We start from the raw sequence: 64,986 nt of genomic DNA, 5'->3' as shown, positions 1-64,986 counted from the left end.
ATCAAATATGCTAGAAGACATGGGTGAATCATTCTACACTTTTTGGATGTGGAAAGCATTTCTAAAAAAGACATAAAACCCAGAAGCCATAAAAGAAAAAGATTGATACATTTGAGTATTAAAAAATTAGAATCCTGGTAATTTCTTTATTGCATAAAAAAACCACAACAAAAAGAAAAGGTAAAAATAAACTGGAAAAATATAGTAACAATATGATGTACAAAGTGCTAATATTCTTAACATCCAAAGAGTCTTACAAGCCAATATGCAAAAAATGAACAATTCAAGAGGGAAATGGACAAAGCACATTAACAGAGGGTTCACAGAAGAAGTGAAATTGTTTTTAAAAATTTGAAAATATGTTGTCTTACTCAAAATCAAAAACTGCAAATTAAATAATGAGATAAATTTTTTGCCTATTAAATTGTGAAAATTAAAGAGATTGCTAAACTTCAGTGCTGGGAAGGGTATGGGAAAATAGGTTTTCTCATATACTGTTGGTAGGAGTATAAATTAGTACAAACTTTTAAGAGGGCAATTTGGAAATATATAGCAAAAATCTAAACGTGTATACCCAGCAATTCCACTCAAGGATTTTATACAGAAACAGTCACAGAAGGGCTCAAAAATATATGTACAAAAAATATCTATGCAGCACTGCTTGTAATAGAGAAAAATATAAATATTCTAAATTAAATATAGTATATCCATACTATGGAATATTAAAAAAGCCACTATGAGAAATATAATAGAACTTTATATACTTATAAATAAAAATGTCTATGCTATTTTGTCAAAAGCTTCTAGGAAGAGGAAACTCTGGAGAGGTCTCCACCTCTCTCTTACTCCCTTCCCCTATTATTCCCACAAGGAAAAAATACCAGATTGAACAGTGTGTTAGCTATTGCTACATTGATACTCAGTAACAAACCATGCCAAAATTCAGTGGCTTTAAACATTATTTATTCTCACAAATTGTCCATTGTGTGAGAGTTGAACCATCTAGGTTGGGTTCTGCTGGGTGGCTCTACCAGTATCAGCTGGGATGACTCAGCTATCTGCAACTGAATGGAAGTCAACTGATTTCGGGCTGGCTTCAGCTGGGAATACCACCATTGCATGAGTTTCCTACTGTTTTCCTGAGACTAACAGGCTACCCAGGCTTATTCTTCATAGTAGAGGCAAAAGAGGGTAAGAAGAAACACCAAGACTTCCTGAGGTTTAAGCTTAGAACTGGCACACCTGTCACTTCCATCTTATCCTATGGGCCAAACATTTCATGTAGCCAAACCCAGAATCAAGGAGTGAAGAAATATATTCCCTCTTGTGTGGGAACTCCAAATCATAAGGTAAAGCATGCGGATAGGGAAAAGGGTGAAGAGTTGGGCTACTAATACAACCTACTTCAGTCAGATATGAGGAGGACAGACAAGAGGCCACATTTACACAAATGTGGCCCCTATGTGAGGAAGTCTTCCTGTTCCATCCATGCAGCAGCAGGCCCATAGCCACCTTCTTTCCATTACCTAATGGAATGGCTTTTGTCTATACCTGTACTGAGAACCTTTGGGGAAGGAAAAGTGGTTGGGCCATGGAAGGATTTCAATTTTCATAGATCCCTTAATCTAATAGTAAAAATGTAATCATTTCCCATATAAATTAAGTGGTTGGAAAAAAAACCAGTTCTCTCCTAAGCATGAAATTTAATTTTTCCTTTCATTATGATTGACCTAACTGAAGTCATGTGCACATCCCTGGACCAATAACAGTCACTAGGAGAATGCCATGTGTTGATTGGCTTGGAATGGCTCACTCTCTCTGGACCTGGGGACGAGACAGGTACCTGGCTAAAATACAGGAGACAAAGGGGGAAGGAAATAAAGGATATTGGAGAGGAAAACAAAAGTATCTCCGTTTTTTTTGGCTGGGAAAGATTCGCTCTGAGCTAACATCTGTTGCCAAACTTTCTCTTTTTTTCCAGCCCCAGTACATAGTTGTATATTCTAGTTGTAAGTGCTTCTAGTTCTTTTATGTGAGCCACCGCTACAGCATGGCTACTGACAAGTGGTGTGGTTCTGTGCCCAGGAACTGGGCCTGGGCCACCAAAGTAGAGCACACCAAACTTGAACGACTAGGCCATCAGGGCTGGCTCAAGGATCTCTCTCTCTCTTTTTTTTTTTAAATATATATATATAGAGAGAGAGAATATTAGAATAAGAATATAATTAGAAAAAAACTCTGGAAGGCAATGTTCCAAAATGTTTTCAGTGGTTATTATTGAGGAGAAGAATGAATTGGTAGATGGTAGATATGAAAGTAAGAGATTTTCCATTTACTACTTTTACTTTTACCTTCTTTTCATTTTGGGAGGGAGTGTATATGTTTTATTATTATAATAAAAATAATTAAAAGAATAAAATGTTTCTCAGTATAATTCTTACTTGGAATTAAAATTTCCATTTTTTCTGTAAAGAGTATTTTCTAGAATAAACTTGATACTGACTTGTCCGATAAAAAATGAGATTTTGCTGCTCTAGGGTTATAATCTAATTTCTTCCTTGTGATATGGGTGGTGTAACAGTGAACTTCAAGATTCCCTATCCTCCCATCTTTTAAATAATTATTCAATTCCACCACAGTTTATTGACCTCTTGAGTGCAAATTGCAGTGATAGATGCTGTGAAACAAGATGATATGACATATCCCTACAATTCACATCTCTGCTTTTGTACCCTATCTGCTGACCTCTCCTGGTGAAAATCTCATGATACTGCTAAATGGTGTCCATATAAATTTGTGCTTTCCTTTATTTGTGCTCGGCAGCACACTTTCCCAATGTCCTTCATGATTACTGACAAACCTCCACCTCTCACTGTAAGCCCTCCGTTGAATCTCAGCCCTTTTCATTCCCAGCAGGTAATTTTGCCTTTACTTTGAGAAAACTGGGCCTCAACTCATGTTTTCTCTCTATTTTCTATCTCCATCTACAAACTCCCAAATCCCCATAAATCCCTACCAACTCTTCCCCTAGTCAAAGGATGAGATGTCCCTCCATCAATAGAAGACCAAATCAACCATTAATGTCCTGTACTCCATCCCTCCCTCCTACTCCAGAACCTTCCCCTTCAGTCATCTCATCCCTCCTGTACCTTTGCTTTTTTCATTACATTCATTGATTCCTCATCTTCAAGATTTTCCTATCCATCCATACCTACACCCTGAACTTTAGATTATGTCTGCTTGACTGAACAGCCATGAGTAAATATATCATTTTTCTTTTGTTCAAGGCTAAATCCCCAGCACCCAGAGCAGTACTCACTGGGAGCACCTAATATTTGCTCAGTAACTATTTGTTGGTTGAATGAATGAATATCCAACTGTTTGTTGGATTTCTCTCTTAGATATCCATAGATCTCTCGAAAGTGAACTCCTCTTCTACCCGATTGGTAGCTTCTCAAAGTTGTCCTTTCCCAAGTATGATAGAGAAGCTGCCAAGATTCAGTGGATTTAAGAGACCCTGGAAAGAGGGACAGTAAATGTCTCAGGGATAACCTGTGTGAACTGAGGTTACACCCTTCGACTCCCCTGCAGGCCAGATCTAAGAACCACAGAACAGCCTTGTGTGGGAGTCCCAAGAAAGACTTAAGCTACATTTTCTAACAGCCAGCTTGAGTGGGGGAGTGCTCCAAGTTTGAATGCCTATTAGAGAAAATAAAGTAATCTGACTTTATGTTCTACTAGTCTGACTGGTAGACTGTGATATAAAGGTACATACATACTGGGCAAAGAGGCATAGAAGAAGGAAAGAGCAAGTCAATCTTGCTAGAAGTTTGAGGAAGGCTCTGTAAAGGATTTCACTTTTAAATTGGGCCTTGAAATATGAGCCAGTTTAGCAAATGACTTAGCTTGTTACTCTGTTTCAATGCCAATGGGGTGTACTGCAATTCAGTTCTGGCGCTAACCACCCAGAGTTAGGGCAGGTCCTCCAAGTCAAAGGGCACAGCCCCCAACAAGAATGCTCTTACTTAAGACATTTACTTCTTACTTCACGGGTCCCCAGGCCACTTGTACTTCTGTATTAGTCAGGGTTCTCCAGAGAAACAGAACCAATAGTGTGTGTTTGCATGTGTGTGTGCATGTGTGTATGTGTGTGTTGAGAGAGAGAGAGATTTCTAGTGAGAAATTGGTTCACATGATTGTGAGGGCTGGTAAGTCTGAAATCTGTAGAGCAAGCTGGCAGGCTGGCATCAGGTAAGAGTTGATGTTACAGTCTTGAGTCTGAATTCTGCAGGGCAGGCCAGGCAGACTAGAAACTCAGGCAGGGTTTCTAAACTGCAGTCTCGAATTTATAGCCAGTTGGTTAGAAATGCAGTTTCCTTGGCCCCCTCAGTTTCAGTAATTCTCTAGAATGACTCACAGAACTCAGGAAAGCACTATACTTAGAATTATAGTTTTATTATCAAGGATACAAATCAGAAGGACCAGCCAGATAAAGAGACATATAGGGCAAAGTGTGAGAGGAAATGTAGAGTGCTCTCTTCTCTTCTCCTGGAATCAGGGTGTATCACCCTCCCAGAACATCAGTGTATTCACCAACCAGGAAGTGCCACTGAGGTTCAGTGTTCAGAGTTTTTAGCGGGGTTCATTATGTGGGTATGCTTGATTAAATCATTGCCCATGTAACTGAACTCAGTGTCCAGCACCCCTCCCCTCTTCTAAGGTCCAGCTGGCACAAAGTTCCAACTCTCTAATCATGAAGTTAGTATTTCTGGTGACAGGCCCCCATCCTGAAACTGACTAGGCGCTCACTCTGCATCATCTCATTAGCACAACAAGGACACTCTTATCACTCAGGAAATTCCAAGAGTTTTAGAAGCTCTGTGTCGGGAACTCAGGACAAAGACAAGACAAATTCTTTACTATGCCACACCAGTATAACTGAAGCGTGGAAAATGTGGAGGATGTGATGGGAGAGGTATCTGGAAATATGTAGGTCAGGGAAAATTGTGGATGCCTTAAATGCCATGCCAAGATGTCTGAACTCTTAAATTGGGGTTAGGGGGCTACTGAATGTCTTTAAGAAATGAAGTGATGTGGATGAACCTGAGTCTTAGGAAAAATCATTCTGATATTAATGTGAAAGATAGATGGATGAAAAGGCTAAGACGGTAGGCAGAGAAACTATCTGTGGACTGTTTCTAGATTTGAGGTAAGAGGAACTGAACCTGTACAGTTGGAAAGGAGAGAAGGGCACTCAAAAATATAACCAGCAGACTCTAGAAAGTGATGTCAAACACTTCTACAGAGCTTAATTAGTGCCAGGTAAAGTTCCAAGTGTTTTCCATATATTAACTCATTTAATCCTCACCCTATAATGTAGTCACTATTATCTCCACTTAACAGGTGAAGAAACTGAGGTTTGAGAGGTCAAGTAATTTGCCCAAGATCATACTGCTAGTAAGCCACATAGAATCAGATTTTAAACCAGGCAGGCTGGCCCCGGCATCTGCACTCAACCATTGTTACTCTGCCTCTTGGAAAGAGGAAACAAAGATCCTTGAGTTCCTAGCCCAGGCGGTTGGAGGCCTAGTGCTGAGATACTACGGCCTAGAAGCACACTTGATGTAAGTAGAAGATGGGGTGGGGATAATGGAGGACAGGGAAAGGAATAGTGAATTTTATTTTGGATGCGCTGATTTTCAAGTGAAAGTGAGCAACATGTGCAAATGTCTACCAACTGGGCTCTTGCAACCAAAGAAAGTAAAATCCCCCCCCACACACATTTTTTGGTAGCTGACATCATGTGTTAGATCAAGTATATTAACTGTGTCTTTATTTTTAACTCTACTTGATTCTAAATTTTTTCCTTACAGTTTCCATCTGTAATAATACTCAACTTTAATTTTCAGTTTACAATATTTGCAAACCCTTAAATCTCCTTCCCAGGATTTATTAAACCATGTTCATTAGTTATTCTGATGAATTATCTCGTAGAATAAGATCATTCTCTCTGATTTAATTTTTCCCTCTAACATGAAACAAGAAAATATCTGATTTCTGTGGTCAGTTCACTGGAGTTACAGTAAAGTACACTCCAAACAACACGGAAATAAGATAGCCCTCAGAGCAACATGAAAATTACCATGGTATTTTATACACAATGAATTAGAACAGAGGTATAAAAAAGTACCCTAAAGAGACCAACATGACCCCCAGGCAGGCAGGGTAGGCCAGATTTATTGACACGTCTAATTTGTTAATTAATCTAAAGTGAAGAGTGTGTTCTTCCTGTGGGTAGTTAGTCAGCTATGAAACGTTGAGAAAGAGAGAGGTCAGAGAGGACATCTCCGTTAGTCCCGTCCAGGGACAATTAGGAAAAGAGTATTGTGGTCTTACTGGCAAGTTGAATGTAATAAACTGTCAGCCTAATTTCATTAAATATTCTAATCTTGATGCCCTTTGTTCCAATTCCAATGACCAAATAATTTCATAATTATAATTATGTTTCCAACAAGAGATCTGCCTCTATGGCAAAAACTTTCTCATTTACCAACATGAAAAACTTGGTTCCAGTATGTGTGGTAGGACACAGCTACAACTCTTCATAGAAAACCCCTATGGAGACATAGATGGAAAATTCCTAGGACCTGTATCATAGAGATGGATAAAAGATGAGTTGCCTTGGTGTTGTGGCAACATGAATTTCAAGGCCTGGAATAGCATCATGAGGCCCAAATTACAGGACTTACTGATTAGAGAATTATTACCTTATGTGGTTACAAAAGTTGTTTTCTTGGTTGCTAACATGGCTAAGGATAGAGAGACTTTAGTTCTACACTCCTCCAACCTGGCAAATATCTCACTCCATGTGGGCTACCAAGACCACAAATGTGCCTCTGTAAGAAAATGGGGCCCACCCAGTGGCATAGTGGTTAAGTTCACATGCTCCACTACGGCAGCCCAGGGTTCACAAGTTCAGATCCCAGGCATGGACCTACACACTGCTTGTCAAGCCATGCTGTGGCAGGCATCCCACATATAAAGCAGAGGAAGATGAGCACGGATGTTAGCCCAGGGCCAATCTTCCTCAGCAAAAAGAGGAGGACTGGCAACAGATGTTAGCTCAAGCCTAATCTTCCTCACCAAAAAACACAAAGAAAGTGGAAGGCAATGAGGACTGCTATTTTAAGTGGCAAAAACAGCTAGTCGTCCAACAAAATGTGCGCTCTCCTGCCATTAGATAGATTTTCACTGACAAGATTTCCTGCCCAGGACTACATTTCCCAGCCTCCCTTGTATTTAGGTGTAATCATGTGACTAGTTATCATCAAATGGGATGCAAGCAGAAGTGGTGAGTGTCACTTCCAGGCCAAAGATTTTCATAAAGTTCTTCAGCCCTCTCTACACACTCTTCCCCTTCAGCCACATGGATATCATTGACTGTGAAGCCTTAAAGAACAGCAGAACCACAAAATGGAGAAAACCTGCAACCCAGAATCCCTACATGGAGGAAAGCTGTTCATTGACCAAGAACAGCTGATACATAAAACTGTTTCATGAGTGAAAAATGTGTTTGAGCTTTTATAAATTTGAGTGTTTATTTGTTACTGCAGCTAGTGTTACCCTAACATTCCATGTGTATATCCTCTGCACTGCTTAGTAGTATCTGAGAATAAACTGCTCAAAGTAACCCTGAACTGAGAGCTAAGCTGTCATTCTCTTATATCCTCAAACTCAGATGAGATTCTCTAATCTGGACCCAGCAAAAATGAGAATTGAATTCTCCATAGTAGATTAATGGCATGGCAATCCAGTTTTAGCATCAGTTGCTGTGAGCTGGCTCAATGTAGTTCTCTCTTAAGAGATGGACCTTCTCTTGGAGGGCTGACACATTCAGATCTTTGAGGCTGGAAGACTGCAGAACTCAGTCCTGGACTATTGGAAACTCTCCAATTGGAATGCCACTGCACAAAGCCTCTTGGAAGTGCTATTTCTCTCCTACCTACGCCTGGTAGGCCAATATGCTTTCTTTGATACTTCCTTCATACTTTGATGACTTTAAAGATAAGGAGAGGATGGCCCAGCAGTCAAAAATCATAAATTATTATGGGAACCAACGGTGGGCAAATAAGAAACCAAATGCACTGGAAATAAACAAACTGGTATCTCTTTACCCCTCACTACTCACAGTGTTACTTGAAGACCAGAGGCATCAACATCATGGGGAAGCTTGTTAGAATGGCTCAAGTTCAATCCTCACCCAGCCTTCTGAATCAGAATTCGCACTATAACAAGATCCCCAGGTGACCTGTGTGCTCATTAAAATTTGAGACTCACAGCTTTAGCCTTCCATCTCCTCTCCCACCCTCACTTCTACCTTTTTTTCCCAAGGTGAAGGGCCTGTGGGTACATGTGTAATCAACCTATAGCCATTTTTGTTACCTAAGAAGCAATTATTAGAGGAAGAGAAATGGGTCAGAAAACCTGACATCACCTGCCTTTGGGAGGAGCCTAGAAATGAGCTCAAAAGATGAATTCCCAAGAACAGTTTTGAAAGTTCTCCTTCCCAGTGTACTCTAACGCATTTCCTTTTCCCTCTTTCATCCTAATAGGCTGACCCAGTCACTGAACCCACTCCATGAAAGCCCAGCCTTCCACCAAGTGGGCCAATGGAGCTCAACTTCCTTTTGTCACCAGAGTCACTTATGCTGTTTGTTCATGCAAGTATGGGAATCTGCTGAGTTTAAATCCCTGGATTGAAATATGAAAATAGCAACAACAAAAAAAAGTCATTAAATTTCAGAGTAAAATAAATTTTATTTGTAAAGTATTCACCAAGAAAAACACTAAAATAAGTAAGCTCAGAAAATTTTACAGCTAGATGTTTCTCTAATCCTTTTATTACGACCTCCTGCTGCAGACTCCTAAGCCAGTAAATAAAGTGAAAGTGTGGGAAAACCGCTGCATTTACACCTATCAGAGGAACGGCTATAACAAGAAGTGCATTATTTCACCCAAGAACCACTTCCCGGTCTCGCTTCACGGTTTTCTTTCTTCTCTTCTTCCTTCTTTCCTTCCTTCCTTTCTTTCTAATTTAAAAACATATCCTCAGGCATTTAAGGAAATGAACATGTTCCAAGTGATTAAGTAAGATGACTAAAGATCTATTGCTTGTAAAATTCCAGATCTTTTAGAAACTTTAGTTTACACATTATCAAAATCTATAGCACTGGACTTCTTTGAAACTCATTCCACTCTCTGCAAGTCCCTGATTTCCAAAGAACTAACAGACAAAAGTCATAATCTCCAGGATTTTGTCATCATTAAAATGAAATAGGCATCGGTGTCAATAGAAGCACTAACACCAGCATAATAGTTCAAAAAGTCTTCTTTTGAAACCTGAGGGGGATAAAAGGTAAGAGAAAAAGAAGGAAATGGTGTCAAAATATGTGAATCATAATATAGCACTTTACGTTTTCCCTGAAATATTTTCTGTTGAGTTGGATTTACCACTGGCAGTTAAGCTGGGTCAAGTGAGTCAGGGGAGCCTGGCTTGCCTTTCCCCTCTGAGGAGGTTTTCTAAGGTGAGGCATTTGCAGGCGCCGCCAAAGACCGGCCTGCCCGCTGGCCAGCTACAGTTCCCTCACGGCCATTACTTTTTGCATTAAGATTAAAATCTCTAGAGTTGCACTATCCAATAGAGTAGCCACTAGTTACAAGTGGCTTTTTAAATTTAAATTAATTAAAATTAAATATAATGAAAAACTTAGTTCTTCAGTCACACTATCCATATGTCAACCACTCAATAGCCATATGTGGCTAGTGCTGACATCTTGGAGGGCACAGATGTAGAGCATTTCCATCATCACAGAAAGTTCTATGGGACAGTGCTGCTCTAGAGCATACTTTGTATGATCATACTTCGGGTTATTATTAATACTTTAGAGTGAGAAGTTTAGAGCATAAATGGACAGATAAAACACTCTTCAGGGCAAGGCAGTCTAGACCGAACACATAGCTAAGGATAGAAGTAGAGAATGGAGTACTTCCCAGGATCCTTGGGCACCCAGGAGTACATGATACCTGGTATTCAACAGCAGGGTGCAGGGGACTAACCATACGGGAGATGCTAGAGGGTAAACACTCCCTGCTTCTCAGTTTGGCCAGGAAACATGTTGGTGTTTCATAGTGGGCCTTGTGCTTCCTGTAATGGGCAATGAAGTTAAGAGCAAAGATACAATGAGCAGGAATCAGCCCCTAGGTTCCGTCTCTCTCCTCCTGCTTAACCTTCCCTGTGCCTTAATATCAGCCCATAGAGTAACACTATTCCCCACAGTCCTGGAAGCACCACTCAGAGGCTGGACATTCTGGGAGCTTGCTTGGCCAGCTAGACGGCAGTAGTCCAATCCTACAGGAAAAGGAATATTAACACCAAATTTTTGAACTCTCATTCTCGGCTGTCAAAATAATGGTTTTATGTATAATTACATTTTGTTCTTTTAAAAGCACAAGAGAGTACAATTTGAACAGTGCCCTATCATTTTCAAGGAAGAAATTTCATCACCTGTAACTGAAACATCACACAAGTAACATTTTTAAATGATCCAAAAACACCATCGAGGAAGTAAACTTTTAAAGAAGCATGCTGTGTAATGTGTTAGCTAATAAGAAGAAATATATTTTGGAAACACTTTAAAACTGAAGTACAAAAGCTAGATAGATGAACTCTTTTATTACAAGAGTAGCTAATGTTTCAAGCTTTAAATTGAAGAAATTCTATTAAATCTGAACCACATTAACGGCAAGGCGCCACCTGATAATGTGATAACATGACAGGGTTAGTATTATAAATTAAACCATATCTAACTTTGTAGCTCCATAACTTCTCAATTTCTCATTCCTTGAAATGATACTATTGCCTTTAAGCCAAGGGCTTGCTTTCAATGCATACAAAACTCGCCCCTAGAAGTATGTATAGCTTTTTAAACAAAATATTTTTAAATTTATACCACAAAAATCATGGAAATTCCGCTTTATAAAACACTATTTTTGAACTTCAGTTTCTATTAAAAAATACTATCAAGATAGGATTTACATGTAGGAACACCTCACTAGCTAGAAAATAGCTTGCGTTACAATTATGCAAATAAAGTATTATCAAATAACAATTGGCCTGGGACTGTTTTAAAAGATATGTGGGAACTTTTTATGACTAGCATACTAATTACATTTATATGCCAATAGATATCTTCAAGTATCTGATATGAATATAGGCAGGCACAGCCCTTATGGTCTTCTTTACATTACCGCCTTGCTTAGCAACCCTGTTTTTTGTGGGTTTTTTTAGTATAGATGAAACTAAAGTAAATTTTTACTCAAACCCTATCTAAATGAGCTCAATTTGTGGCACCTGAATTAATGGTGACTTACTATACTCACTTTGCAGCTTAAAAGATAATCTTAAGTAACTGGAAGTTGAATGATATTGCTAAATGAGATTTTAGTATGACTGAGTATGAAACTTGGGGAACAGTATTTTATTTCCCAGTTGCTCGGAAATGAAAGGAATGATCTGGGTTTCCTAAGGTAACCCCTGCGTCTGTGTAGCACTTTATCCCATCAAGGTGGAAGCACTCTGAGGCTCACGATAACACTGGAAGGAGCAAGCCACTCTGCCACCTGTCATTTTCTCTCAATTGCAGGTCCATGTTCTGCTCCAAGGCTCTCTGGGGGCACTGATTATCATCAGCTCCACATGTGGCCTGAGTGTTTCTAGGAGACCTGCAACTCAGACCTTTCAAGGTTAAGATCAAGATGGTCTCAGAATCAACACCAGTCTCTGAGTGCCAAGTGTTAAGGTCAGTCAAGAGAAAGTTACTCAAGTCTTTGATGGCAGGATTACAAACCACATACTCAGATGTGGCGCCAAATTTCAGGTGCTTGTGCTCTGAGTCACAGGGTCCCTCATAAATTTATTACCGAGTCTAAAGCAGAATGAAATTGGAGAAGAATGACAATTGTCTGGGCAGCGTTATATAAAGCTGAGTGTGACCCGTTGCACATCTGGGCTGCTTGCCACAGGTCCAGTGTTGGGAGCGAGAGTGGGAGCCGGGAACCCATGGTGCTCACAAGAACTTTGGTGAAACAGAAATTCTATCAACAGTGTTCAACGGCTGTTAGGATTTTTACAGTACTTCAGAGAAATAATAAATAAATAAATTCCACTTATGAAGAATCTAGAACACAAGAAAATAGGCCGTTATATTTTGAGATTTTCTTTCCCTGCTGCAATATACCTTTCTGGTAGTTGCATGGTCCATCATCAACACCTCAGCTATGAGTTGGTTGCTCATATTTTCAGTAGGTTTCTCTCCTGAAGAGCACCTTCACTCTATCTGGCTGAGGGAAAATACTGGCTTTGGCAAAGCAGGTGAGAGAATGAAACAAGAAGGTCATGCTATTCTCAGAGAGGAAGAGCTGTCTTACCACAGCCTCTCACCGCACCAACTGAGATGGCAGACAGAATTCTTCTCACACAGCAGTGTTCTCAGAACCCCCATCAATCATTTGTTTATGTTTCTTTCAACAGATTTCACCTGTCGTCTGTTTTAGACCACACAATTTTAGGGGATTAACTTAGTGGGGTTTTTTTAATTACAATAAAAGTGCTAGCTATCTCTATCAAGGTTATATAGTTTTCATATGAGCAACTTGGAGGAATAAAACCATGCTTAGAAACATTGGGTTTCAAAAGGGTAAACTACATGAAAATGACATTATATGGCAATCTATCAGACCTTTGGCACCTTTGTTTTTCCTTGAATCATAAGCATTTTTAAAATTTAAAACCTTACTGCTTCATTTATCAAGCTCTTAATTTAAAAGAACAGTTTATAACGTCTAGGAAAGCAAGTTGGTTGACTAATCTGGACAATTGGAAGTCGTGTGGTTTTTCATTCTACGCCCCAAAGAGATATGCATAAATCCAAAACAGTATACTACACAGAGGGTGTTAGTAGAATTTCATGAAGGAGGGGTAGAAGGGCACCTGCACATCATTCAAGAATACATTTGGTTAATTTCATCTCCACTTGATTAAACATCAGCAGAACAAATTGCATCAAGATTACTTGATGAGGGTTGAATCATTACCTATTTGTACTCTCACTGAGGCAATTCACACTGGCCAAGAGAAGTGAAGGGCTGAAACAATGATCTGCCTCCAACAGTGGAAGAGGATTTTCCTTGCACTGTCTTGATAGGTTGTCTACATTCATCAGAATTACTACGTAGTTCCCTAACACACTGCCATAGGAAGGGCCCCAACGGTCCTGGCTTCAGAAGCTGGGTGAGACTCAGAGAGGGGAGGGCAGTGCCCATGTCTTCCCTCCTCTCTGATCTCTTAATGCCTGTGGACTGTTTGGTTTGAAAGCCAGTGGTTTAGGTTGCATTTATTCTAGCTCACTGCTCTACCTCCCCAGCCTAGAATAGAACATGGCACACAGCAGCGGCTCAATAAATATTTAATGATAGGATGTATTTTCAGACTAAAACCATGATATGTGCGAAGTCAATCTACAGCCTACTTGGAGGGGGACCAACTCTGCCTTGGATGCTGCTGTTAGGGTGTGAAACCTGACTTCATGCCTGCCACCAAACCACAAAAAGCCATATATGGTCCTCCAGAGTGCCATCTGGGTCCGGGAAGAAATCCTGTTAAAGTCTGAATGTCTGTGAAAATCAGCCCCAAGACTGGCTGGAAGAATTCTGCCTCAGTCTATGATTCAACTCGCATCTTGGATTTCTCATTTGCACCCTGAATGGAATTCAGACGGGATGTGAACCAGCTCTTGATAGCCGCTGAGTCAGGGTCTCTTCTGTTCTTGCCCAGGTTTGCGTTTGGGGGAGTTAGAATCCAGATTTAGTACTGATATTAGAGGCTTGTTCTGATCAGTCTTGATTCTCAGAATTTTACACACATTGTTCCTGTTTCATAAAAAGATACTAATCTTATCCTCTCTTCTTTGGCTTGTTTACCACCTATCTGAGGTCCAGACCCAACAGGTAAGGGGCTCCCAAGGGTTATTTTAGAGACTTTTTATTGTGTTTTATCTTCTGATCCAAGGGCTTATTTTTTAAGTTTCAAATGGAGTAATGTTTAAATTGTGAAAGTTAAATAAACAGAAAATATATCCAGAACGGTATAAGTAAATAATTTTTTTTTTAACAACTCTTCACTGTTCCTTCCATGGCTACTAGAAGGAGTAGAGCTAATTATGAGTAAATCCAGAGTAGGCCAGAAATCACAGATAAGACTCAGAATACAAGAAGAGTGACTCTTGACCATCAGGTTATTAGGAGATCTTGTTTTTGGAGGGCGAGAGGGCCTTGGTGGAATCCTCTCTTGTGGCCCAGAACTTAACCTGCCAGAAAGGAGGTAACTGAATGTGACCAAATACACTGTGAGGCACAGGTTATCTGAAATCTGATAGCTGTGCCCCAATTAGACAGGAAGCAAAGTACAACTGGGGAAGACAAAGCTGATAGCTGCAACCTAGTCCTTGTTCAGAATCACATGCTAACTCTATGGCCCCAGTTTAAGCAGACACATGAGTCATTTATTCCCAGAATCAAAGAGACAAGTTTATCTAGAGCAGTTGGCTTGAAACCCACCATCCCCAAGAAACCGGGACCTCTCCTTAGCCACAATCTTCAAGGTGCAAGCTGCAGAAAACATGGATACTTTTTCTATACATTTCTTCATAATTTCTCCTGGCTTCTATGTCATTTCTACATATTTCTTCACAACACTTGGCATCTTTTGGCCTGCCAACTTCTATATAAGCCTAGATAATAAAGCCAGTGGAAAACTAGATTTGCATAATTAATTTCCAAAAAAGCTAGTGTCTCATGATATGGGGATACTCCCATCCTCAAGAAAAAGGTCGCTTTTCCAGCCCACCATGAGAGTAGTGAGATCAGCTTCTCAACAACAAACAAAGCAAGGCATCCTCTTTAATGACTGCTATAATTCTCATCTCAAAACACTTTTCGCAATTCTTAAATCAATGTATATCCTAGTCTCAACTTCCATGTCTGTGAAATAAAAAGCAAACAGTGAATTGGTACAAAATATGGCAAGTGTGTTCCAACCCTAAATCCAGAGCCACTTAAATATATAAGATCTTAAAAGGGACCATTACCCCAGTCCATGTCCCCAAACCAGAGAGTGAGTCCAGCCAGGGACAGAGGTGACAAAAATGACTGCCCCTGAGTGATGAGGCAGAATGGTCTTTACCTACAGCACCATAGCCAGAGGGCAAGTCACTGTGTTTTTATCTCTAGCCCAGACACAGAACACACAAAGAGAGCATGGTAGTTTCAACATCTATTTTCCAGTAGCTGGGGCTGCCTTTACTGAGAAGTCTTTCCGGGCGAGATTTGCACACCAACAATATGAAACTAAAGCTTAGAGATGAGAGGAGAACACTTTGAGCCATGAAGTGTCAAGATGGAAAATCTCCTTTGGAGTATGCCTGTGATCCTGGGCTATGTCACACCTGACTTTCTTCTGCTGGTGGGAACCTCAACATGATGGCCAACAGCTGGGAGGGGAGAGATGAACATTCCACCAGGCAAAGGCTTACTGATTTGGTCTGCCCACTCACAGGGCAAGAGGTCCCACATGAAATCTGAGGGCACAGCCTAGCCTCAAACCTGAATCACAGGAATGATCCCGGCTCTGTTGCTCAAGGAGATGGCTTCCAGTCTCACACCAGCCTTTACTTTTATTTTTTATTTATTTTTTGTGAGGAAGACCAGCCCTGAGCTAAGATCCGATGCCAATCCTCCTCTTTTTGCTGAGGAAGATTGGCCCCGGGCTAACATCTGTGCCCATCTTCCTCTACCTTATATGGGATGCTGCCACAGCATGGCTTGATAAGCGGTGCATCCGGTGCACGCGTGGGATCCGAACCTGCGAACCCCGGGCTGCAGAAGCGGAGCACGTGCACTTAACCACTAGGCCACCAGACCGGCCTCTCACACCAGCCTTTAAAATGACCCCCAAAATGCCATTTTAAATCTATTTGTCAAACTGAGGCTTCCCTAAATCATAGTCAGAGAAACTCAAGACTCAGTCATGGAAACTGGCTAGCAGGTAGTCTCCTTCTGGTCCCCAAATTGGAACTGAAGCACTTAAAGATTTATAGTCAGAGATAAAAACAGATGAATTCTCCCAAACAGAAATGGACCCTCTAAAGGAAGGTGGAGAAAGAATGGGTGCATGGGTGAGGATTATAATTAAAATATTCAAACTTTTATTAATGGCCAAGGAAGACACCTAATGTCTATTAGACACCTGTATATGTCAGCCTGGTTCTAGGAGCTTTACAGATCCTATTTTGATTAATGCCTATTTTATAGCTAAGGAAACGGCCTCAGCAAAGTTAAGTTATAATTCGCTACTTAGTTGTGTCTATTTCTGCTGTAGAAAATACAACCTGTTTTGACGTGAAACAAACACTGGGATGAACGTGAACTCAGATATGATCCTGGTTTTGAGCTGATGTTTAACCATTTGGAGCCATGTGGCTGTACTCAAGGCCCTGGTCCCAAGGTCATACATTTAGAGCTTCCAGGCGGTTCTCATCATGACGATGAAATACACATCGGTGTCAATGGATGCGCTCACCCCTGCGTAGTAGTTCATAAACTCCTCTGGGGTCACCTGCAGTGGAAAAGTTAGAAACAAAAACAAAACTTTGCTTCTCACCATTTCAATGGAAGCTCATCTTCAGTACCTGTAAATGGAGGGGAAATTTCAATCAAGAAGGCTTTTTAGTGACCACAGCTGAGGGACAGGTCTCAAATAAGAGAAAAAGTGAAGTTAAGGATGGCCGTGAGGAGGGGTATAGGGGAAGAGAGGAAGAAGGCCTTAAAAATTTCCAAACCAACCTGAATGGAAAGTGTAATACAGGTTCTCATCTTTAAGAACAGGAGCCCATCTGTTCAGATAAATGAGACTGAAAGTCAGAATAAGAAACTAGTGTTCTTTAACTGGAGTTAACACTGCTTTTCTATGAAATGTCAGAAACATCATCTCAGGTCCTTGTGTCAGGGCAAGCAATGTTTTACCTTTGAAAAAAATGGAGTTCTGTCCTGTGGGTAAGGAAACAGATTTCAAGTTAAACACTCTTTGGCTTCATGCTTTTTTAAGATACAAATTACTTATTCAAGGCTCAGAGTAAGTTAAAAAAGATACCCCCTGTTCTGTGTCTCTCCCTCCACCCTGGGTTCTCACTCTATTCTACGCCTATAACTGTCTTTTTCGAATAACTACTAATGTATTTCTCTAAGCTAGGATTTTATATTACTTTCCTTTTTGAAAGAAGAAAAAACAGTTCTCAATTTTATTTTTTAATAGCTGGAGGTGATATGTACTCTCCAAATCAACCATATTGGCTGACTTGATTAGTTGATTCAGGGAAAGAATTCTTCTCTTGTTTGATCTCTATGACCAGTCAATTTAGCCCAAAGGATAGCCCTGTTTACACAGGAGGACACAGACACAATAATGATGGCTGTTCTGGAAACTTATTCTTTTCCAGTTAGCCTTCAATTTTCAGTGTCATGAGGGATTAAAAACATCACAAAAAGTGAAATCCATAAATAATTCAAAACGCTTTCTAGTCCATAACAGCAAACTCCTCTCCCACCGAGTACCTACGTATCTCTTCTAAGAATCATGAGCTGATTGGCCCACTCACCTTTTTTGCTGAAACTATAAGTGAACAGAGAAAAAAGTCACAGGATTCACAGTTCTCTCCCTGTACCTACCTTACCTCTCCCCTGCAAAAAATAGTAAAAAAGCAGTAGGAAGAAAGGCATGGGACTGAGCTAATAGTTGAGCTGTGCTTATCCGTGATCTGAAAGTAAAAATAAACAATGCATGTGCACAGCTTCTACTAAAATTAGATTACCATCAATGTCCTCCTTTCTTGAATTTCTTTCTTTCTGTCCTCCTTTGCATTCCCCAGTTATCCAGCGTTAAATTCCATCTGGAAGTCAGACTATGTAAAACCAGATGTCAGAGCTGATGTATTTGACCATTTCAGGAAAGGCCATCAGTTATTCTTAGTGCAGTATCTGCTCCTGTCCTCAGATTCACTTACATTGGGAATAGCCTGAATCACAAATTCTATGATTTCCTCATAAGTTTGCCTCACAGTAAATTACTATCAGTAATAATTATTGTTACTTAATTACTTTGTTGGACATTAGAAAAAATGAGAGAATGGACATCCCTGCTTTTGACAGGCCTCCCACCTAGGCTACCCTTAATTGACAGAATATATATTATTTATTGGAGAAGGTCCTGGATGGCATCAATAGAAATGTCTGAGTCAGGATACAGAATACAGTCCCTTTTTCTCAGCTCCAAACTGATTAGAAAATCATAAAATAAGTTAGGTTATCTACATATACACAGTAATATACTTAAAATATATTTAAAACTTTCTATATGAGATAAGATGAGGCAACAAGACTCACATCCCCTCAAAGGTTAATCTAGTTCCAAGAAATTTTTAAAAAATATTTGTAATTATAAAATAATATATACACATGAAAACTTCAAAACTTAAATATTAAAAAAATAAGAAGTAAAAGTCTCCTCCAATTAGGATGGGGTGTAGGGATAGAATCAGGGTGAGGAAAGTCTGCTTCACACATTATTTAGTTGCTTTCATACCTCCACCCAACTGGCTTCTGGCGCACAGGCTGATAGGTAAGCAGATTGTGGGAACAAGGATCTATGACATCAAATTCCATGACTGCTGCGAACCCCAGTAACCTTTATGACCACATAGAGCTTAGCCTAGATTACTAAAGTCCACAAATTTGAACATCATCCTTGGCTAGATAGTATGCTAACTTTCTTGCATTATTCTAAATTCTTCTTATGTAGATATAAACTATATTTTTCAACCATAAATAAGCATACTGGCTTCAAGTGTAGCTATGCTTCACCATAAGAAATCTTATCGTATAAAACAACTCAATTTGAATAAGATAAATTACGGGTTAATGATTCTCTTTATCAAAGAATTTACCATGGAGCTCGTTTACATGGATATTTCCTTGTGAATTTAAAATATGATTCAGCATACAGAAGTTTGAATCACATATAACTTTTCAGAAATATTTTCATTATGTCTATTAAGTGAGATATCCTTGTGGAGTTCGTAGAAGGATGCCCAATAGATAATAAGTGCTCAAGAAATGTTGCCCAGATCCGTAACTGTGCTAAATGAAGTTCATGTGCATATTATATTTAATAATTAAAAAGAGGCACTTCTGAATCTGTTAGAGGCAAGGATCTCAAATATGAATGTGAATAAGAATCATCTGGAGCACTTATTAAAACTGTAAATCCTTGAGCTCTACCAAAAAAAAAAAAAAAGGATCCTGTATTTCTGTGGTGCAGCCACCAATCCGCGTTATTAATCCATACCCCGGATGATGATCATGCACAGTCAGAGTTGGGTATTAACACAGGGTCTGTGATATTCAGGTGACATCAAATGTTGTAACTGCTAAAAACCCCAATAACTTTTATGAGTATTTGAGAACTTAATGTGGCTTGTGAAGGTAAATGTGAAAAGGGTTGGAGTGGGAACTTTAAATCAGCTGAATCACAACTACTGGCTGCTTTGACTTGGGTTAGAGAAAAGGGCAGCTGAGGTTTCCCCTGGCAACGAGGAGGAACCACCTGCAGAGAGGAGGCAAATACACCCTGGGATCCCATGTAGAGTTGGGCTAAATTGGGGAAATGGCAGTTGACTATTTTTCCACTGCCATCTCAGAGATCAAAGGCCAACAATATTGGAAGAAAACATACGGTTGTTATTTCTGTCCCTAAGCATTTGGCTGCCCTACAGAATCAAGACTCTTTTTTAATCCACGTCTGCAATCCTATCAGTCTAAAATGGAGAGTATTTCTCCGTCCCTGGCAGGAAAATGTCAGCAGAAAGGAAAGAGAGGTCCCCTTCCCATCCCCTTCACCCCTTGCTAATAGGACTAATAGAAACGTGAAGTTTCATGGAAAAAGTTGGGAGGAATTCCCTTCAGAAAGGAAAGGCTTATTTCTTTTCCTATCACCACCATCTCTTCTTTCCTCCCCCTGTCCCACTTCCTGTGTGACAAAGGGGTTAGGGGTAACCCTCCCCTGGGTCTGCTGCTGCCCACTGTCAATCAAGGAGAGAATTCCCTTCCCCATCACCACAGCCTTCAGGACACCTAAGAGCAGAGCCAGTTCTGGGTTAAAACTTCCATTTATGGCTGTTTGATAAAAGACAGATGACAATTTCATCTCAGCCTAGACACAGTAATGGAGTTGTAATTCCTTACCCTACCAAGCTATGCATTTGTAACTTGAAGACGCCAGTTAATTGAGATGGGGTGGTTGCTTTTGTTTTTAAGTTCACTGTAGTTTAGAAATGCAAGTTAATCTTAAAACCTACTAAAGATTAAATTAGAGTAAATTCTGTTATCTGGCATTCTCTTTACTGAAATCTTTCCTTAAATGACATTTCTACATAGCAAAGTGTAATGAGAAATGATGCTTATAAGGATGTGTGTAAAAGACACCGCAATATTCTGAAATGCCTTGTGAATCATGTTCCAAAAAATTGAATTGTGGTCTCATTTTGAAGTTAAATGTATTTTATTATAGTCTAGTTTATTGGAATGTAGCTAGCTGTGTGTGGTGAATATGGTAACCATAAAATGGAATGTTTAATCAAAATACCACACTCTCCAGATGATGGGTATTTAGCTGAACGTGGTTCTCCTACCAGTATATGTGCACACACAAACATTATTTTACTACTTTAGTTCTCAACTTTCTAGATGGTCCCTAAGGAGATATTTTACTTCTCTTCTACTTATAACAAATATGGTAGAAGTATTTTTTTTTTAACAGCTTTGGACCTATTTCCCATTTACAATTACAAACTGGATAGAAGAAATTTCATTTAAATTAAGCTCCTTACTTACCAATCCATCTTTGTCATAGGGTGAATCAAAATTATCCAGAAATTTCCTGAATACTTGTTCCTCGGTCCATTCTCCATTTTGGTATTTTGGATGGTGTTTTGCATTATACAGCTCGCGAAGGTCTTCAATTGTTATAACACCATCTCCAGTCTTGTCTAACTTCCTAAATGCTTGCATAATTACCTCTTTTCTGGCTCTGGACATTGGAGGCTAGATAAATAGATAAAAACACATACACAAGTAAATGAGCTCTTTTTGTGTCATACGTGATAAAATATCTTATTTCTGTCAGTGATGTGAAATTGTTGTGTGCCATTAAATGATATGCATTATGATTGCTCTAAAAACTCCCTAAACCTATTCTCAATCCCCTCCCCATCTCCTCCACAGTGTACTAACAACTTCTGAAAACAAAACCTCAAAGTAGCCAACTGAAACCATGTGAAAACCAAACTCGGCAGATACACTGATTCATAGGGCCACTTACTCTTAATGTGAGAAGAAATTCATTGAAGTCTATTGTTCCATTTCCATCTTTATCAAACCTCTGGAAAAGCTCTTCTGCCTCTTCCTTTTCTATGACCACAGCATAATCATTTAACCCTTTCACAAATTCTTTAAAATCAAGGGTACGGTTGTTATTGTCATCCATAATTCGAAACACTCTGAAGAAAACACACACAGAAAAAGGAAAGAAAACAAAACAAACAACACAGGGAACAAGATGTAAGCATAAAGACTTAAAAAGAAAACCACTCTCAAGGTTTTTCAAAGCAAAATACAGAAGTCTTGGATTCTTCTCTGTACTCTCCTTCCAAAAGTGGAGAGCCTCTTCCCAGCCTCTCATAAAAGAACAGAAACCTTAAAAAAAAAAAAAAAAAAAAAAGTACTGTATGATTCTAAGTATATGAAATTCTGAAAAAGGCAAACTATAGAGACAGTAAAAAGACCAGGGGAAGGAGAGAAAGAATAGGTGAAGCACAGGGGATTTTTAGGGCAATGAAACTGTTCTGTGCGATACTACGATGGTGGATACATGACATTATGCATTTGCCAAAACCTATAGAACTCTACAGTACAGAGAGTGAACCTTAACATATACAAATTAAAGAAAAAATTATTTAGGGGGTCAATGGACCTCCGGAAGGAACGCAGACTGTGACAAGAGAAACTAGCTGTATTATGAAGTTTAAAACAATCTCACTGAAGGGAGAGGGGAATGTGAAGGTGCTAACTTAAGTGAAAGATGTGAAAGATAAACAAAAGAACAAACACATTGATACAAAGAAAAGCTTGGTGGTTATCAGAAGGAAAGATGGGTAGGGGGAGGGCGAAAGGGGTAAAGGGGCACATGTGTTCAGTAACGAATGGCAGCTAGAGTTTTGGTGGTGAAGATGAGGTAGTCTATACAGAAGTTGAAATATAATGGTGTATGCCTGAAATTTATATAATGTTATAAACCAATGTTACCTCAATATAAATAAAGAAATAAACAAACAAATAAATAAATCTTTTTTGAAAAGAAACTGGGCTTCTCAGAGAAATGGTTGATTCTAGGACTGGGGCAGGAAATATGCAAGATGAACTTGGAGTATCTCGTACCAGAAAGTAAAGAGCTCATACAAAAAAAAAAAAAAAAAACTACATTGATGGGGATGGGGATATGTCAAAGAGCCACTGAAACAGCTCCCAAGGCCAAAGCTGGAACAATTTGAGCAGTAAAACAAAGTAGTGTTGGATTTGTTGGATTATAGCCCAAAGTAAAAACAAATATCCATGAGTCCATGTTGCTTTAAATAAATGATTGAATAAATAAATAAACAGGAGAGGAAACAAATTTGTCTTGCAGAAGAATTTCAAATAAATTATGCACATACTCTGCCCTCAAAGAGGGAATGCATACTCCCCATTCCCTAGGTGTGGCTCTGCAAAAAGACTTCCTTCCAAACAGTACAATATGGAAAGGGGGGAAAAAGAGTAACTTTACATTGGAGAAGCCGGATAAACACTATCTCAGCCAGGTGATCAAGGTCAAGGTTAATAGCGATAAATCACGTTGACAGCGTGCATCCTTGATATGATGCAATGAAAATGGCACTTTACTTCTGTGGTCCCCAAAACCTATAACCCTAGTCTAATCATGAGAAAAACATCAGACAACTTCCAATAGAGGGGCAGCTTACAAAATACTTGACCTCTCAAAAACAAGGAAATTCTGAGAAATTATCACAGCCAAGAGGAGCCTAAGGAAACACAACAAGTAAATATAATGCAGCATCCTGGATGGTATCCTGAAACAGAAAAGGACATTAGACAGAGACTAAGGAAATTTCAACAAACTATGGAGGTTAGTTAATAATAATGTATCAATATTGGTTCATTAATTGCAGCAAATGTACCATATTAATGTAAGGTGTTAATAACAGGGGAAACTGGGTGATGGGGCATATGGGGACTCTCTTGTGCTATCTTCTCAATTTTCCTGTAAACCTGAAGCTGTTCTAAAAAGTAAAGTCTATTTAAAAAATTAAAACATGTAACATTTTTCAAGCTCCCATCTTTGCTAGTAGACCCAAAGTCTTCCCATCTCCTGATTAAAGGAAAGCAGAAACTGTGGGTAGGTAGGTGCTTTTCAAACCATATTGTACTCTGTTTTTCTTGATAACAGCTCCATAACTTAGCATAAAATGTAAATAGTTTTTCATTTTTTTCAACATACATTCACTGACTACCCAAAATATGTAGACACTGTGCTAGCTATAGGAAGCCTCCATTTGGAAACACGCCTTATTATCTCCAGCTCTGTCTGATCACCTCCAAACATGGGGTACCCATATCCTTTTCTAGAGAAGAAATAATATATTTTCTAATTGTGTTTAATGGTAATTCTTGAGGTCCTTCATTGATCTCATCACACCCACTGCGACCTCCCTCTTTGCTACATAGTCTCTCATCCTCCACCATCTACCACTCTCCTCAGTATAGCCTTGCGAATCTTCTGTTTTGCTGGCAGTCTAACATGTAAATAGAGTTCTTAACTAGGATTCAGAAAGCCTGGGTTTGAGTCCCCCTTCTACTACGAAAACTTGCTATGTGACTCGGGCACCTCTAGCAACCTCTCTGGGTCTCAGTTTCCTATAAGAGACCAGTTGGTTGATCTTAAGTCTCCTATGAATGCTAAACTAATGTATCATTTTCAAGTCACAACTTGTATTTTTCTCTATGTTAGTTATATGTAAAAATGACAGATTCTTACTCCTTTGTATCTCATATTTCAGTTAAAAAACAAGACAGAAGACTTTGAGTAAGGAGATCACATAGACTAGAACACAGGCTCCAGGAGGGCAAAGACCTTGACTGTTTTGTTTACTACATAGTGGTCACTCTATCAATATTCATTGGCTGGATGAATTAATGAGCACATTTATTAATGACCAAAGAGAAGTGCTATGGAAGTGAACTGATCAGTTTCCTTGTAAAATATAAGCAAATTTGAAATAATTAATGTATTGTCTTGTCAGCTTATGCTGCTTTAATAGTACCATAGACTGGGTGGCTTCAACAACAAACACCTATTTCTCACAGTTCTGGTGACTGAGAAATCCAAGATGAAGGCACTGGTAGATTCAGGGTCTGGTGAGGGCCCTCTTCCGGGTTGCACACTGCCAACTTCTCATTGTTGCCTCACATGGCGGGAAGAGGGCGAGAGAGCTCTCTGGGGTCTTTTTTATAAGGTGACGAATCTCATTCATAAGGGCTCCATCCTTGGGACCTAATTACCTTCCAACAGCCCCACTTCCTAATACTGTCACATTAGGGGTTAGGATTTGAACCGATTAATTTGGGGGGGGACACAAATATTCAATCCATTGCATGTATTATTAAGCCACCGTGGGGAAACTTTAGCAAACTTGGCCAAGAAAATTCCCATAATTACATCAGTCAGGTTTCCTGGGGCAATCAGCCTTTTGCTTTATTTTCTCCCATCCTAGTCAATATCCAGCAATATAGCAAAAAACAAAAACAAAACAAACAAACAAAAACAACCATCATGTGTTATTCAATGAAATTCACAATTGATTAGGCATCTATAATGTGTCAGACACTGCACTAAGCCCTATGAGGAGAAACCCAAAGATGAATGAGACTCAGTCTCTGCCCTTAAGATACTTACTGAGGTTTCTTGAAGGGGGTCAAAAGGTAAAAAGAAAAAAATAAATATAAATAAACAAATACATTTATTATAACAATGAAAAAAAAAAAGGTGGTGCAGGGACAGGAGTTACCACCTCCCTATATGCCAGGGCCCAGGCTGGCCCTCCTCATACATCCTCACTCCACAGCCAACCTTTGAGGTGGCTCATTCCACAGATGAGGACACTGAGGCTCAGAGCACAGCTGCCACCTTTCCAGAGTGGTAGCGAGTGATTTGAACCTGGGGCCACCTGACGCTTCTCACCTCAGCAGGCTCTAAGAGCCGGGGTCCTGGTGGGGTGTGTCGGTGGGTGAGGGAGGGTGCAGTGGGCACTCAGGGTCTGACACAGGTGGAGGCAGTGTATCTAGAGGATGTGCTAGTCCAGAGAGGAGACCGGGAAGGCCCAACCCACCTGGAATAGGCTGGGAACTGGGGGCAGGGGAGAGCAGGTGGAGAGACAACAGGAATCTGGGGCATGGGGTCTGGCGTGTTCTCAAGGTGGGGCTGCAGTGCAGAGTGTGGGTCTGAGTGGAGAGCCCAGTGCTGGCTGCGGGGAGAGGTCAGGGCTGCCTGCCTGCAACCTCCCAGCCCAGCTGTGCTGCCCAAGGGGAAAACGAAAGAAAGAAACTTATTGAGAGAGAAAAAGAGAGAACCAGGAGGACGATCAATAGTTCTAAGTGAAGGGAGAAGCGATGCATTTCAGACAGACAGCAGTTTTTATGGTGTTCTTGGGGCGTCTGAGGGAGCTGGAGGACAGCTGAGAAGGAAGAAATAATGGAATTAAGATGGAAAGTTGGGTTAGTGGCAGAATCTGAAGAATTTTGAATCTCCTTAAACGCTTAAGAGTTTGAACTTTATTAAATTAAGGAAAGTCATTGAATGGTTTTCATGAAAAGTGACACCAGCAAAATAAAATTTTAAGAGAACTCTAGCAACAGCAGGTTGAATAGACGGAAGAACTGAATGCTTGGAAGGAAAGAAACCAGTAAAAATACCATATTAAGAATCCAGAGGAAAGATGGTGACTGTCTGCACTTTAGCAAGTGAGATGAAAATAAGAAAAGAGATTGCAAGATATTGTAGAAGTAGAGAATTATATGTGATGGGTCAATGAAGATAATTCTAAAGTTTCCAACCCAAGGGACTGTCAGAGTGGTGACACCACTGAAAGTAGGGGCTGCAGGGGAAGTTCATGTTTGCAAGAGGGGATGATGACTTTTGTTTTGTTTTGGACAGTAAAGCAACTACATAGAGATGTCCACTGGGTAGCTGATTAGTTAGCTAGTTGCCTAGTGTTCTCCCTGATAAAAGAAAAGATACAAATCATGAAATGAGTTAGGAGCTCAGGAGGGGACTTGATTCCAAGAATGGCAAGAGGCTAAATCAATCCAGGATAAACAAGAGCTAAGTCAGGAGGAGGCAAGATGTATGGTGAAGTAAAGAGCTACCGGCATGAGAATCTTGGGAAATATCTACATTTATGAAGTGATTGGAAATAACTGAGAAAGAATACATATTGTTGAAAACCAGCAGAAGTTGGTGTCAGAAGTGAAAGGGTCAGAGTATTGATGGAATCATCCTGATCTCAACCAGGATAAAGACTCAAGACAGAGTGGGAAGGATTGTGCCAGGAGCCAACACTTCACAGAACATTGAGTGTCCTGGAGGTTGGCAGATCTTGGAGCTTAACAGGAAGAGGTGTCCTTCAAAGAGAGGATTTATAGAGAAGGGGTAAGGAGCCAAGGAGGGGAATATAAAATGAGATCAGAAGTTAGACTGAAGGAGAGTGTTTAATCCTCAATTGACCCTCAGGCAGGGGTGGAGGGGAAGAGACAGCCTCCACTTGAGAGATCTAGGGAAGGCCAAGACCAGCAAATGGGAGGAGGCAAGGGCACATTCAAGCAAAAGGCCAACCATGCGATGGTGCCTGTTTACAACAGACTGGTTCACAGTGGAAGGGCTGGTAGGGGATGTGGGGTGCAGGGGGCATACGCAGCAGGGGAATTCAATTGAATGGACCAGAGAGTGAGTGAGAGGATGGTGGTCCTGAGGGGTTTGCATAGGACAATGATGCAGATCCAGGATGAAGAGGTGGAGGCTGGAGTGATAAAATATTGAGGGGAAGTGGGCTGGTCTTCTAGTTGGACTGTGACAGCCTGGCCACCAGGGTTCATATGCCCACAGCCTGGGCTTCTGACAGAACTAGGCTTAGTCTGAGAGTTGGGACTGTTGAAAGTGACATTCCTGATGCTCAGGACCTTGCTGGAAGTGAGGCCTTCCCCAGCCTCCAGAACTGAGGTTGGATTTCCCTGCCATGACACCCTGTACTTCTCTAAAATAGAACTTCTCACGCCACAGAGATTTCTGTTTTAGTGACTCTCAATCTTTTTAGTCTAAGTCCTCCACAGGGCCAGGAGAAGGCTTGTTCACTTGTGAATCCATGGTGGGCACTCAGTGTAGTCTGTTGAAAAGAGACAATGCACAGGACATGCCTCTCCTTCCCCTTGGGTTTCTCAGTCCTGAGGACTAGTCACACTATCAGAGGGCTAGAGGACAGGCCCTACAGAGCTGGAGGAACCCCACTGGCAGTGAGCTGTGAACTATCCTCCAGGCAATTCCAGGGCCCCCGGCGGGAAGTGAGACATGACTCTCTGAGAGTGACACTCCAACTTCTGCAATCACACCTAAATCACTATTCATTCCTCCCTCTCCCAACCCGGCCCCTATTGTCACAGCTTTCGGGAGTGTCTCTCCTTGTCCTGCCAGGTGTCTCTAGTCCCTAGGCACACTTCTCCTTTCACCTCGAGGGGTCCTAGTAGCTACACTCTCTTGTAGCAGACACGGGCCTTGCTGAATCTGGGACTAAGAACCAAAAATTGTCACAAGGGACCTCAGAGATCAATTCTTCCAAACTCTGCATTTTACAAATAAGGAACTGAGACCCCAGGAGGAAGTGACTTGCCCAAGGTCACACAGCTAGTCTTAGCCTTACCTGGCCGTGTCCGGCCTTTCTCCTCCATCTCCCTGTCACCCCACGGCCCGGGTCTTACCTGCCAAGTCCTTTGATGCCCGCGGAGCCCCTGGCCAAGCATTGCAGTCGGAGTCTTTCAATGGGGTCAGTGGCCGTGGTGAGCTTTCTCTTGGCCTGGATGGCCATCTCCCGGTCATGGCGTGCCGTCCCTGCCATCTGAGAGGGGAATCCACAGCAGGTTAGCGGAGCTCAGGCCCCTTCACCTGCCTCCGGCTGGGCAGGGCGACAGCAGCCTCTCCGCGAAGGAAATCGACGCCATGCCCTCTCATCCGCTTCCCAAGAACAGTCTCAAACCTCCACGAATTTCCAATTTTTAGCTACACCAACGGTGTGCCTGGCATATTTCTTACTTACTTACCTAGTCCTGAAAACGTCTGATTTCTCCATCCTGGACAATAATTTTAAACATATAGCTATCCTCTGATATGTTCTCATCTTTCCGAAGCCCTCCTCTGGCCATTAAAAAAAGCCCCATGTCTCTAAACTCTTTTTGAGCCAACCTGATATGCTTTATTCTTTTATTTACAATTCTCCATATTCCCTTGACTTCACATTTAATAGTCTCCTCTTTGGTCTAAACATTAATTTTTGTTGTTTGAGATTCTCAATACGGGCTTTTAACGATTCCTACCAGTACCTAGAATATTTTCCTTGATTAACAGGTTAGTGTCCATTAACACCTAACTAGGTTCTCAGGTCAGAAAAAAGGTAAATAGACACTATCCCTCTCTCCTGACAAATATATATCTTTATTCTACAGTTTGGCTTTTGTGTTTTAAATAATCAGACATAGGAGAGAGGGTGGGTACGGCAAAGCACCACCTCCTGACAGGTCCACGAGCAACGTGCAGACTCCTGGAGCTGGACTTGAGTTCCGAGAACCCGCACAACAGTGGAAAGAGCCCTGGGCTGGGAGCCTGGAGACCCGGGTTCTAGTTCTGACTCATTACCCCATTCCCGGTGAGGTCTCTCAGGACCTCCGACTCCTCCTCTTCTGTTAAATGAAAGGACTGGATTAGATGGTCTTTAGGTTCCATCCCTGCTCCAAAAAACACTGATCTTCCTATGAGCCCACTGACCCAGTAAATGGGGGATTCTAAAAACTATTCTTTTGGTATGAGTTGTGAAGGTGCAAGAGAGCTTGCTGTGTATGCAAAGAACAGCATTCAAGGTGCAGAAAAAATGATGTTAGAACGGTTCTGCCCTTGACTCAAGGTCTCCCCCTCTGGCCAAGTGCTGGCACTTCCCCTGGAGGCCACGTTAGGATGGGATTCTTGTCATCAAAGAGGACAGCCCTCTGATTCATGTCCTCTAAGGCTGTTCCCCTCCCATATAACCCGTAAGGTCTTCCCTACAAAGTTCTCATTATTTAACTTCAGAGAGAGGGCATCTGAGACTGAAATTTGAGACCAGAATAAATAATTCAGGGATGCCCACGCTTAACTGCCTCACTTCCGAGAGCACCTCCAAGAGCCAACTTATGGGTTCTCTCCTTGCCCTTCATCCTGATTCCCACCATATGGATGAAAATGGGTGTAACTCTTCTCGGAAGAGTTACTCAAAGGAGGCCTTTGCCTGTCATGTCCCAGCTGAAGAAATTGCTCTGCCTAAAGCTATATGGAGCCTTCCTTGCTTCCTCCAGGACAAAAAGCAGAGGTTTCCTGGAATTGCAGATGGCCACACACACCATGCTTAGAGACCTGCCTCTCCGCTCCTGTCAGGCAGGTACAGAGAGCATGTTCCAAATTCTCATCCAACAAGGACACCTGTGGCCCAGATCAATTGCCTTCCCGGCAGCATTAAGTGTCTTAAAACCTGTGTTTGCCTCTTTCTATTTTGTCACCTGATCTCAAGCTGATAATTCTCAGAGCTTGTCCCAGCTTCCAGCCCTAACTCTACCCCTCCAGCATCCCTCTGCCTCAATCAGAATCCTGTGCTCATGTACAAGACCACAATTCACTGTCTAGCCTCCTCTGGCTCCCTTATTCATCCTTGCCTGAGGCTCGTCCTGGCTCTGACCATATTCTGCCAGTGGCACCAGCCCTGGCCCCACTCCAGCCCTCCCACCAGGGGACCTGGAACTGGCAGCACTTCAGGGTCTGCTCCTTCCCGGGAAGTCATCCTTCCCGTCCCTTCCCCTCACTCAGTGCTCCTTGCCCAAAGCTTGTGCCCAGCCACTCACCTCCCCGGCCTCATTTCCACTCCTTCTCCCCTGCCTTTTCCACCCTACTCTACCTGCTCTGGTTTTCCACACCAGCCACAGCAGCAAGTGGGGAGTAGAGAGAGACATAGACTAAAAACCAGTGGTGGGGAGACAGTGAAATCTGGCTCCTGGATCTGAGAGAGATGGCAAAAGAAAGAACCCTTGTGGGGCTCTCTTTGCATCCTTCAGGATGACATCAAAAACCTCAACTGCTAACATTTATTGTGCCCCTACTAGGTGGTAAGCGTGTATCCAGTCCTCACAAAATCCCTAGGAGCCGAATTGAAAACAAGGACTCAAACAAATACACATACACCCATGTTCACAGCAGCACTGTTCACAACAGCCAAGAGGTGGAAACAACCCAGATGTCCATCCGTAGACAAATGGATGAACAGAATGTGGTGTATCCATACAACAGAATATTACTCAACCATAAAAAGAATGAAGTCCTGATACACACTACCACAAGGATGAACCTCAAAAACACTATGCTGAGTGAAGGAAGCCAGATGCAAAATGTCACGTATTGTATGATCTGTTTATATGAAATATCCAAAATAGGCAAATCCATAGAGACAGAACACAGATTGGTTGTTGCCAAGGCCTAGGGGGAGGGGGCAATGGAGAGTGACTGCTTCATGGGTATGAAGTTTCCTTTCAGGGGTGATGAAAATGTTTTGAAACTTGATATTAGGTGGTGGTGGCATAACATTGTGAGTGTATGATATACACTTTTAAATGTCTAATTTTATGTTATGTGAATTTCCTCTCAATTTAAAAAAAAAAAACCATCTGAGCTGGATGTGACTATGGTTCCTATTTCACAGATAAAGAATTTGGAGCACAGAGAAATCAGGCAACTTGCCAAGGCCCCACGGTCAGTGTGGCTCACAGTAATTCACACACTGTTAGGACGGTAAGATCTTGAAAGATCATCTCGTGTCGCTACCTCCTTTGGCTGACTTGAGAACTAAGGCTTGGGTTGGTAAAGCAGCCTGCTCAAAAGTCCTGGCCGACACCCAGACACAGGGCTTCTGACTCCCAAGCAGGCCTCTTTCTACTCCACCACCTTTGTGAAATAATACAAAAGAGTTTCAAAGCACAATTCGATGGGCCCACTCATAGGAAATCAGGGTAGAGTCTGGGAAAAATGCCCCATTCTGCCTCCTGCGGCCGACCCTACCCAGGGATGAGGCAAGCAGTTACCTCTGAAGTCTAATTTGCTATATTCAGAAAAAAAATTTGCATTCTCTCCTGCCAGCCTACCCTGATACTTGAAATGCTCATATTAACTATGCTTTTTAATTATTTAGTGATCCAGTTCATCAACAAATAGCTGATATTTATCGTGTGCTATTTTCAAGACACTGGTGCTGGAGCAGAGGATTGCTCTGAGAAGCAAGATCCTGAATAGCTTAGAATCTTAAATTTAAGAACTGAAGTCCGGTAGTTAAGCAGAACAGGAAACATCAAGTTTGCTAAGAACTGGGAGCTTTTGAAGAAGGTATTATTGGTAGGGTCTTGGCGAAGAAGGGCGATACTCAGAGCTTCTGAGGTCTGCACGAAGGCATCAAGTACCAGAGCAAGAGTCTGTCCCCAAACATGCCACCAACTTCACAGTACTGCAAAACGCGTCCCTCACTCCAGAAGGCCCTCTCTGAGCAGGGAAGAGTCAGCGTGATGACAACAGAGACCATCCAGCCAGGCCTGTGCAAGGCCGGGAATAGACTGCCCTGCACGTGGCCACAGCACCACCTTGTGTTGGCATCGTGTCCGCGCATTTCCCCCTGCCAGGCGCGCGTTGGGTCCATTCCTTCAACAAATGTCTGCTAAGGGCTTAGTAAGTGTGGGGCTAGGAGTGGGGAAAAGAGGGAACAAGATAGACAGAGCTTACAGTTGCGGGGTGGGGGGAGCAACCCCACTACTGAGCTGCAACAAATCAGAAGAGGGCGGCTACCCTAGCCTTGGAGTGGGGCTTTCTGAAGACTTCTCAGAGGAGGAGGAGATGTCTAAGCTTTAATCCTAAAAGAAGGTGGTAGTTATTTAGAGTAGGTTCGTGGGGATGGAAGAAGGAAGAGCACTGTATATTTCCCAAGTGCTAAGGCCAACGTGAAAGAGAAAACAGTATAATTAGAGAAACGCAAGTATTTTAGGAAAATTGAGGAATAGGAGTGTGTGTAGGGGTGTGATAAAGAGTTGTGGAGATTGGGGGGGAACATGGAGAGGGGAAATTTGGAGAAAGATGAAACCAGGCAGGTTATCGGGCACCAGATCATTCCATGGTGGGAAATCTGCATTCTGTACTAAGAGCAACAGGAGACCGCAAAGGGTTTCAAATGCGGGAGTGATGTTTTGCGTTGTAGAAGACCCCTCTGGATGCAGTGTGGAGAGCGGATAGCAAGGTGGGACAGGCTGACCAGTAGGAGATGAGAGGCCACGCTGGTGACAATCAGGTGAGAGGTCATGCTGCCTGGAAGGAGGTATTGGTAGTGTGGACAGAGAAGACAGATCCGATATGGGAAGTAACTGAGTGTGCAGTCTGAGAGAGAGGGAGGGGGCGGCGGGGGGGATCCAGAGCTCTTGCTTGCTGCCCCACACCCCACCCCCAGGAGCTTGTGGGAAGAGACATTCACGGAGCTCTGAAATGCAGAGGCCTGGAGATTAGGGGCACAGCCTGAGTGGAGGCGCCAGCAGCAAAGCCAAAGGAGACTTTGGGAATGGTCACCAGGTCTCCTCACACTGGACCCAGTTAAGGCTCTTTCATCCCAGGGTGCAGAGCGGTCTGCCATTGCCAAAGCTCTCCGTCTGCCTGGATTTCGAGAATCATTGCGGGACGAGATATGGAAAGCTGAAATTTCATGGAGGTTTGTATCTTCATGATTCTTAGCGGGGTTCCTGGGAGTCCTCTTGCTGAGTTCAGGGACAGATTTAAATGTGGGAAGAGCAAAACCTTCAAGCCCCTGGCTGCACTTTATTGGGTTGTCTTTGGTGCCTCCTAGTGGCAATAAGCTGAATTACATATTCTCTCTCCCTCTTTCCCTCCCTCTCTCTCGCTCTCCCTCTCCCTCTCCTTCTCCCCCCTTCCCCTCCCCCTCTTTTCTCTCCCTCTCTCTCTTTCTCACCAATACTGAGTTGAGTCTGCAGCCAACAACTTACAACACAGAGGTGGATCTTAGAGTCAAAGAGGGCACCCCACAGACATCCATACAGAGAAAGCACCAAGGGTTTCCACATCCCCTTTGATGCAAAATCCAAAGGAAACCTCACTCCACCCTCTAAAGAACCCTCTCCGCTTTGGTGTCTCTGACACTACACTCTCGGTTTTCCTCTTTCAGAAAAAGGATGGTTGCATGAGGGAGCTGAAGCAAGTTAGTGAGCTCGGATGAACTTTAGAGGAGTCAGCCTGTGTAAAAGCAGAGGCGGAGGGACAGAATCAGGTCGACGGAAAGGCACTGCAAACACCGCAGGGGGCGGAGGGGAGATGGGCGAGTCACCGAGTGTTGAGGAGTGAGAGCAGGCTCGCTGGGCTGGGCAGGGATGTGGACCGTGATGGTTGCACTGGGCTTTGCCAGGACAGTCCTTTCTTTGCACTCCACAGCTTGGGTGCTGAGACTAGACAGAGGGAGAGCAGATACTGCGAGGAAGCTGTCCTGTTGAGGAAGTGACATAAGCCTAGCCTCTGAGAACAGCAACTACCCACGGAGCAGTCCAGTCTTTCCAAGGGCCTCTCCCACCTCCAAGCCAACAAACCCATTTTCCCCACAGCCAGACCATGTAATGATTTTGGCCTTAAGAACATTTTTAGGGATTTCTGGAATTTAAATACCTGTGCCATTTCATTAGCCATTTCAGTAGCAAGAGACCTGGAGTTGCTATAATAGTTCCACGTGAGTTTAAAACGTTCTGCTATTTATAGAAATAGAGAGAGTAAGGCAGTGTCAAGAGCAGGCAGCTATTGAATAAACCTGTAGGGCTTCCAGCTCATTTCCAGGAGGTGGAAAACACATTTGCCTTCTCTCAAGCTCACATCCAAGTCAAAACTTTTCCCATCTCTGCTGCTCAGGCTTGATACTGAGCATAGGGACCAGTCCCCATGGGGATGGAGGACATGAGGTGGTTTATACTCTTTTTCTCTCTACTTGGGAACTGGATGTAAGACTGAAATTTTGATATAGACTCAGTGGACCTTTTAATACTTGAAATGTCATCCAGGGATGGGGAGAGATGTACAACAGACCGTGTTTGAAGGCAATGGTTGCCATCTGACTCTGGTCCATTCAATAAACGAGTTATTACTACATGGTAGATGGCAAAAACCTGCGGTTCCTCAAGACGTTTCCCCCTAGAAAGTGCCCCTCTGGAATAAATATTAGGTCCCAGTGCTCTAAGTAGCCTAGCAGGTGGCTAGGATGTCCCCTCGACCCAGCCCTGAGACAAATGAACAACTCAAACAATTTGACGAGAACTGTGGTTTCTACACTAGAGTACTAGGTAAAAATGGTACTCTTTTTTACTAGAGTACTCTTTTTACCAGGGGTACTCTTTTTACCAGAAAAGGCAAAATGACAGGTGTGGGTCAGTGCTGTTGACATAGTGAGAGTTCTTCATCAAACCCGTCTGAGCTGAATTCAACTAAACGGACCCTTAGCACTTCTAGCCATGCGAGGGACTGTGCTAATACTTCAGGTGATTTTAGAGAGCAGTAGTTCCAAGTAGGTATGATATTGTCCCCCTCAGGGACAATTGACAATGTTTGGAGATATTTTTGGTTGTCACAACAGGAGTGAGAGGTGCTATTTGCCTGAGTAGAGGCCAGAGATGCTGTTAAACGTGCTTGGAAAGCCCTTGACAACAAAGAATTCTCCAGTTCAAAATGGCATTAGTACTGGATTGAGAAGCCTGGCTGTAGAGAAAGAACTGGGGCTGTCATAAAGATGCCCACATTCCACCCCAAATATAGCACATTAGCATCTCTAGGTGTGAGTGCAGAGCATCTGCATTTTAACTTTTCCAGATGGTTGTAATTCACACCTGAGCTTGAGAATCTAAGCTAGAGGAGATACCAGGCAACCCTCGAGAATCTGGAATAAGACCGTGTGGGAAAGGCTAGAGGAAAGACTAGAACATAACACAGAATAAGACACAGGCGTGAATGGAAGTTGTAGTAATAACCATCATAACCATACCAGGGGCCATGCCCTTGGCTCAGCGCTTTACCCATCAGCACATCCACTCATGTGGCGGGTTCTAATCGCCACCCTATTACAGGAAGTCAGCAGAGACCCAGAGAACACAGGTCACTCGCCTGAGAATGGGCCATGGGGCAGGGGCAGAGTCAGGGCTGACGTCCAGTTCTGCCTAAGTCACCGCGTTCAACAGCTGCGCCAGGTGCTGATCAATTGCCTTGGGAATTCAGAGAAGGGCTATGAACTGATATGAAGGAAAGGAAAAGACTGCCTCAGAGAGCTGGAAGAGTTTCACTGCAGAGCAGGACGGAGGACAGCAGTGCAGGGCAAAGCCAGGCCACTCCCGGGTCCTGGACACAACCTCTCTCTCTCCTCGAGGTCCTTGAGCAGGTTTTCAAACCTTTAAGGCTCAGTATAAACTCCTTTCAGTTGATGCTGAGCATAAGGACCAATTTCTCTTAATCTCTTCCTCTTACAGCAGTAGTTTTTTTGCTTGTTTGTTTTATTAAGTGATGTGTAAGGTGTTTTTTTTTTTTTTTTGAAACCTGAACTCAAATCTACTGATTATCTTCCATAACATTTACTCTTTTCCCACAAATTATTTTTAAAATTATTTCTGCAATGCATGAATCTATGAAACACCTGGTTTTTGTTTGGATTGCCAACTTCCAAGTACGATTTAAAGTATGACAGTATGTAATCTGTACTTTAACGACGTAAATGTACCGTGGAAATAAGGTGTCATTGAAGTCTGGCACCTTAGCAAATTTTCTCTGCACCAAAATACATTTTCTCAAGATGTTTAAAATTCGTGTTTCAGCTGTTGTCAATAGGCAGGTTTCCCCAGAGCCCGTCTCTGCTAAATTATAGTCTTTTATTCTTTCTACTGATCTTTGGGATGTGAATTAAGTCCTCATTTTAATGTTTATCATACGGCACAGTTTAGAAATAATGTTTCATAAATATCATTGTTGTAGAGTGTTTACTTCATACATCTTCATGAAATCTCACTTTATTCCTTCAACCAGGGCTGGGATCCTGGTTAGGTAAGGTAGGTGCCTAGGGCACAATGTTTAAGGAGACCCTCAATTTCAGGATAGTGCAAATGTCAACTCTGCACTTGCCCAAGCCTGGGAGTGAGTGCCTCCTTAAATAGTGTGCCTCCAGTGCCGACCTTGCCTCATCCTAGTCCTGGTGGTGAATTCAGCAGATGTTTATTGAACAACTATTATGTGCCACACAAGAGCAAGGAATGAGACAGCCAAGGTCCCTTCCAGGAGTTGACATTCCTCAGGGTAGTTTTAACTTCACTGAATTTGAATTATAGCTGATTTTCCAGACATTGCCAACTTGCTGATTCAAAGTTCATTCCAATCTCCTTCTCTGCTACATTCCACTTTCACCTGGGTGACCATGTGAATGAGTTCTGGCCAAGAGACTCAGATGAAAGAACTGAGGGCTCTGGGAGAGCTCTCCCAACTCTTTTGCCTCCTCCTGCCTTGAATGAGAATGTGATGTCTAGAGCTGTGGCAGCCTTGCTGCAATCATGAGGGAGGGGCCAAGGGAATGACAAGCATATTGACTTAGAGCCCTAACATCACTGCTGAGCCAATGTCACCAATTGCCTGACTCCACACGCCTGTCATGTGGGAAACGAAAGCCCCCATTTGCTTAATCCATTGTTGGTCAGGTCCTCTGTTATTTGCAGCCAAAAGTATTCCTAACTGACACAAGTGACAAAAGTTTATTCCTGCAGTGTTTGGATTGATCCTAGATATTGACATTACCTGGGTAAAATAACTAGCAATTTAATGTGAAGAGAGACTCAACTGCCGCTGGGAACGGGGAGGAAAGATACCTCCATTATAACCTCTTCCCTCAGTAGAATTTTAACAGCATTTAGCAACCTCTGCAGCATTTTTGGCTACAAAAGAGCATGACATAAACTGCTTAGCATGATATTCAAGGACCCAACTAACTAACACAGTGCAATACAAGCCCAGGTTTAATAAAACACAGCAGCCCCAGGGTTAGGGGTCCTTGTCATAATGAGTGTCCCCTGGGAATCTCTGGAGGCAGGAGCTGTCTTAATAGCACCCTCCTCGCTGTCTCTTCCTCCATCTCACTCTGCCCTCTGCTCTGCCTGGAGTCTCTGGGGTTTGTACCAGGAAATTACTTGCAATCTATTCTGAGTCAGGCAGCCTGCCAGATGAAAGATCTTAAAGAGGCAGAGTAAGAAAATACCTAAACTACATAAAGGTAAGCAAAGCTTTGGCTGGATTTGTGTACAAAAGAAAAAGAAAAAAAAAAATCAAGACAAAAGAAAAATAAAACTTTTCTTCCAAACTCCCTGGTTTCAACAACTATATTCTTATAACCAACCAGGTAACTTCCAGATATCCCATTTTTCAGGTTATGAGGCATTAGCCTCAGTGAGTTCAAATCCACATCAAGGACAAGACCCAACTGTACATCTTCCTGCATATTTATATGCCAGTAAACCACAGCTCTGACTACCATTTGCCCTTTCACTATATTAGTCACCAAAATCACTTACTTAGTAACTACTTTACAGTCACATTGAATTCTTATTTTGGAGTCATTTGTCTATTTACTGTTTATTTTATAGCCACTTAGAAATCCGGTCAATTATTTGTATCCTGTGTTCTCTTAACTGATACTTCCAGAAAATCAAGATAGGAATCCAATGTCAGAGTGCCAACGTCAGTGTAGGTTGGCATATCAGTTAGAAAATGTGTCCAGCTACTCATAACAGAAACAAGTCATTGTCTCTGAACACAAAAGAGGTTTACTTTCTTCTCCTGTAAAAGAAGTCTGGAGGCAGTTCAGATAGTTGTCAAAGTCCCAAGAGACTGCTATCTTTCTACCTTGCCATGTTTTTTTCCTCAAATTTGCCTAAAGTTACAAAATAACCATAGCAGCTCCAGCCATTACATCCACACTCCAGGCAACAGAAAAGAGAAAGGGGTAAGGGCAAGAAAAATGCACTCCCCAGCTGAGTCAGCCCCTTTTAAATGGTTCCCAGAAGACTCCACCCAGTTCTGTCCACTTAACTCTCATTGGCCACTCCTGCAAAGGAGGCTGGTGCTATGGTCTGAATGTTTGTGTCCCCCCCCCAAATTCGTGTGTTGAAATCCTAACTCCCAAAGATGATAGTATTAGGAGGTGGGGCCGTTGGGAGGTGCTTAGGTCATGAGGGTGGGGCCCTCATGAATGGGATTAATGCACTTATAAAAGAGACCCCAGAGAGCTCCCTCACCCCTTCCACCGTGTGAGGACACAGCAAGGAGGTGCCAGCTATGCACCAGCAGGAGGGCCCTCACCTGACCATGCTGGTGCCTTGATCTTGGACTTTCCAGCCTCCAGAACTGTGAGAAATAGATTTCTGCTTTGATAAGATACCCAGTCTGTGGCATTTTGTTATAGCATCCTGAAGGGACTGAGACAGCTGGGACACTGAATTTTAGGCTGGGTACTTTGCAATTCCCAGATTCTGCTTATAAAGAAGAGGAAACTGGCCACTGAGTAGGCAAATACCAGTTTCTGCCACAGTTGGCAGAGGAAATAGAGTCCTTCCAGAAGCTGAGAGCGTGAGCATGTGCAGATCAGCTTATTCCACAACATCATCTGGTGCCTGAGGATTTGGGAGACATGCGGAGCAAGCAGATTGCTCTGACGGAGGAGACTCAGGTAAGTCCTGGGCTCAGAAGTTAGCACATTGATGCTTGCTCCTCAGCCTCTGTTCCCCTGCAGCAAGTAAGGTCCACCTTTCCATGGGCAGTTATTAAGGACACCCTGAGTTTAGGCAACATAATCTAAAACGAACTGGGGACATCAAACCACGACCCATGGGCCAAATTTGCCCCTCCACCTAGTTTTGTAAATAAAGTTTTATTGGAAAACAGCCACACACATTTGGTTGTGCGTTTCTATGGCTGCCCTCACACTACAACAGCCAAGTTGGATAGTTGCGACAGAGACCTTCTGGCCCATGAAGCATGAAATATTTAGTATCTGGTCCTACATAGAAACAGTTTGCAGCCCCTTGGGACCATACAAAAGATAACAACGACAGCAATCAGGAGCTAAAGGGGTGGCCTGTGTTTTATAAATTATTCAGTTTGTTTAGAAAAGAAAATGTGTCTGGTTTAAAGCAAGTTTTGGTAATAAGTCTCATAGTTTACAAAGCGCTTTTACACACATTAGAGGGAATGTGGCTGTTCCTATTTTACAAAATAAGGAAACTGAGGTGCAAAGAGATTTAGGGGTTGTCCCGGTTCAGACGCAAGTAGCAGAACCGAGATTCTGAGCAGCGTCTTTTGTGCACACCACTTCCCCAGGGGTCTTTTGTAGATTACCCACAGCATGTCAGAAAATATTCATTTCTTAAACAAGGAACCAGTGTAGCCACCAAAAATGATTCATACATAAAGACTGGGACAAGCTTAGTAACAACATTGGGTCTGAAGCACACTTGGTACGAAAGAACTGACACTGTAAGTTACTGGAGAGCTCTCGCCTATCTTCCTCCTCTGTGTGAAGAGCTCCTGCTGAGGATGGAGGGCCGGCTGCAGAGGAGATACACGAAGCAGAGCTTCCGAAGAAGGTAAGAACATCTTTTTTTTTTTTTTCTTAATTTTATTTATTTATTTTTTCCCCCAAAGCCCCAGTAGGTAGTTGTATGTCATAGCTGCACATCTTTCTAGTTGCTGTATGTGGGACGCGGCCTCAGCATGGCTGGACAAGCAGTGTGTCGGTCCGCCCCGGGGATCCCAACCCGGGCCACCAGCAGAGGAGCGCATGCACTTAACCGCTAAGCCACGGGCCGGCCCGATAACAACATCTTTAATCCACCTCTCAACCAAAAACTGTCCCGCTCTCTCAAATTACGTTTTGGAGTTTGCAGTGTATGGGAAAATTTTAATTCTAGTAGACTTCAGATTATGAGAAGATCTAATAGGAAAAAAAAATTATTCCCAGACTGGGAGAAAAACAAGATATTGGGTGGCAATGGAATTATGGCTAGAGATGTGCAAGAGAATCCACTCCAAAGAATTTCATCAACAGCGTAAGTCTTTGTGGGCATTTGGAGTCAAGAGAACGCAGCCTGTGGCCCTTTCTGTAACAAGTGTGATCATCCTCTAATGCTATTTTCTCCCAAATGCCAACTTGTTTGTTTCTAAAATATAGAAAACTGATCTCATGAACTTCAATATTTTTCTTTATACAAAACTGTCTTAGATCAGAACAAAGAGCAAAATTTCACAAGGAAAATTCAGTAAGGTAAAACCTTGTTTAATTCAAGCGTTAAAGAGATTAAAGCAACAGTTGATACTAAAAGTGTATTCCACATACAAAACACCCCCCTACCCCTTGCTCCTGCATACCGCATCACCACGGCAGAGGCCTGGACCTCTTGAGACCAAGAGTACCTTTCACACAGAGACACCCAGCCTTTCCTAATTCCTTATCCATCATAAATCTAATTCTCTTTGTCCTCTGAACAATCGACTATCTCCACTGCTGAGCTCAATATTCTGTTTGCCCAGACTCCTCCCCTGATGCATTCTCCATCCACATCTGTGCTACAGGAGGTTCACATCTATGAACTGCATTAACCAGATTTCTTTGCTCCCTGGCTTCCAGCTGGATTCAACCAATGGGAGGCACCAGCAGGAGATCAGAGGACAAGAGGAGAAGGAGGTTGGCTTCCTCTCTGCCAAGCCACAGTTGTCAGTGACAGCGACCTTTCACCAAAGGCTGCCCTCCCTACAGCAACACTCCTGCTGAGATCTGGTAACTGCGCCTCCTCTAGCTCCTTCAGTTCTAAGGATAATTCCACCTCCTCACTTGGGCAGCCCTGGGGTGTTTCCTCATCCCTTATCTATATCCTTAGCCCTATCCACATCTTTGTAAACTGTCCTTCATTAAACTCTTTTATGTTACTACTTTTGAATGTGCCGTTCGTTTCCTGCCAAGAGGCTGACTGGTACAATGGATTTGTATCTGGTACTCGAATTTGTATAAGGAACTCTATTCCTGCAGTTTTCTCGGATAAAAGTACTTTTTTTTTCTTTTTTTAATTAATTTTTTTTTTGTGTGTGTGAGGGAGATCAGCCCTGATCTAACATCCGTGCTAATCCTCCTCTTTTTGCTGAGGAAGACTGGCTCTGAGCTAACGTCTATTGCCAATCCTTCTCCTTTTTTTTCTTCCCCAAAGCCCCAGTAGATAGTTGTATGTCATAGTTGCACATCCTTCTAGTTGCTGTATGTGGGACGCGGCCTCAGCATGGCCAGAGAAGCGGTGCGTCAGTGCGCCCCCGGGACCCCGGGCCGCCAGCAGTGGAGCGCGCGCTCTTAACCGCTAAGCCACTGGGCCGGCCTGGATAAAAGTACTTTTTACCCCAAATTCTAAGGAGTAAGGAACATCATAGTCTCTAAGATACACTCTGCAACTTCCACATCATGACCCATTCTCACATCCTTCTTTGAAGCACAGCTCAGTTGGACATCCTCCCTATGTCCCTCTTTGGCTTTGTCATTTCCTAAATCACTGAGACTCAGGGTCCTGCCTCAGAGACTTCCTCTCCATCCCAAGTGCCCCCATCGATCTGGGCAACCTCAGCGCCCATCCTGACAATCCATCTAATATGCAGCCATGAGGTTCCTGGAGCTCCCTGATTTCCACCAACTGCATGCCTTTCTAAGATCATCGCTTACATTGTCTCACCAGCCAAAGCTGGTCTCCTCTGAAAGTTCAAAATTCAACATCCACTTTCTTTCCATCTTTCAGCTTCATTCTTCCAATCACATGTGCTTGTGACCTTATGAGAGCTCTAGACTCCTGACCCTGCATTTTCACCTCAGCCGTTACCTACCTCATTCTCCCTTCTGGATCCATTTCCTTCCCTCTCCATTCTAGACAATTTAGGACATCATTCTGACCAATCCTTACCAGCGCCTTCTTTCTCAGTCCTCACTTGTCAATCTCCCAACCTCCCTTATGATTGCCTAACTTGGCTCACTTTGTCTGTGTGTCCTCTCCTTAAAAGCAGGCTATAAAGTGCAACTGAACAAACCCACATGCTGGCATGGACAGGTGCAACTGCACATTTATTCTTTAACCACACCTGGGCCTTCAGAAGCACACAACTATACTTTTATATGACATTTGTTAGATTCTTCTTCCAGTCTTTCAGAGGCTAATTCAAACCTTTGTCACCATCCTCCACACCTTGTCTTGAAAGCCACAGTAAAAATGGAGCCAGCAGATATGAACTCACTCAGCACACCCCCCTCCAGGTCTAAAAATTATTTATCTCTGAGACCATCCTGTCTTTGTCCTCCCTCCTCTAGAGGGAATGCTGAATTTCCTCCCATCCAAGGATAATCTCTCCACTTACAACATAGATCCCAATCCCTCTTGGACCCTCAGCCATCACTTATGCCCTTTTCCTCCTCTCCACCAGCTCCTCCCTCTAGTTCATGAATCTGCAGTGGTCCCTCAATCCTAGACTCCTTCTCCCTATCACCCTTCAAAGCCAAAGCACTTGAAAGAGTCTCCAGTTTCTGCACTGTCTCATGCCCCATCCATACTGCAGTCCCCTGCAGTCTGGTCTCCACCCTGTCACTCCAAGGAACATACTCTCAAGAAGTCATTGCTCACCTGATCGCCAACGTCAACAGTCACTCTTGGTCCCTATTTCACTTCACCCAACAATTGACTCTATCGATCCTTCTTCCTTCTTGAAACACTTTTCTGTCAAAGACTGTGAATCTAATTTCCTCGCTCAGGTCTGACCTATTTGATCTCTCCCTTGTCTTCTACCTGCTTTTTTAAATGCTACTGTTTCCCAGGCTTCAGTTGTTTATCCTCTTCTCACTCACATACCATCCCATAGCAATCTCTGCCATAGCCACTGACACAGTGATGACTCCCGAATCTTTGTTTCCACTCATGCACTCTCCTGAGCTTCAGAGCCAGATTTCAAATTTCCTACAAAGTATGTGCATGTCAGTGACCTAGAGACACTTCAAGTTTAATGCTCCAGAATCCAATTCATTATCTTTTCCTCCTTATTCCTTGCCTCAGGAAATGGCAACACCATTTTCTCAGGTCTTTAACTGAACATCATCCTAGACTCCCTCACCCACTACATTGAATCAGCAGCCAAGTCCTATAGAATTTCACCATCTTGACATCTTCTGCATCTCTGTTCCTTCCCTCACCTCCACTGCCCTGGATACCACCTTAGTCCAGGACCTGGTCATCTCCCATTTCCACTATTGTAATTGCTTCTTAGCTAGTTCCCTGCCTCCAGTCTTGCCCCCTTCAATCCATCCTCCAGATGACTGTCAGAGCAATCTTTATAAAATGGAAATCTGAACTTCACCGTCTAGTCTAAATCCCTTTGGTGGCTCCCCGTTGCATACAGGTAAGAGCAAATGTCTTACTTGGCACTGTATATGTTGGCGTTGCCTATCTCCACAGGCTTGTTTCTAATCATTCTCCACCCCTTCAGAATCTATTCTGCATCTACACCCACTCACATTCCCCAAACACACGATAGTGTTCTATATCTCTGGGCCTCTGTGCATGCAGTCCCATTTTCAGGAGCACCCTCCCTCCGTTGTTGGTCTAGAGAAGTCCTACTCTTCCTTGTAGAATCACTATGGTGAAGCCTCACATAACCCTCTCACCAGAAGGAAACAGCTTGCTTCTTCCTTTGTATAATCTGTGCAAAGCCCATGTAGAGTACACATTGCGCTATGACATAATTCTTTGCTTTCAGAACTGCCTCTCCTACTAGCCTATAAGGTCCTTACAGGCAAGAGCAGTTTCTTTTGTGTTTCCTGTGATCATATCATCAGCACTTAGCACGATGCTACTAGATTGCTATTACAATTGATCATTGTGATTATCATTAGATAATTGCTATTTGAATATAAATACAAATGAATGCCCACAATTTAAATCTCAATATTTGAAATGTAAAATTACAAAATAAAGAGATTTCTGTAGTTGTAAGATTTTGAGGAAAAAATTAAAGCTCTAAAAACAGGAAAGAAATTTATCTACTTAGTGTGGTTTAACTAGGCCCCAGAGGGAAGGCAAGGGGAGTAGACAACTGGATAAATGGCAATACCATTTCTCACCTGCATGATCAATCAAATTGTGGGAGATCAAAACTGGCCCAGAATATGTCTCTTTGCCTTGATTATTTTCTCTGAGGGACATTTGACCTCCCCCACTAACTGCCTAAATGAATTTAACTGTGGATATGGATAATTTACATTTGTAAGGGAAATCTCCATTTGTGACCATATCTCCCTCTCTGTACTGGGAAGAGGGGGGATGACTTTATCTCTAGAAACTTATCAGCACAGGAGAGGACTTAAATCTGCACACTCTTGATTACTGTGATTTCTGTCTCCCTCCTGTCTCCCTCCCCACCCCCAGCATTCTCCTTTGTCTTTATCTAAATCTATTTAAGGTGAAAACCTCCGCCATTTGTTGAGAAACTCAGTTTCCCTGGTTTCTCCCATGTATACATGTTATTAAACTTTGATTTTCTCCTGCTGTTCAGTCTCATGTCAATTTAATTTGTAGCCCAGCCAGAAAGGACCCTGCGTGGGTAGAGGATACTCTTCCTCTCCTTTCAAAATCAACTCTCCGACACAATTTTTAACAAGCTGTGTCAGTCCACTTTAATAAGAATTCTGATTCTAGGTGGTCATTTCAGCAGGATATGACAGAAATAGCACAACTTTGAATGTCACACAAACCAAGATCTGAATCAAAGCTCAATCTTTTAATTGTTTTATGACTTGAGATATTTAACCTTCTTGAAGCTCAGTTTTATCCCTGGTCATATAGACTAGTTACAGCAATTCACCCACACACTTCACACTCAAGTGTCTAGTACCTAGTAACTGCTGTGTACTGATGTAATGTAATGCTATGTAATGATGTTTATTTCCTTCCCTTTTCCCAAAATAAAATGTATTTTTGCACATTTTTATCCGAGTACCTCTTTGACAAAAGCCTCTCCCAGTACCAAGCAAGTTATTTCTTCCCTAGACTGACAGCCAAGAGCTCTCTTAAACTTTTAGGTTTTTCTTTTTAGAAAGTAATATCTACTGTCTTCCTTTTTTTTTTATAAGCTAAAATGAAACAAAAGCGATCAAATCAACATAGTAGATAAAAACATTGATTTACCTTAAATGCTAACCTGTTGCCACCAGTTGCTTCAAACTGAAACTATGGACGCTCTCACCTGCATCTGGGAATACTGGTCCCCTCCCACCCCTCTTTGCCTCCTCCCTCTTACCTTAACTCCTCACCTCCTGGTCCACCCTTGTCATGCCAATTGGATGGCTTGAAATCACTGCGGCAGGCTCATTGCCTGATTGGCTCAGCTCGCTGTCAATCCTTATCCTTGTCCTGCCTTTTCTCAAGTTTACACTTCTGTTTCCTAGGAAATCCAGTGACTGTGAAAGCCCAAGCTGTTTGCCCTGGGAGAGAAGCCAGCAGGAAGTTCTGCTGGCAATTGTTTGGTTTCTAGAACAGCATCAAAACTTGCCTCATATGTTTTATAAGATAATGTTCAGCAAATTCTCTTACTTCTTTAGCCAATCCCTTCTTGCCCTTCTGTTGTCTCCAGATGGTTTACTGCTAGGGTGTCTTATTATCAGGTTAGACTTAAAATCACAACACACTGGAGCAGGCAGGTGTAATTACAGGTGATTTAAAGTCCTCCCTCCTCCTCCTCATCCACTGTACTAACAGGATGCCACTTCCCACTGTGTCCATCTTTGGTTTGTTCTTTTCTCTTTTCTTCTCCTCTTTTCCTTTTCACTTCTTATCTCTTTTTACACTTGTTCCTTAACAATAAGTTTGCCAGATAAGAAGCACTCTAGTGGCCTTGTTTAGAAAAAATACCTAAATCATGCTCTTTCGTTGTTGTACCTATGGCATCCACTCTACCCTCATCATTTCCACCTCTTCTCTGGATTCCATCATGAAGTGGTGCAAAGAACCGAAGACTAGAACTATGAAGACCTGGGTTCCACTTTCTGTTCTGCATCTTACATTCTATGTATTCTCAGGCAAATGTGCTCATTGATTTCTACAATGTCTAGAGTGGACACAGAATTTGGCCTTGCCAACTTCTCGGACTTGCCCTGGAGGTCAAGGGGTGATATTCTCTGTGGATTTTAATGAAGGTTTGTCTGGTTGAGGGGATTTCCAGCAGGGTGTGATTTTACAAGCAAGAAAAAGTCACTTGTTCAAAAACATGTCCCTTATCTCTCTTTTGGGGTTAGACGTTGTTTTCAGAAGGCCCCTGCCTATGGAGCCTGACACCTACCAAGCAGTTAGAAGGAGCTGATACTGGCAGGGATTAGATGTGCTCCCCACCTCCACCCGAGGGTATTCTGAGCATCTTCTCCATACACCATTAGCCATTTCATCCAAAAACATTCCTTCTTGCTACAGCTGACCTCCTGGTATTAAGCTGTTCATTTCACTTTCACTAATCAAAATTACTAGGGTAAACTAGTAAGCTATTAAGGAGCAACCACTTAGACAAGATGCACCAACAATCACAGGTAAATCTGCCTTTTAATTAATCAGTAGAAAAATGGGAAGCCCACTGAGGACCTTAGAGGACCAGGAGAGAGTCCAGTTCATCTTTGCATCTTCCAAAGTGTCCAGCACGGTACCTTGTACAAAAATGAAATCAATCAATGTTGGTTGAATCAAATTGTTGAACTGGATAAAATGCATTCATATTAAGAACGTTTAAAATATGAAATCTGCTTTTAAGAAATAGTTCCTTGAACTAAATAGAAGTTTGCATAAGACCACAAGTATTCCATTTACTTCCTGTCACATGGATAATTAGTTGACATTTAAATAAATAACTTAACTGACAATAGCCTGCAACTGGGATGTGATCAAGGAAACAACAGATTGACATGGGGGAATCCCATCTACAGAACATTTAGTATAGATAGGCACACAAGGAATCAAAAATTATCAGGTCTGAGGAGAGAAAAGGAAAACGGATACAGAAAAGTGAATAGAGTCTAAGAGACTTATGGGATCCCATCATACCAATTAATATAGGCATTACAGAAGTCACAGGAAAAGAGAGAGAGAAAGGAGCAGAGAGATTGAAGAAATAAAGGCACATGATGTGATATTACATGTAGACAACCCTAAAGATTCCACACACACCAAAAAAACCTATGAGAACTAATAAATAAACTTAGGAAAGTAGCGAGAAACAAAATCAGCTCACAAAAATCAATTGTGGTTCTATACGTTAATAATGAAAATTTCAAAAAGGCAATTAGAAAAACAATTCCATTTACAACAGCATCAAAAGAATAAGAGCCAGCCCTGATGGCCTAGTGGTTAAAGTTCAGCACTCACTGCTTCAGCAGCCTGGGTTCACTTCCTGGTTGTGGAACCACACCACCCATCTGTCAGTTGCCATGCTGTGGCGGTGGCTCACATAAAACTACTAGAAGGACTTGCAACTAGGATATACAACCATTCACTGGGGTTCTGGGGAGGAAAACAAAAATAGAATAAAATATTTAGAAATAAACTTAACCAAGTAGGTGAAAGATTTTACATTGAAAACTAAAAGATATTGCTGAAAGAAATTAAAGAAGACACAAATTAATGGAAAGAAATCCAGGCTTCATGGATTAGAATAATTAATTCTTTAAAGATGTCACTACTACTCAAGGTGATCTACAGATTCCATGTAACCTCTACCAATATTTTTTTGCAGAAATAGACAACTCATCCTAAAACTCATACAGAATTTCAAAAAACCCTGAGTACCAAAACAATCAAACAAAAGAGCAAGGTTGGAAGTCTCACACTTCTTGATTTCAAAACTTACTACAAAGCTACAATTATGAAAATAGTGCAGTGCTGGCATAAAGACAGATACATAGATCAATGAAATAAAATAGAGAGCCCAGAAATAAACCCTTGTATATTTGGTGAAATAACTTTTGATAAGGGTGCCAAAACCATTCATCAGGTAAAGGACAGTCTTTTCAACAATAAGGTTGGAAAACTGGATATCCACATGCAAAAGTTGAAGTTGGACCATTACATTATACCATATAGTAAATTAACTCAAAATGGATCAAAGACCTAAAGATACAAGAGAAAACTATAAAACTCTTAAAAGAAAATATAGGGAGAAATATTCATGCCATTGGACTTGGTAATAATTTCTTGAATATGACACCAAAAGCACAGGCAACAAATTAAAAAATAGGTAGACCAGGGCCGGCCCCGTGGCTTAGTGGTTAAGTGCATGCGCTCTGCTATTGGCGTCCTGGGTTCGGATCCCAGGCGCACACCAACGCATCGCTTCTCTGGCCACGCTGAGGCTGCATCCCACATACAGCAACTAGAAGGATGTGAAACTATGACATACAACTATCTACTGGGGCTTTGGGGAAAAAAGGAGGAGGATTGGCAATAAATGTTAGCTCAGAGCCAGTCTTCCTCAGCAAAAAGAGGAGGATTACCACGGATGTTAGCTCAGGGCTGATCTTCCTCACACACACAAAAAAATAGGTAGACTGGATTTCATCAAAATGAGAAACTTTTGTGCACCAAAGGACACTATCAACACAATGAAAAGGCAACCCAGGGAACGGGAAAAATATTTGCAAATCATATATCTGATATGGGATTGATATCCAGTTTACATAAAGAATTCTTACAACTCTATAAAAAAAAAACCAACATGATTCAAAATTAGGCAAAGACTTGAATAGGTATTTCTCCAAAGAAGATATATAAATGGCCAGTAAGCTTATTAAATGGTAAACATCACTAACAAGGGAAATTCTAATTAAACCGCAATGAAACACTAATTCACACTCATTAGGATGGCCAATATCAAACCTTAAAAATTAAAAAAAAAAAAACTGAGACAGAAACAGAAAATGACAAGTGTTTGTGAGGATATGGAGAAATTAGAACCCTTGTGCCTGGTGGGTGGAAATGTAGACTGGTGTAGCCACTGTGAAAAATTGTATGGCAGTTTCTCGAAAATTAAACATAGAATTATCATACAATCCAGAAATTCCATTTCTGGGTATATACCCAAAAAATTAGAAGAAGGAACTTGAACAAATATTTGTACACTACTTTTCATAGCAGCATTATTCACAATAACCAAAATTGGAAGCAACCCAAATGTTGATCAACAGATGAATGGATAAACAAATGTGGTATATACTTACAATGGAATATTACGCAGCCTTAAAAAGGAAGGAAATTCTGGGCTGGCCCCGTGGCTTAGGAGTTAAGTGTGCGTGCTCCGCTACTGGCGGCCTGGGTTCGGATCCCGGGTGCGCACCGATGCACCGCTTCTCCAGCCATGCTGAGGCCGCGTCCCACATACAGCAACTAGAAGGATGTGCAACTATGACATACAACTATCTACTGTGGATTTGGGGAAAAAAAAAAAAAGGAGGAGGATTGGCAATAGATGTTAGCTCAGAGCTGGTCTTCCTCAGCAAAAAGAGGAGGATTAGCATGGATGTTAGCTCAGGGCTGATCTTCCTCACAAAAAAAAAAAAAAGAAGGAAGGAAATTCTGACACATGCTACAACATGGATGAATCTTGAAGACATTATGCTAAAGGAAATAAGCCATCACAGAAGAACAAATATTGTATGACACCACTTATATAAGGACCTAGAGTAGTCCAATTCATAGAAACAGAAAGTGGAATAGTGATTGCCAGGGTCTGAAGGCAGGGGGAAGTGAGGAGTTACTGCTTAATGGGTATGAAGTTTCAGTTTGGGAAGATGAAAATGTTCTGGAGATGGATGGTGATAATTGTTGCCCAACAATATGAAAGTACTTAATGCCCCTGAACTGTACCCTTTTAAACTGTTAAAGTGGTAAATTTTATACTATGTATATCTGACTATAGTAAAAAAATTAGAAAAGGAGAGAAGAAAAATTGTAGAAAGCAAGCATCTATTATCTCACAGATTACAGACCTTAGCTTCCATTATTCTTCTCCTTAGTAACTTCAGTCTCAGTTCCAAGGCCTGACCCACCATCATGTCAGATAAGACCTCTGGTGTTTTGGCTTGGTTTTATTTGTGCAGTTGAGTCTTCCACTACCCTAGTCTAGCCAGAGTCAGTGAGGGAACCCAGCCTCATGGCCATCTCACTTCTACCCCCACGTATTGGTCCCCCTGTTCTCCCAATCTAGTGGGTCTTTCCTTCCCAGCTCCATTTATAAAAAATACTGCCATGAGCTCACAGCCCATCTAGCCCATGGATCATTCCCCAACTCTTTCTTCTCATTTAATGCAAGGCCAGTAAAGGAAGGGTAGACACTTTTGATGCCTGGAAAGCCCAGGCCAAACCTGGGCTCTTGCCAGCTATGAGCTAAATGGTATTGGGAAAATTATTTACGTCACCTGAACCTCTCATTTATAAAAATGGAGAAATCGCAGTTCCCTCCAGATGGTTCGATATTATACAAGATAATTTCCGGATAATAGCAACCCAGTGCCTACAGGCAACAGGCAGCCACGAATCTTAGCTCTCCTCCCTTTTGACAACTTCTAGAGCTTGGCCCAATCCCAGACCAATCAAATCAGAAAGTCTAGGTGGAGGCAAGAACCAGGGCTGCACAGGAAGGAGACATTGCAGATAATGCCTTCAGTTCTTGCTGTCAGCCCCACACAATCCTGCCCTGGTTACACCATGTCTCACTTCTAATCAAGAAATTAATAAAATTGAGAATAGAAAAGCAATAGGGAAATCAATGAAACAAAAGCTGGTTTTTTGAAAAGATCAAGGAAATTAACAAACAAAAGAGGAAGATACAAATGACTAGAATCAGAAATGAAAGAAGGAACACCATTCATGACCACAAAGAAATAAAAAGGATTATAAAGAATACTATGAACTTTAGATGCCAATAAATTAGATAATGTAGATGAAATGGACAAATTCCTAGAAAGATGTAAACTACCAAAGTTAACTCAAGAAGAAACAGACATTCTGAATAGACCTATAAAGAGTAAAGGTTGTCTCATTTAGGTAAAAACCTCTGAGAATCTCTGGCTGTATAGATAATCAAAATATAAATCAAAGTTACACATACTAAAGACACAATACACAGCCTCATTAAGACTCTTTTTATCCTCTTCAGATTTCCAGACATTACTGGTCGTGACCAAGGCACTAATCCACTTCTCAAAATGCACAATGCTAGTCTTTTGAACAGGATGTTCAGTGAAACTTTCAAATCTCTCACCAGCCTCAGGTTACATGTCTTATAACATGTCATAATGACAGGTTCAAATAGAAATAAATGAAACATGGCACATTCTGGTCATCAGTCAAATATGAAGGGAAACACTCATTCCGGCCCCAACCCCTGACCACCATAAAAACCCCAAACTACTCTCCTTTTCCTACTCTCTCAGTGTATTCCTGGGCCAACTTGGGGGTTGACTTACTATCCTCAGGAAGCCTCATTATGTTATTAATCAACTTTTTTATAGCCTCTTGTTGTGTATGTGATGCCATTAGTTTCAACATCCAAACTAATTTTGGGTGGGGAGGCAGTTCCATCCTACCTTTCAGAGTGGCTAAAACAACTTTGGAGGAAATAATGCTAATTCTACCCAAACTCTTCTAGAAAATTGAGGAGAGAACACTTCCCAATTCACTCTATGAGGCAAGTATTGCACTGATACCAATGTCAGAAAAACATGCCAAGAAAATCACAGAACAATACCCCACATGAACACAGATGTAAAACTTTAAACTAAAATTTAAGAAAACCAAATCTAAATATATATAAAGAGGAAAATATATCTTGACTAAGTGGAATTTGTTCTTAGAATACGAGGTTAGTTTAACATTTTAAAATCAATCAGTGAAATTCAACATATTAACAGAACAAATAACAAAATCATATACTGATATCAATACATGTAGCAAAATCATGAAATTAGATTTCATCAAAATTAAAAATTGTACTCATCAAAAGACACTGTTAAGAGAATGGGAAGATAAGTCATAGACTGGGAAAGAATATTTGCAAAGCTTACATCTGACGAGATACTTATATCCAAAATATACATTAAAAACTCTGAAAACTCAATAAGAAAACAAACGACCCAATTTAAAGATGGATAAACTTTGACAAACACTTCACCAGTGAAGATATATGAATGACAAATAACCACATGAAAAACTACTTATCATCATTAGTCATGAAAGTAAGGCAAATAAAATACACAGTGAAATACAACTAAACATCTACACAAGAATGGCTAAAATTAAAAACACGAACCCTGCCAAGTATTGACAAGGATGTGGTGTAAAAGGAACTTGTGTAAACTTCTAGTGAGGATGTAAAATGTTACAGGCTCTTTGGAAAACAGTTTGGCCATTTCTTGAAAAGTTAATTATATACCTATCATATGGTTCAAACATCGCACTCCTAGAAATTAATCCACAGAAAAGACAGTACATGTTCATACAAAGACTTGTACACAAATGTTCACAACAGATTTCTTTGTAATAGCTCAAAACTGGAAACACTCCTAATGTCCATCAACAGACAACTAAATAAACACATTGTGGTAATCCATATAGTAGAACACTACTCAGCAATAAAAGGCAATGAACTATTCGTACATACAATATGAATGAATCTCAAAATAATTACGCTGAGTAAAATAAACCAAAGGATAAGAGTACGTAACTTATGATCTTATTTGTATAAAATCTAGAAGATGTAATCTAACATATAGTGACATATTAGTAATTGACTGGCAATAGGAATTAGAAGGTGGAGAAGATTGCGAAAGGACATGAGAAATTTTCTGAGAGTGACAAATATATTTGTTATCTTGATTACATTGATGGTTTCACAGGTGTATGTGTATATGTCCAAGTATATCAAATTGTATATTTTAAATATGTGCAGTTAATTATGTGCTAATGTTACTTTAATAAAGTGATTTAAATAAAGAAGCTAAGGAACTTCCATGTGTGGCCATGAGGAAGTAACAGGGCTGTATTTACCTTCCTACTTTAAACAACTACAGAAGAAAACAGATCAAATACATGATAAAATGGCTTTTAGACTTTGAACACCAGGCAGTGCAGGACATGGATAGCTGGCTAGAGAGAATTTCTAGGAGACAACTCATGGAGGAGGTACCCAAATCTGGCCTGGCCATCTCCCTGAGTGGAGGAGACCAAGTTCAGATTTTTGGGGAGGATATGGCAGTTAAAATTCACGAGGCAGAATACCAGAATACCAAAAGAGAGCTGCATAGACAGAAAGCTCTGGAGTTGGAGTCTTCCTGAGAACACTTCAGGAAGGAAGTGGAGGAAACTACCCAAGGCCAGGAATGGCCACCATAAGTGGTGAGGTAGAACAATTCCCAGAGGTTACACAGGGCCTCTTTCCAAGCCGCTGCTCAGCCTTGACATTTAATGAAGATCTAAAGATAAGTTCCCCACTCAGCTTGACAAAGGTGACATTTTGATCATCCTCTGTGTAACTCCTGTAACTTTCTCTCAGTTGGTTCTGAAATTTGGAGGGAAAGGTGGTTATATTTTATTAAGCTCTACAAACACCAACAATAAGAAACTGACTTCACCTGGATGACAGCAGACTAAGATGCTGTATATTTCGCTCCCAGGGCTAAGGTGGGCACCACTTGGTAGATAAAGGGATGAGCCCACGTGTCTAATCAAGAGCCTGAATTCAAAAATAGAGCTTCCTTATATTAGCTGCTGATCTGTTCTCCTACCCACACACCCAAAGAAAGCAGAACTAACTGGCTGAAAGGAGTGAGAATCATCTGGTCAGAGAGGGTTCCTCCAGGCACATACTGGCTTGAGCATTTGTAAGCCAGCCCCTGAGGATCAATGATGTAACTGGACAGTCCCCTCAAAACAAAGAGGACCTGTCACTTGGGGAACATCCACCTGGTAGACAGAGAGGAACAGGAAGTGTCTTAGGGAAAGGAAATAGTCAGAACTTTAGAACAATTAAGCCCTATTTAAGGTGGCATCTTATACTTGTGATTTCAGTTATTAATTGGGACAATACTACATGTAAGTGTTAGAAATGTTTGCTACTTCAGTATCTCTGAAGTCATTTATTTATTACAATTATAAATAAAAATCACTGTAGGGAAGTTATTCAAGCAGGTAGTAAACACAGGTTCAAATGTTTCAATACACTGAGTTTTGAATCAGGCCAGCAAAAAACCCCCAATCATGTGTTTTTCCTATTTGCAGACGTCTACCCGAGTCTACTGCTGAAGAGAAAAGTGAATATTCCATTTTGAAACATCAGAAATTTCCATTGATAGGTGAATGTTGAAAGAAACTCTGGACTATTAAAACTTGAACCCCAGGATAAAACTAGGGGAATCCATGAGTCCCCTGAATTGTTTGTGGATTTTGGTGTGTGTGTGTTTGTTAGAGAGATTATAGCTTTCAGCAGTTTCTCAAAGCCATGGGAACCACCAAAATGAAATGATCGTGTACTACAAGACTGACAGTCAAGGCAGATACAAAAGGATATGTATAGAAAAGATATTCAGTGAACAGTATAGAACCCAACCTAGAAGGTGACTAAAACTTTTAAAACAGTCTGAACAATAACAAAGCCCAAAGTTCATCTTCAGAATTTTATAATTGCTTAGACCTTTTGTTCATCAGAGATGCTTAATTTTGGAATTTTTTAAAAATTAAAGCTTTAGCAACTCTGATTGAGAAACCCAGAGCTTAAAGTCCTAGATCCATCCAACTCCATTATTAGCCTGCTATGTGACCTTCAACAAATCACTTAAGTTCTCTGCGCCTCTGTGTCTGTCAACAGAGAAGAGTTGACAAGGCTGATGAGTTTCATTTTAGCTAAAATTATTTGGATTCAGTGACTCAAGAACTTCTGACATCATTATGCACAACTCATGGGCAGCCACTGATTTTTCAAGAATACAAGGTCATCTCAATAATAGATTTTGATCCTAGTACATTAATAAAAGACATCCTGAGAAAGTTTTCTTAAATTTCAGGTCTCATAACAGGAGCAGAAAGCAAGCTATGAACTAGGAAGAACAGCTCTCCTTACATGATAGAGGTCTTAAATATGGTTGAACAATTCTGTTCAATATAAATTTAAGCCACACTACAGAGTAGTGTTTATCAAAATTGTCAACAATAATGTATGGTGGCTTGCCTGAAATGAAGTGACACCCAGATAAGGAGGTAAAATATGGAGGTATGTCATGTGGAGGCCAGGTTTACAGAGCCTAATAAGATATCCAGCACTTAACACATGCACACACACACACATTTTTTCCATTCTCTCAGTACACTTAGATTCAAAAAGATTTTGTGCTAAGCAGTGCTATACAAAAGACGTGATCTTTCTTTGCCTGGGATAGAAGAATTCAATAATTATGAAAAAACATACTTAGGATTAAAACATCTCCTCCATAATGAAGCTTGGTGACATTATGACCATGATCTTGAAGAATCTGGGACTCCCGGTCCAGCAGTGGATAATGGCTTCCATCTAGGAACAATACAAGATCACAGCTTTGTAAAGATGAGAATAGAAGGTCTGAAATTGATATGAAGAGATGGGGAAATCCAGGATAAGGCAACAGAAAGTTGATGGTAAGTAGAGGAAGATGAGTTTCTTCCGTCCCTCTTCTCACTTTGGGTAAGCCCCAGCCCAGATACCTACATCCCATCTGCCCAAATGCTTGACCTGTGGCAATTCTCCATCAAAGATTCCCTCTTGTGACTTGTGGTCTCCCTGTCAATGTGATGTGCTTCTTGGTGCTTAGGTCTTAGGGAGTTCCTGATCCTAAGGCACATCTTGCATTTGTAGCTGGGGCCTTTTCAGACACCCCTAATGTCTTATCTAAGACGATGTCTCATCATGGAACATTTTTCTTGAATCTATCGCTCTCAGCAGCAGAGAAAGCCAATTCAGGAGGGAAGGAATTAGAATTTGCCAAAGTTGTGATGTGAGAGTTGTTTGGGAGATGAGGGTCCCATGATGGTTGAGTCAGTGGAGAGGAGTGTAGAACTGCAGAAATAGTTTGTATCTGTGGAAATTACTCTAGTCTTTTATATCCATACTTGTGTTGCCTGAGATAGCACAGATTATATAAACACAAATCCCCTATCCCCTCAGACTGTCTGCTCTGGCTCACATTTACCTCATGGAAGAAATGGTGCTGGGGAGAAGGGATCCCCTCAGATGCAGCCATTCATGTGTGTCATCGTGAGCCAGAGGGCATTCCGGAGAAGTGGAACTTCCAGCACGTCACAACCATATCAACTCCCTCTTGGTGCCTGAGGCAGAACAGCATACTTTCGAGAAAGGAGGAAGTTGTTTTCCTCCATTGCCTCTAATTATCACTAAAAAAAAAAAAAGTTTAAAGTGGAGTACAGAGTTTTTAAAATACTAATTTTTAGAAATCTTCACTGTAAAGAGTGAAACAGTGGAAGCTGTGGGAGAGGACAGTTTTGAGGTAAGAACCATCCTCTTCCACAGATTCTGTTCGGGAGGAGTGGAGTGCTTTTGCAAAAGAGACCTCATTTCCCTGACTCTCAGGTTCCCTCTCAGGAAAGAAAGGGGAGACCTAATTAGATAAACTCTATGGTTCCTTCTAGCTCTGGGACCCCCAGATTCTTGGAGATCTAAAAGTCATCTAGGGACCCCAGTATCCTTTCAGGATGGGTCAAATAAAATTCTTGGGGAAGGCTATCCTATGATGACTCCTTATTCTGATAAATGTTTCCCATTAGTCTTCTGTTACCTTTGAGCAAAAGTAAAGGAAATGAACCTGGGTCCACAATATGCGGAATTAACTGCTTTATTGTCCTTCAAAAACTTCCAGCAGCACAGGTGAAAGAAAGAGGGGCTCCCAAGGACTCAGTTGCCCTGGGGTCCTCTCCTCTGCCAGGTGAGTTCTCCAGATTTCCTATTACTGAAATATTCCCAATTTGTGCTGCTGCCCCCAGGAGCACCTGTTCCCGGACCTGAAACTGATTTCATCTTCCACTTTCTACAGGTGACCACTGCGCCCCACAGCCCTGCACTTCCCCCCACACCTTCCCCCCCCACCCTCCCCCCCACCTCTGTCAGAAGTTTAGAGGGAGGATCTGAATGTCCAGCCCACACCCTGGAGGAGCGGGCTCAGGTTTCAATCTCAGCACTGGATCTAAACTTCTGGCCCCAGCCGTGCACAATGGGAAGCATATCTAGAGCAGATTAAAAGAGAGGAAAGGAAATTGCTGTTTTCTCTAGAATTAACTTCTCCACCTGGCGGTAGAGTGCCTCTCTGCCCCACAGTCCCTGGGCGCCTTTCCCTCCTCCAGCCTGGGATACAAACCTGCCCAGTCTGGAAAATCACATGGAATGACACTCTGATCTAGGACTGTTTGCAGGAGGCCTGGCACTGGTGCCTGAGGTGCGCCTATCTCTGGAATCTTTGGTCAAGCACTCACCTAGGGAGGACGAAGTCAGGATTTCCACCGCCTCTGAAAACAAGAGCCCAGGCAGAACAAAGCACAAGAGAGGTGGCGCCCGCTGCACAGCATGCTCACTCTTGCACTGCGTGCCCTGCGCCCTAGACTCCGCAAAGGGACCTGTGTGCACCCCAGGCACGTGGTGCGCAGGCACTGAAGGATTGGCGCTGGCTGGGAGCTTGGGAGATGGTAGCAGATGGATCCTGCCTGTCTCTCTTCTCTCTGTCCCCTCTTGCCCTTCTGCCCCTCCTTCCTAGGTTCCTGCTCCATTGGATATTCTGCCCTCACCCTCCTACCCATGGGCAGTGGGAGGAGGGGTTAGTGAGCCGATCCTTAACCCCTCTCTGTCCAGGTAATCACCACATTCTCCACACAGAAAATACTCTGAACCAGGAATGGTAGAAAACTTAGGCAAGCATGTTGGTGATAGCTCCACCTCAAAGTAACTGGAACTATCTCAGTTTTATGGACCCTTCCCGAACTTATGGTACTCCTCCTCCAGTCTAACTGATCTAATTACCTCACACCACCATCCCCACACCCCTTTTCCCCAGGCACCTGCTTAAAAATCGCTTCTAGTGTCCCAAGCTCAAGGGACACTACTCCCTGGATATAGTGTCTACTCCTTGGGAGTGGTTTGTTTCTACTCTCTGGAAGCAATGTCCCAGAGGAAATCAACCTACCATCCCTGGATTCTATCTGTAAGGCCCTCTTTTATTTCTTTTTTTACCTGTTATTATTTTGTTGAGGGCACATTGGTTTATCACGTTATATAAATTTCATTGTATTTTGACTTCTGTATAGACGGCAATCAGGTTCACCATCAAAAGGTTAGTTTCCAGCTGTCACCATACATATGTGCCTGTTTACACCTTCTGCTTTCATCCCACCCCTTTCCCCTTTGGTAACCACCAATCTGTTCTTCTTATCTGTGTTTGTTTATTTGTTTATCTTCCACATGTGCATGAAATCATACAGTATTTGTCGAAATTTCACTGTCTGACTTATTTAGCTTAGCATAATACCCTCAAGGTCCACCCATGTTGTTGCAAATGGCATGATTTTTGTCTTTTTTATGGCTGAGTAGTATTCCATTGTATAAATATACCACATCTTCTTTACCCATTCTTCCATTGATGGGCACTTGAGTTGCTTCCAAGTCTTGGCTATTGTGAATTAATGCCACAATGAACATAGAGGAGCATATATCTTACCCAATTAGTGTTTTCATGTTCTTGGCATAAATACTCAGAAGTGGAATAGCTGGATCATGTGACGTTTCTAATTTAATTTTGTGAGAAATCTCCATACTGTTTTCCATAGTGGCTGCACCAATTTACATTCCCACCATCAGTGTGTGAGGATTCCCTTTTCTGCACATCCTCTCCAACACTTGGTATTTCTTGTCTTGTTAATTATAGCCATTCTGACGACCCTGAGGTGGTATCTCATTGTAGTTTTGATTTGCATTTCCCTAATAATTAATGATGTTGAATATCTTTCATGTGCCTGTTGGCCATGTTGAGTTGTATGAGTTCTTTATGTATTTTGGAAATTAACTCCCTGTCACATATATGATTTGCAAATATTTTCTCTCAGTTGGTGCTTGTCTATTTTTGTTGTTGATGGTTTCCTTTAACGTGCAGAACCTTTTTAGTTTGATGTAGTCCCATTTGTTTATTTTTTCTTTTCTTTCCCTTTCCTGAGTAAGTATGGTATTCACAAATATACTGCCAAGGGGCCAGCCCGGTGGCAAAAGTGGTTAAGTGCACGTGCTCCACTGCGGCGGCCCAGGGTTCGCTGGTTCGGATCCCAGGCACGCACTGACACACCGCTTGTTGAGCCATGCTGTGGTGGTGTCCCGTATAAAGTAGAGGAAGATGGGCATGGATGGTCGCCCAGGGCCAGTCTTCCTCAGCAAAGAAAAAAAAAGGAGGATTGGCAGATGTTAGCTCAGGGCCGATCTTCCTCACAAAAAACAAAACAAAACAAAACAAAAAAACAACAAAAAAAGAGTTTAAAAAAATATGCTGCTAAGACCAATGTCAAAGAGTGTACTGCCTATGTTTTCTTCCAGGCATTTTACTGTTTCAGGTCTTCCATTCAAGTCTTTAATCCATTTTGAGTTAATTTTTGTGTATAGTGTAAGATAATGGTCTACTTTCATTCTTTTGCATGTGGCAGTCCAGTTGTCCCAACACCACTTATTGAAGAGACTTTCCTTCTTCCATTGTATGTTCTTGGCTCCTTTGTTGAAGATTAGCTATCCATGGATGTGTGGGTTTATTCCTGGGCTGTCAATTCTGTTCCATTGATCTATGTATCTGTTTTTGCGCCAGTACCATGCTATTTCAATTACCATAGCTTTGTAGCATATTTTGAAATCAGGGAGTGCAATACCTCCTCCAGCTTTGTTCTTTTTTCTCAGGATTGCTTTGGCTATTAAGGGCCTTTGTTGTTTCATATAAATTTTAGGATTCTTTGTTCTGTTTCCATGAAAAATGTCATTGGGATTCTGATTGGGATTGCATTAAATCTGTAGATTGCTTTAGTTAATATAGGTATTTTAACTCTATTTGTTCTTCCAATCCATGACTTGGAATATCTTTCTGTTTCTTTATTTCTTCTATAATTTCTTTCAATAATGTCTTATATTTTTCAGTGTACAGGTCTATCAACTCCTTGGTTAAATTTATTCCCAGGTGTTTTATTATTTTTGTTGCCATTGTAAGTGGGATTGTATTCTTGATTTCTCTTTCTGCTAATTCCTTGTTAGTGTATAGAAATGAAGCTGAACCTACCTGAAAAAGCAAGAAAAAGAGGAACAAACAAAGCCCAAAGTCAATAGAAGGAAGGAAATAATAAAAATCAGAGTGGAAATAAATGAAATAGTGACTAAAAAACAATAGAAAGAATCAATGAAACTGAGATGGTTCCTTGAAAAGATAAACAAAATTGACAAATCCTTAGACAGACACACTAAACAAAATAGAGAGAAGGCTGAAATAAATAAAATCAGAAACCAAAGAGAAGAAATTACAATAGGTAGCACAGAAATACAGAGGATTATAAGAGAATACTGTGAAAAGCTACACCAACAAATTGGATAATCTAGAAGAAATGGATAAATTCCTAGAATCATACACCTACCAAAACTGAATCAAGAAGAAACAGAAAAAACCGAATAGACCAATCACAAGTAAAGAGATTGAAACACTAATCAATAACCTCCCAGAAATCAAAAGTTCAGGAACAGATGGCTTCTCTGGTGAAGTCTACCAAATATTCAAAGGAGATTTAATACCAATCCTCTCGAAATCTTCCAAAAAAAAAGAAGAGGATGAGCTGCTTTGTAACTCATTTATAAGGCCAACATTACCCTGATACTAAAACCAGACAAGGACAACACGAAAAACGAAAATTACAGGCCAACATTGCTGATAAACATTGATGCAAAAATGTTAGCAGATAGAATACAGCAATACATTAAAAGGATCACACACCCCTATCAAGTAGGATTTATTCCAGGGACGCAAGGATGGTTCAACCTCTGCAAATTAATCAGTGTGATACACCATATTAACAATTGAAGAATAAACATTGCATGATCATCTAAATAGATGCAGAGAAAGAATTTGACAAGATTCAACATTCATTTATGATAAAAACTCTCAACAAAGTGGGTATAGAAGCAAAGTACCTCAACACGATAAAGGCCATATATGACAAATCCACTGCCAACATCATACTCAATAGTGAAAAACTGAAAGCTATTTCACTGAGAGCAGGAACAAGACAAGGGTGCCCACTCTCATCACACCTATTCAACATAATATTGGAAGTCATAGCCAGAGCAGTCAGGCAAGAAAGAGAAGTGAAAGGGATCCAAATAAGAAAGGAAGAAGTAAAACTGTCACGATTTGAGGATAACAGAATTTTACATATAGAAGACCCTCAAGAATCCACCAAGAAACTGTTAGAAATAATTAAAAAATACAGTAAAGTTTCAGGATGCAAAAGCTGAGGGCCAGTTAAGGAGGTAATTTATTCATGAAGAGGTACTAGAGTCCTAACTCTAGAAGTTCACTTCCTTACCTGGAGGACTGAGTGTCTAAAGCTGAGTCTATAATTCTGAAAGAGCATCATAAAATAGGACTGGGGATCTTTCCACAATCTCCTTAGGCACAAGGTAAGAACACCTTATAATTCTGACCCCTTTTTATGTCAGCCCTGGGAAGGACAGGCATGCAAACCCCAGAAAACAAGACTGGCTGTAGTAAAGGTTTTCAGTGAAACTCGAAAACAGGCAGAGAAAAGACTTGAGCTTAAGACCTGACACCATAAAACTCCTAGAAGAAAATAAAGGTGGTAAGCTCCTTGAAATCGGTCTTGGTGATGATGTTTTGGACTTGATACCAAAAGCAAAGGCAAGAAAAGCAAAAATAAACAGGTGAGACTGCATCAAACTAAAAAGTTGCTTCACAGCAAAAGAAAGCATCAATAAAATGAAAAGGCAATCTACGAAATGGGAGAAAATAGTTACAAATCATATATCTGTTAAGGGGTTATTACCCAAAATGTATAAAGAACTCATATAACTCAATAGCAAAAACCAAACTATCCAATTAAAAAATGGGCAGAGGATATGAATAGACATTTTTCCAAAGAAGACATACAGATGACCAACAGATACATGAAAAGGTACTCCACATCACTAATCATCAGGGAAATGTAAATCAAAACCACAAGGATCTACATACAACCATCAATGAGATACAATCATCTCACACCTGCTAGAATGGCTATCATCAAAAAGACAACAAATAAAAAATGTTAGTGAGAATGTGGAGAAAAGGGAACCCTTGTGCACTGTTGGTGGGAATAAAGTGGCACAGCCACTATCGAAAATGGTATGGAGGTTCCTCAAAAATTTAAAAACAGAGCTACCATATGATCCAGCAATTCCACTTCTGAGTATTTATCTGAAGAAAATGAAAACACTAACTTGAAAAGATATATTCATCCCCAGGTTCACTGCAGCATTATTTACAATAGCCAAGATATGAAAACAACCTAAGTGTCCATCAGTGGATGAATGGATAAAGAAATTGTGATATATAAATATGTGCAATGGAATATTATTCAGCCATACAATGAATGAAATCTTGCCATTTGCAAATACATGGAGGGATCTTGAGGGCATCATGCTTAAGCGGAATAAATCAGACAGAGAAAGACAAATACCACATGATCTCACTTATATGTGGAATCTTAAAACAAAAACAAACACACAGAGCTCATCCATACAGAGAACATATTGGTGGTTACCAGAGGCCGGGGATAGGGGGTGGGTAATATGGGTGAAGGGAGGCAAAAGGTAGAATCTTCCAAGTATAAAAAACATAAGTCATGGGGACATAATGTACAGCTTGATGACTATCATTAATATTATTGTATTGCATATTTGAAAGTTGCTAAGAGAGTAGACCTTAAAAGTTCTCTTCTCAAAGAAAAAAACATTTGTAACAATTTATGGCAACTGGCGTTAATTAGACTTCTTGTGGTGATCATTTCACAATGCTTACAAATATCAAATCATTATGTTGTATAACTGTAATTAACATAATATGTTTCAATTACACCTCAATAACAAAAATTTTAAATTAAAAATTAAAACAAAAAGGCATAGAAAGGCATTCAAAGGATTCCTTGTCTATAGGATGAAACGGGTCCTTGAATTCTGTTTGTACTATTGCTGTCTTCTGTCTCAGGTCTTGTTTTTCCATCTGAATTTAAGGCATTACATTCTTATCCACATGTGCATCCTTCACATAGCCATGCCCATTGTGGTGAGAGAGAGAGAAAAGGGGCTTTACCAGGCATCACAAAGGCTCCAGCCCATCTATTATTCTTGTACCTCTCATAATGTACTAGCAAAATAATGGATTTTTTAGCTAAATCTAAGCTTATGCATTTATTCAACAATTATAGTGATAGCTAATTATAATCCATGTGCTATCCTGCTGGGCAGAGAGATGCTAAACACAATAACAAATAGAAAATATAGTATGTTCATGGAAAATGCTACTGAGAAAAGTCTAACAGGGAAGGAGATGTGAAGGGTCAGCTATCAGGAATATTAAAATCTTAGATGGCATGATTCAAACAAACTCTAAAAATTTATGAATATGAAAGAAACAGGAACAGAATATGTGATGATAACCATAGTTACTCTTGATTTGGAGAGTGTTACAATGTTATTGTGGTTATTTAAAAAGAGATTCCTTTTCTCTTAAGATATATCCTGAAACATTTACAGATGAAGTGTTTTGATGTCTGGGATTCCTTTCAAAATATTGGGGGTTGGGGGATGGAGGTGATGTTGAATGTGGGTGAGAATATAAAGGAAAGAAACTCTGTCAGGACTTAATAACCATTGAAATTAAGTATTGGGCATGGGAAGATCTACTTTTAAGAACGTTAGAAATTTTTCATTAAAAAGTTTTTTAAACTCTCCCACTATGATTCTAACTTTTCCAGGTTGTTATTTCAGGGCTGGCCCCGTGGCTTAGTGGTTAAGTGCGTGCGCTCCGCTACTGGCAGCCGGGGTTCAGATCCCGGGCGCACACCGACCCACCGCTTCTCTGGCCATGCTGAGGCCGCGTCCCACATACAGCAACTAGAAAGATGTGC

At 41.4% G+C, this 64,986-nt stretch overlaps 1 protein-coding gene across 4 annotated transcripts; it reads right to left on the bottom strand.

Moving 5' to 3' along the window:
- Positions 1 to 8,805: 8,805 nt before the first annotated feature.
- On the bottom strand, positions 8,806 to 58,471 carry CAPSL (calcyphosine like). 4 transcript variants are annotated; one of them, XM_058564243.1, is made up of 6 exons: positions 45,916 to 45,980; positions 28,303 to 28,439; positions 21,545 to 21,722; positions 21,058 to 21,267; positions 16,626 to 16,729; positions 8,806 to 9,399 (listed from the first exon to the last, which is right to left on the bottom strand). In XM_058564243.1, exons 2-5 carry the CDS (start codon positions 28,437 to 28,439, stop codon positions 16,628 to 16,630), a joined length of 627 nt encoding a protein of 208 aa, XP_058420226.1. In that variant the 5' UTR covers positions 45,916 to 45,980; the 3' UTR covers positions 8,806 to 9,399; positions 16,626 to 16,627. The 4 variants fall into 4 exon arrangements, with proteins under 4 accessions (XP_058420226.1, XP_058420227.1, XP_058420225.1 ...); XM_058564245.1 differs by lacking the exon at positions 8,806 to 9,399 and adding an exon at positions 16,957 to 17,006 and having other exon boundaries at positions 16,672 to 16,729; XM_058564244.1 differs by lacking the exons at positions 8,806 to 9,399; positions 45,916 to 45,980 and adding an exon at positions 58,273 to 58,471 and having other exon boundaries at positions 15,970 to 16,729.
- Between the last annotated feature and the right edge of the window lie 6,515 nt (positions 58,472 to 64,986).

This window comes from Diceros bicornis, chromosome 20 (genome assembly GCF_020826845.1).
Source record: "Diceros bicornis minor isolate mBicDic1 chromosome 20, mDicBic1.mat.cur, whole genome shotgun sequence".
Lineage (NCBI taxonomy): Eukaryota > Metazoa > Chordata > Mammalia > Perissodactyla > Rhinocerotidae > Diceros > Diceros bicornis.
The sequence above is the reverse complement of the archived record's forward strand: the minus strand, read 5'-3'. Positions and strand labels throughout refer to the sequence as shown.

Bases quoted from the DNA above. Each gene is read 5' to 3' on its own strand.
- CAPSL (XM_058564244.1), bottom strand. From the start codon at position 28,439: ATGGCAGGGACGGCACGCCATGACCGGGAGATGGCCATCCAGGCCAAG. The intron at 21,268-21,544 runs GTAAGTGGCCCT...CTATTTATCTAG, and splicing joins AATTTCTTCTCACATTAAGA to CCTCCAATGTCCAGAGCCAG. The intron at 16,730-21,057 runs GTAAGTAAGGAG...TTTCCACTGCAG, and splicing joins CCTATGACAAAGATGGATTG to GTGACCCCAGAGGAGTTTAT.